This window comes from Rhea pennata, chromosome 1, assembly GCF_028389875.1.
Source record: "Rhea pennata isolate bPtePen1 chromosome 1, bPtePen1.pri, whole genome shotgun sequence".
Taxonomy (NCBI): domain Eukaryota; kingdom Metazoa; phylum Chordata; class Aves; order Rheiformes; family Rheidae; genus Rhea; species Rhea pennata.
Window position 1 is genome coordinate 56886656 of NC_084663.1, and position 68274 is coordinate 56954929.

Below are 68274 nucleotides of genomic sequence, written 5' to 3' on the forward strand. Positions count from 1 at the left end.
AGGCTGCAGAGTATGCTCTGCTCAGTTACACCAATGTGTAATTTTGACACCAACTCTTCAAATAAATTAGTTGCAATGTGTCTGTGTGCGTGTGCGTAAAAACTTGCTGTAAAACCAACCATGCCAATTCCTAGGCATAGCACAAGACATTTAAGGCAAAATTAGACATCAAGGTTTAGAATTACTGCTATGGTGCCTGTAAACAACCATACGAGCCTGTGGAGCCAGGCTTTCTGTGCCAAAATGCTTTGAAGCCAAAAGCAGCTGGCCTCTGCCTGGTGATGCAGTTCCCACCTATTGCCTAAATATCACAAATATGGCTTAGAGTCTCATCCTGCACATGCACTCCAGAGTTTGGAGAGCAACAGGGCAGTAAATTAAGGTGAAGTTTTGAAAAGGAAAGTGAATAAGGCACAGCCTTGAACAGCTCCTTTTGGAGGGCTGAGAGACTCTTCAAAGTGGCCACGAGCGGCAACCCCAGGAGAAACACAGTATCTGGGCCCCTGCTGCCAAGTACCCTACAGTAATCTGATGAACAGGCTGGAGAGATCCCTGACCTCCTTGCCATGCTGGGTGGCTCAACAGGACCACTTAGGATCAGAGATATGGCAGAGATATGGCCCAGAGTCCTGGGCAAGGACACAGGTTTCTTGCAAGTAGTAGCAATGCCTCGAAATGCAGCAAGGCTCTCCAGGAGCTGAGGTTCAGGGGTGCATCAGGATGGAAAGTTCCTGTCAATCAGAGGGCAAGAGGGAAAGTCCACCTGTGCTCGTGATAATGGGGACGTGGCAGTGCTAAGCAGTGATGAAAGGAGGAAAGATCTTCGGAGACACAAATGGAAAGAGAGGTAGAAGCATGCAAAGGGTTCATGCACAAGATGAACCAATGCAGCAGAGGAAGGAGCTGAGGGTGCATCGTCCCTTGTGCCAGCCAGGTGTCTTCACTGAGCTCCCCTTGCACTCTTGCTGGATGCTCGGCCACAGGAAGGGAAGAAGATCCTGGAGGGACACTGGACCTCTTCTTCCCCAGACCTGCAGCAGGAAGACAGGAGAGCCGGTGCTCCCAAGTCCCCCTGCCCTGCTCAGTCATTCTCTGAGGCCTGGCCTGCTGGCTGAGATGCTGCTGGAGGACTTCTTCCTCCTGGAGAGAGCGGCTGCCCTTTGTCGGCAGCTCCTGGGGCGCAGTCCGTGCCAGACTCTGTGTCCAATGTGGCGCTGGCTTCACTGGCAGGAGATCTAGGGGCCTGCAGGCTGTTGCGGCTCTGGCGGCAGGTCGGCTGAGGGGGAAGTGGTGGGGGGACAGAGGGGGCTCGATTGGGGCCCCCAGCCATCCGTCGTGGCAGGGCTTTGGGGCCAGTCATGTGCTCAGGGGCTGCTGGAGTGGGAGCTGAGCTGCGAGGCTGGGCCACAGGAGGTGGTGGCACTGTGGGCCGGGCTGGAGCCGGGCGCTTGCCTGGAAAGAAAGCCAAGGTGGGCTGGCTTCCCCTCTGCACAGGTCTCATCATATCCCCAGGGGCGAGGGGGTCATGGTGCCGGTCGTGAGTCACATGCAGGGCCTCAGACCTGGCAGACTGATGGGCACACTGCCCCTTGCCTGGCTCCTAAATCCCATCCTGGAGCACCGAGCTGGGAGGACAGGGCACACACCAGCTTTGGGGGCTTTTCCTTCCTTCTCTCCACAAGAGACCCTGAGCTTTGATGGCTGTGAAAGAAGGGAGTTTCTTCCACCAGAGCGCTGTTCATCCCACAGTCCTACCTTGGCTGGAGATGGAAAGCACAATATGAGGGCTGGAATCCAGCCTACACAGCCTTGCCAAGGCCCTTGCCCCCCTCCCCCCCTCCCGCCTTTGGCAACAGAGGCAGCCCGCAACGCCCTTTCTTCTGGGGGATGATGGGATGAAGGCAACCAGAGAACATGACATTAGGGTTGTCAGGCTCTGTGGATATCTCCTGAGCATTGCCAGCATTTTAGCGTGTGGTCTGGGGCCTCGTGCTTCATGGCCTAACCTTTGCGGGCAGTGTCATCGGCTGGCATTGGGGCCAGCAGCCCTGCAGCTTCAGAAGGTCTGGTCACTTTCGGGGAAGTTGGCTGAGAACTCATCTTGGGATCCTTCATGCTGTGGGGAAAAGGAGCAAGTCAGGTTTTGGTTATCCTGTTGATGGTGGGAATCAGTGCCTCCATGGGGCACAGTTGGTTCTTGGCATGAGGCACCTCATGCCTAGGCCATGGCAATGTGTGAAGATATGGGTGCATGGCATGGGGTGGGGTGGGAAGGGAGGAGAGCTGTTTGAGAAGAGCTGGGACAGCAAGAGCTGCCAGCTTCTGTCAGACTTACACTTCTTCAGCTGGGAGAGCAGGGGTGCTGGCTGGAGGGGACTTGGGAGATGACTCCTCTACTGAACTGGCCTCGCTAAGTACGGCATTCGCAGGTGGTGTGAACATGCCTGAGATGTTGAAATCTATCTCTAGGTAGAGAGAAAGGAGGGAAGCTTTGAAGAAACTGTACCAGAAGCAAAGCTATGCTGAATGCTGCACAGGGCTTATCCCAAAGCTGGGAATCAGAGCAGGCTGTGGGTAGGTATAGCCTAGCTGGGGAGCAATCTGCAGAGCCCACCTGCCTTCCTGCACAGACCCCGACTTACTTCCTCCTGCCTGGTACCTCAGCTTATGTCTGAGGTAGCAACAGTAGCCTGATCCTGGGGACCAGCCTCTCTTGGGAATGGAAAATGTCCTTTTCTCTTCCTCCTCCAGCATAGCCCCAGCACTCTGTCCTGAGGAGCAGAGACGCATGTGCAGAGAAGGGGCAGCATCCCCACCTGATGGGACTGCTGGCCTCCCAGCAGATTAGTGTTGCTTCTAGGGCTCTCTGCCATGAATCCTCTGGTATCTGAGGTCATGAGCAGGAAGGATGTGTGAAAGAGAGACAGTTTGCTTTTATACAGAGTTTGAAGTAGGGTTTGTGCCTAGCTAGGCACAAACTACAAGCTTGTGGCTCAGACACATGTGCGTTCAGCAGATCAGTGTGAGGGTACCTGTAGGAGACACAAGCTCAGCCAAGCTGGGAGCTTGGACCCAGCTCAAAATGGCAGGTCTCTCAGAGGCAGAATCTTGCTCCCTTGCTCCCTTCCCACTGAGCCCTTGACTCACATTCCTCTTGAGCTTCAAGCTCAATGGGATACTAACTCCCCACTGAGGTTAAATGCCCCATCTGTGAGGGTGCTCTGAATGCAATGGATAGGGGGGTTAGAAACCCGTCTCTTTCCCAGAGCAGGATCTGAACCTCTGGTTTGATCAGGTTGTATGAAAGCAGGGCAGAGATCTGGCTCATTTTGCCAGCCACGTTGCTGCAAACATGGACTGCAGATAAGCAGTGCTCCTGTGCCCTGCTTCTGCAGCAGCCATGGATGGACATGACAGAACTGACCAGCATGGGATGCTCTTTGTGTATCCCCATGCTCTTTGCAATTGCAGTGGGACCCAGTGTTTTTCCTCTATGTCCTTCACCCTTTGTTACTGCTCCCTGAAGAAGGAAGGGCAGAGAGAAACGTTGGCCCTACCTCCGGGGAAGAGGGTGTCCGCGTTTTGAATGAGAGCTTCCACAATGCCCACCACCTGGATGGAGGAGACTGAGGCCAAGTCCAGTTGTATGGGATCTCTGAGAGAAAGAGGTGGGAGAGGTGTCAGGAAAGGACTTAAAGGGAATTAACCCATTTTATGTTAATTCCTAGGGAGGCAGAGGCCCAAAGGGGAGACAGCCCAGGGGAAGTGTGCCCTGTTCTCTATCCTGGAAACCTGTCTTCCAACCCAGTTGGAGGTCATCCATGTCACAAGTGGTCTAGGGCTCAGCCTTTTACTCTGTGCACCTTGGTGGAAGAGTGGAGGCTAGCAGGCAGGCAGGCATGTAAGGGCCAAGTGTAAATGAAAGGCTGGGAGTGTACTGAGAGCTGTGTAGGAGATGCCAGGCCTGGGATGGCTCTGGAAGAGACTGCAGAGTAAGGGAGCACTGAGAGGCTAAACAGACATCAGGGAGAGACACTTGGAGGCCTGGATGCAGGACAGTGGGGGTGAATGTAGAGCTGCAGGGAGAGCACATCTACTGCTTTGCAGACTGGCTAAGAGGATGTGAGCTTGGGGAGGGGGTGTGATGGTCCAGAATGGAAGGGGTTGAGAGACAGGACCTAAAGATAGAAGAGAAGCAGGTGGCCTGCAGAATTAGCAAAAACCTTTTCTAAGACAGAGGAGCTGCTTCCCACCCCACTAAGTCAACGTAGCCTTACCCTGTATTCTGCTGTGCCCAGAGCAGGTTGGGGCCCAGCACGATGGCAATGTTGCTAGGTGTCATTTTATTCACCTCCTGCTGTTCAGCCAGCTTGGCTAAAAACTTGATCAAATACCTGTGTGGTAAAAAGAGGGTGGGAGGGCAGTAAGTTTGGCTTGAGGAAGGGAATGGTTGCCCCTGGTGATTGCGTGGAGAAATATAACCCCATCCCCGCAAAACACCTCAAATTATTGTAGTTCTCCTGGGGCAGGCGGCTGCAGGTGTCTTGAAGACTCTGTACTCGGTCATCAAGGTCTTTGAAGCTGCGAGAGAGAAGGAAGAGGAGAGGAGCACTTGGTCTGCTCCATGTGACAAAGATGGGCATGGTGCATGAGGGAGAAAGGCTGATGTTGGCCACCCTGTGTGAGCCACAGCCCTAGGACAGCAGATGCCCTGGAGGGAGAAGGCAAAATGCTGCTACATTTATTGGGCCACATAGGCTAGGCCTCCAGAGAGGACAAAATACTACCCCAAACACTCCAATGGATTTACTATGATATGAATATAGCTTGTGGATGAGCCTTGGAGAGAGCACAGCCCTTCTGTGAGTAGTAATCCTTTCACTAGGACTACCTGAGTTAGGCAGTGAGCCAGTTCCCTTACAGAGATGCTCCTATGCCTTTCCAGGATTTGTTTTTCTCTTGCCCTTTCCCCAGGCTTTTTTTGCTGTATTTCCTCCACCACTCCTTCCATCTCAAAAGTGATAGGCCAAATAGCTAGTGAGTTGACAGGCCAGGCAGACGTGAAGGGGCCAGTGGAGCTCGTGCTTTTGAGACACTCTTTTAACCAAGGCCAATGTGGACCTTTACAGGTTAACCTTCCCTCGTTCCCTTCCTTGTTTTTAGTGCTATTCTCATTTTTAAATCCAAGCTGAGATTCTGGACCCTCTGAATTGCTGCCGTGCAGCTGGACTATGAGCTGTGTTATCTTCTCTTGTGAAAAATAAGGCTGAGCAGTCCTGCTTTGAGTGCCAGAAAGGCAAAGGGGGGTAGCAATGGGCTTTTTTTCACCCTGTCAGACTTTTCTATTTCTCTGCTCTCACCTACCTGGCCACTTTGACCCATTCGTTGTAGAGCTCGAAGGTCATCAGAGGTTGGGGCAACTCCCGCAGGTAGGATTTCAGTGCACCTGGGAGGGAAGGTGGAGTAGGGATGTTGCTGGAGATGGCAGGGCAGTGAGGTCTGCCACCCCGTGGCCTGCCCCATGGTGCTGGCACTCACCGGCCACGGCATGGGGGTCTGCATAGAATTCCTCCAGGGCATTGGAGCCACTGGCCAAACTGCTCTTCAGCTTCCTCAGCACCGAGGCACCTGCTGCCAGCCTGAAGAGTCCCTGGGGACAGGGTGAAGAGCGAAAGGATGTAGGAGGCCAACGCTGGCTACATTTTGGGTGAGTTGGGGTGCATGGGACAGACCAAGGGGTCACAAATGATGCCTACCTCCTCCCTCATGCCTGAGGCCAGCAACATCATGACACAGGCCTCGATGGGGAGCGCAATCTCCCGGCCCAAGCTCCTGAGGTGTGTCTCTAGGGGCACGCCGTAATACCCTGTGACTGGGGTGTCTGCAGTGAAGGAGGGGTCTGAAAGAGAGGAGGAAATGCCAGGAGGGCAGGAGGCAGCCGTGGCCCCATAGGATCTGATCACTGTCAAAGCAGTGGTGTCTTGTTCTGAGTCAGACAAGGGCTGAGGTACAGCTGGCAGGAACCCCAACCCTCCTTCTCAACCTCTGATCTCTCTTCTCATGAGCCCAGTATAGGAGGCAGCAGCAAGTGCAGACAGGGGAAATTTGCCTTTCTCAGCTTGCTGGCCACACTCATGTCCCCTGGGGTTGGCCATAGCCCACCCCAGACTGCATTGAGAGCAAGGTGGTACCTGTCTGGCTGTGGGCTTCCTTCAGCTCTGCCAGAGCAGAGTCCAGAGATCCAAGGGACTGCCGGTGGTACTGGGCTTGAATTTCCATCAGCTGCCAGACAGAACACAACCAAACATCCCTCAGTTCAGCACTGGCTTCTGTCAGAGAGACTCTGTCCTTGGACACTACACCCGCATGGAGACAGGGGGAAGCAAAAATCCTGGAAGAATAAAAAGGGGAGCTGCAAGGGTCCCTCCCCCTGCACCCCTGGGTCTATGGGACTGTCAGTGGTGAGGGGTAGGGAGTAAACTGGAGAGTGGGGATAAGTGGGCTAGCCACCCTGTTTGCAGTTGGAGCTAGTGGCAGCATGCAGCCAAAGTACATGGAGGCAAAGCCCTACTTTGGGCATCTGCTGGTGTGTGAGGACTCTCCATTGCCCTGACTGGAGGACTTGGTGCAGACAAGGGCAAGGCTAGCTCTGATCTGTGCCCTGGATATACTCTAGGAGACATTCATGTGAAAAGGAGGGGTCTGAAAGCAGAGGGACAGGACTTACTCTGATGAAGTAGCTGGCGTAGCTGTCCTCTTTAGTGGAGAAGTGGTAGAGGTCAGCCATGTACTCATCCTGGGGGAGGAGAGACATGAAAGAGCAACTTTTCACCTCATCCTTGGCTCCCTGAGGAAGAAGGGCTGCACAAAGCCCACATGGGCTGAGCCCTGTGTTTGTGCCATGAGCTGCCCAGACAGCATGGTGTCCTGGAAAGGGGCTCCTGATGTCCTGAGAGGGCAGTTGGGGAGGCAGCTCTGGCTACAAGGCAATGTGAGAGGATGGACAATGTGGGATCCTGTTGGGTTCTTCCTTGCTGCTGTTCCTTGCATTCAGATAACAGCAGTGATGGGCCCTGTGATCACACGCTGTACAAGACGCTGTTTTGACTCTGTAGAGCCCACAGGCTCTTCTAGACAATGTCCAGGACTTTCGGAGAAACAGGGCAGAGATGCAGAGAGCTGATGAGACTTAGCTCCCTGTGACCCAGCACAGATAGTAGCTCAGCTGAGTCCCAGCATGGGGGGGGGAGGGGGTCCCATAAGCTCCCTGCTACAACCCTTGGAGCCTCCTCTCTTCAGCAGCTGTATTTGAAGTCCTTTATTCTTCTCCTTCATTGGGCTTGGGGCATCTCCCAACTTCTGCTCCTCAAGAGACCCATTTGCTTTCATAAGGTGAGCTGTGCCAGTTGTATCAGTCTGTCTGTGTTGCTGCCCAGCTTGGTATGGGGATTGCCTTGGGTGGGGCCACTGGAGCCAAACAGGTCTCCAGCCCAGGAGCAGCCCCACCACAGTGGCTGTTCTCACCTTGCACTGCTCCACCTTCCTCTTCACCTCCTCCTCCTCTTCCTTCAAGTTCTCCAGTTTGTTGGCAGCAGAAGATGCCCCAGGGCCAGTGCCAGTGCTTGTGCTGTTACTGGAACTCTTTGTAGCTTGGTTCAGCCTTAAGTATGGGAAAGGAGAGCCACATCCTCTGTCAGTTACAGATGGACATTGGATGGGACAACTGTGAAGGGAGGGTATGGAGACCATGGCAGGGATGGGAAGACACTGTAGTACCAGATCTGAGGTCGTTATCCTAGGCCAGCTAGTGCTTCTCACTTCCCTGACTGAGAGGAAAGATTGCTGCTGCATCAGGGAGAGTGATCCAGTTAAGGAAGGGATATTCAACATGGCTTCCTGACTCAGCTGGGGCCTGGATGTCCCTTCCCATGTCATGTTTCCAAAAGGCCCCAATCGCACCTCTTCTTTCATCCCTTCAGCCAAAGGGAGCCCATGAGGCACAGTGATCAATGCGGAAATGAGCTGTCAGAGGCTCGCTGCTGCCCTGCTCTCCTAGAAAAACACTCTGCTCCTGCTATTAGCTAAGCCTGTGCTGGGAAGCCTGGGATACCCAGGAACAGTTGGAGCATGGTGACTCCAGCTACACTAAATGGTGATGGGGCTACCTTCAGTACTAGCATTGCCATTCTCTCCAGTGCTATCAAGCCAGCTGTTCAGCCCAGGTCTGGATGCATCCACAGAGAAGGGCTGGCTGGGAGCTTATGTTACATGATGCTAGGAGCAAGCTACTGTCTCTTTAAGGTCATCCCAGGCCCTGGGAAATCTGCTCCCCTGGCCTCACCATGCTGGCAGGTTGCAGTCATCTTGTTTTCTCCTTCAGTCTGGGAGGATGGGCTGTGCCCAGTGTGCCCCATGCTCTGCCATGGCATGCCCCTTCACCATCTAGTGCCTCACCATACCCCGTACCTGCTCTTGATGGCATTCCAGTCGGAAATCAACTTCTGCAGTGTCTTCTTGCGCTTCAGGATAATGGGAAGCTCTTCCTGGGAGAGAGTGTCCAGAGAGGGTGTCACTCAGCCTGCCCTTCCACAGGCATGCAGGGAGACTTGGCATAAAGAGAGCCAAAGCGGGAAGAGGAGCATGGGAAGGGGAAGGCAGAACAAGGAGAGCAGAGGAGGGAGTGTGGCCAGGGATACCTCGCTGAGCTTGTTCAGCGGCTGCAGGACGTCACGCTCCAGGGCAATCTCAAACTCAGCCAGGATTTTGGCCAGCGTGCTCTGTATGCAACACCCCATCTCCAGGGCTCTCCTGCATGGGGAGATGAAATGACTGCAGGCCAGAGCCATGCCTCCACCCAGCACCCCTCTGTGCACCCATATCCATGAGAGGGAGATGGGGGGGGACCCAATCCCCAGCCCCTTTTGCATTTGGAGACCAAAGGCACTGGCTGTCCCCTCTCCTGCTCTTATACTAGCATTTGATGAGGATCCTTGCTGTGCTCTGAGGAGAGAATTCAACAGCTCAGCTTGGAGACAGAGGCTCTGCCAGGATTTGACATCTTTCAGGGTCACCCCTGTCCCTTTCCCCCACAGGCACTTACCCGAGGCTGGACTCTGTGTCCAGTTCCTTGAAACTCTCAGCCATTGTTGTGGACAGAGCCATCAAGGGCAGCTTCTTCTGCACAGAGACAATGATTTTGGAAAGGAAATGATGAGCTGATGTGTGGCAGCTCCCTGCTTCAAGGCACACCAGCACCAGCATTACTACCTGGTAGCAAGGGCTGGCCAGCTGCCAAACTCTGAGCTGAATCCCCAAGTCTTCCCCTGGCCCACCCAACCCCACTGGCCTCGGGGCCTGAGGAAGGACCATGCCTGTCCTATTGATGTGCCTTCAATAAAAGCCAGGATCCAATTAGCTGCACAAGGCACCAAGGCTCCATAACTGATGAGAAATCTTCCTACCTTCTCTAACATAGCCTGCTGTGGAGGACTGTGGAACTGATGGAAACCTCCTCAAAACCCAACCCTGCCATGATTTTAAATATACAGAACAGTTTCCTAAACAAGAATGAATAGCTAAGCTAGGGCTCATTAGGCTAGCAAGGAGATGGGCCCACAAAATCATGGGGTGCCGGGGGAGAGTGAAAAGGGACTGAGTGTTAGCAGTTGCTTTCCAGATGAGCTGATGAGCATCAGTTGGAAACAGGGTGGCAAATTCAACCCAAAGAAGAGGAGGCGGTTGTGCACACTGTGCCCAGTTGCACTATGGTGCTTCTCACTGCAGGGCTCTGTGGATGTCAAAGGTTCACAGGGGTTTGAAAAGTGACATGGACAACAGCTTTCTGTTATTAAGGGGTTACTAAAAATAAAAACAGTCTATGTCCCAGGAAGCACCTTGGCCTCAAATCACTGGTGGCTGAGAAAGTTTCCAGGGGCACTTGCTTTTCTCTGCTCTCATTGGTAATTGCTGGTCATCACTGCTGGAGGCAGGACCTGGATTAGGTCCTGCACCTTTGGGTTGTGCTGCACTAGCCACTTGTATGTAAAGCTAAGGCTTGCTATGGAGGCAGGGGCAGAGCATCCCGTTTGCTGGCAAGGTGCAGAGTAGAGGTAAGCATGGGGAGCAATACGGTGGGAAGGACTGTACTCACCACTCGCTTGTCCATCTCTGACCCACACTGCCCCTGCAGACAGGCCTGGAGCCTCTTGGACACACTGTGAGCTGCTCGCTTGGCTGGCTCAATCCTCTGCTCGATCTGGAGGTGGAAGGGTGGGATAGCAAAGCCCTGTTGCTAAGTCCCTGGAGTAGCCCTGCCCAGGGGCAGCTGGCCCCAGATGACTCTCAGCAAGAGCAGCGTCTCTTCTCCCCTCCCAGTGTGAGCAAAAGTCCCCTCTGCATCAGCCGTGTCACTCAAGGGGACAAAACCCTGCAGGCCTCGTTTGCCTCCTTGCTGTGCTGGTGCCAAGGCTCTCTTGGCCTATCTCCACCTTGGCAGCACCATGACACCTTTCTGGCAGCATCAGCCAAGCCACTGGCATAGGAGCAAACCTCGTGACCCTGCAGCACAGCATCAAGTCCCTGGGACCATCTCTCCACAAGCCAGTCCCAGCTTGGCACATAGTGTCTCTGGACCCAGGACACAAACTGACACAGCATTATGCCAGAGCCCAGCACATCCCATGTCCAGGGCAAACATGAGTGTGGTTTCCAGTAGAGGCTGGTGCCATCACAGGCTTGGGTCAGGCTGCAAGGCTTATGCCTGCATAGGCAGCTGGGGAAGCCCTTTTCTGTGGCACAAGCCTGTTGTTTCCCTAATGCGGTCATGATATGAGTTGGTCTGAGGGTGCTAAAGCGAACTCTGCGTTCCTGTGGCTGGGGACATGTTGTAACACTGCTCTCCAGCACAGCTAGGCTGCAAATAAAAGCTGCTGTGACAGGAGCAGCTCAGCACAGCAAAAAGCAAGGGCTAGGCAAAACTGTGACAGATGGTTTGGAGCTTGTCTGAACCTTGTGCTATGGTCCTGGAGTTGCCCTCTGGCATACAGGGAGATCCTGGCCCTGTGACTTGGACATGCTGGCTGGGCAAATCACAGGTGGGAACAGGACATGTTCCCACGCACAAACACAAGCAAGCACATGCCTGGCAACCAAGCCCACATCTCACCTGCAGCAAATCTTCTGTCAGGAGTTCAGTTGCTTCTTGGGATCTGCAGAGGAAGAAGGAGCCATTAGCAGGTGGGGTACCCTCAACCTGGCCTGCTTGGGAAGGCAGGTCCTTCTTTGTTTCACCTCTCTTTGTTCATGACTCCAGGGAGCAAAAGATATTGGCTATGGCCTGGACCATCATGTGCAGGTTTACAGGCAGAATGAGCCCAGGAGAAGAAGACATCAGGATAAGGGAAAAGCAGACACCCTTGCTGGCCAGCAGACTTCCCATGCCTTAAAAAGATGAACGTAAGAAGAACAGGATGCCCAGACAGAGCAGCAACAGCACCTGCATCTGGCAGGTCCCTTAGGCAAGAATATGATTTCAGAGAGAAATCCTGATTCAGAGCACCCAGCTCAAAATGTCTTGACATAGCCTATTTTTCTGAGAGAGGGTCCCTGGTGGGATACTGGTAGGAATTTTACTGATGAAACTTTCTGGTTCCGAACACCTCTTCCCTGAGGGCGAATCCAAGTCAGCCTCTTCCAGAGTCCTACACACATCTCTGCAAGGAGTTTTCTATGGCTGGAATGGCTGGAAGCTGCAGGATCACCAGTGCTGAAGCAACAGACACTGGATAACTCTGTGGTCAAGCTGGAAGCTCAGATGAACACCAGCCCACAGGAGTGACTAAATGAAACCAGCTTTCTGGTTGGTTTTGCAGGAAGTATGAGGTGCAAATCATGCAAAGGCATCCAGGAAGCTTCTGGTTTGCAGAAAATTTTGATGAAACACAAATTTAAAAAACAATAGCTGCCACCACCACCAAACCTCTATGACTCCCTGTAAAAGGGAAACTTGGCTTTTCAGGCCACACTCATTGTTAAGTCCCTAGGACTTGCATTTGCTTTCTCATTGCCACTTCCCCATCGCTGCAGGAGGGCTGTCCCGCTGCCTGGCCAGTTCACGTTTCTCTCTTTTCACAGCCTACAACAACAGATGTGGGACAAGTCCGTGGAGCCACGGGAAACGGGGGCAGCTGGCTTGAAGGCAGGCAAAGTCACGTGAGACAGCAGCCCGCAGAGGGGCCACTTTGCAGTGGGCGAATAGTTTGATGTTGGAATGCATGAACCAGTTGAGACCTTTTGCCCATCAGGCCTTAAGTGAAAGGGAGGCACAGTCAGTGTAGCTGAATGGTTCTGCAGCCTGGGAGTGTGGAGAAAAAACAGGCTTGAAAGGGAAAGGGAAACCTGCTCCTTTCTGGGAAATGCAAGAAGAGCAAGAGGCAAGTGTGCTATGGGAACTGCTTCCCTGTGGTGGATCTGCTGGGCTGGCTGAGGGACCCTGGTGGCCTGGCGGAAAAGTCTGAGTCCTGTTCAGCCTCTCAGTGGTAGGGAATCTGCATGTGTACAGATGGAGGTGCCTGCAGAAAGGAAGGAGTGAGGGGGCTGGGAAGAGAGGACCTGGCCCTGTCTTATGATTTCAGTTCTAAGTTTTGCAAAGGTTGAGCTTTGGAACGTTTGAGAGAAAAATAAGGAAGCGGTGGAGGCGGGACTAAGCTGGAGGAATTCACATGAAACTGTAAGCTTTCCATGGCTTCTCCAAGGATCAGGGGACACAGTCCTAAGGTGACAAAAGGCATCCCAGGATGTCTGCGCTGCTGGGTCAAGGGCTGCTAGCTAACACTGTGCTGGGCATCTGGCTCCCAGGAGGGGAGGTCCCACCTCCTGGTCACTGCACAGCCAGGGATTTGTGGTGAGGGGGGAGTCTCTCCAAGGGGGGGGTCCTTCCCCACCCAGTGGCCCCTACTGCTGCCTGCTGGCAACAACCATTCTGGCCCTGCTGTCAGAGTCGGGGGTGGAGCTGGGCATTCTGGCCTGAGCTGAGCTGAGTTTGGGAAGTGCCCCTTTCCACTTGGCCACAATGTTTGTGGGGCCCAGGAGAGGTAGCCATGCTCCCTCAGCTGGGCTTGGTGAGCGTGTCCCTGCCAAATAACACCAGTGCAATCTCCGTGCTGCTCCATGGACACCTGGGAGCCAAGTTAAGCATAGCCTATTGACTTACACTAAAGATGCTCTAAGACTAGGGTCTTTATCCCCTTTTCCTCTTCCCTGACTAGCCCAGGAGACCAGTCCAGCCTGGGCACAACCCTCTGGGAGCTGCATCCTGCTCCCTTCCAGCTCATCAGCCCAGGTCATGGAGAAATCCTTACCGGCTAGCGAGGTTGGGATGAGATAGTTGCTGCCGCATCCGATGAAACTGCCTCTTCATCATCTTGAGAGATGGGAGGAGACCACAAGAGCTGATCCGCTTGGCTGTACCCGGTCAGGACTCCCAGATGACACTCGACATCAGATATCCACAGCCCCTTGGCTCCCAGGTGCTGCTCTGCCTCTTGCTTTTCCCCGAGCACGTCTCCCTCCTTACTCCTGTCCTTCCTTCTTCTCTTGTTCCCCCTTTTTCTGTTTCCTGCCTTCTCCCCTCCCTCGTTTCTCCCCAGGGATGCCCTGCCTAGTTTCTCTTCCCCGCCACCAAATTCCCTCTCTTGCTCCCTTTCTTTTTCTGGGTTTCCTTCCTCCTCGAGCTGCTCCTCTGCACCTCGTTGCGGATCAGGTAAGAGCAGTTCAGGGCTCCTGCTCCGCTCTGTGTTCCTGTCACCACCCCACAAGTATAAATAACTTCAGCCCAGCCTTAAAGGGGAAATATTATTACAGCAAACACGTAACAAGGCAGGACAAGCACAAGCTGCTGCAGAGCCCGCGCAGAGGGCCCACGCTCTGTTTCTCACTCTCTTTCTCAGCCAGAATGGGTTCTTTTTTTTTTTTTTTTTTTTTTTCCCTTGCCTTCCCCACCATGAGCAGCAATGCAGGGCAACCTGTGGCTGAGCCAACTGGCTGAGTAGCATGTGTGGGGTGTCTGACATACCTGACAGCTTCTGCCCTAGTTTGTCACCCTAACTCTGCTAGTGCCCCTCGGGCACCTAGCCATCCTCATGGGATCATCTCTCGGCTCTTCCCTGCAAGACAGACTCTCCGTCATGCTAGTGACGGGAGAACAACCTCAGCGCTCTGCCTGCCCCCATGCAGCATGGCCAGACCCCCTTCCTCAGCATGCTAAACCATCCCTGTGGCTGCTTCTGTGTTCCCTGCTTCTTCCCTCCCTGCTATCGCTGAGACTCTGGATCCACTGCAAAGTTGCAGAAAAGGGCTGTTACTTTGCACCCTGTGGAGCCCCCCTTCCTCTCTGCTCCCGCCTCTTGTGGCAACGCTCATCTGAGCGTGGCGGATGGGCGAAGCGCAGAGCAGCGCCTCCCTTGCACTGTTGCATGGGGACCACAAGCTGCAGGTTCTCAGGCTTGGGAGCTGCCTGCTCTCTGCAGAGCTAAAGCCTCCCACAGCATCAGGGCTCAGCTTTCTTGTAAAGCTGTGAGGCAAGTTGTTTAAACCAGCCCTTCACTCCTGCTCTGAGATATAAACCTCCTCTTATCTCTGGCTACCTGCAGTCGGGACTTTCCTTGCTCTGTGCTAAGAAAGAAAGGAGGGTGTTAGCTGAGTTATGTGGCCAGTAAAGGAACTAGCATCCGAGCCCGTGCAGGAAGTGGTCAACTCATGAGTAGATGAGACAAATGGCAAAGGGAGATAGAAGGCTCCACCTGTGCCCTGCAGTCTCCAGCCGGGTAGCTCAGAGGGGTCCTGCAGTCTGCTCCTCCACTATCTTGGAGGGTGAGGGTCCGGTCAGGGTATAGCAGAAGCTCTGCTGGCATCTCCCTTGTTAAGAAATGGAGCCTCACTCTTCCTGCCCCAGCACCACATTGCTCTACTGGGTATCAGGTGTGCCTTTCCACGTTGCCCCAGGTTTAAAAACCCCCTTACTGCTTCTAGAGGGGCATCATGCTGCTGAAAGCAGACAAGAGCTTCAAGGACCTATTGCAAAGGTGCAAAAAGGCTCACCCAAACCTCCATACAACCCAAACAACTCCTTGGGCAGCACTGCACGATGTAGTGACCAAGCTGGGAGCTCTTTCCTCCCATGCAATGTCTTGGTAATTCACAATGGCCTCTGTGGACAGACCTGCTCCCAGCCTATAGCCTTTGCTCAGAAGAATGTCGCTGCCCCCCAGAACGGGCCCCCACTCCTCCACCCCACAGCTCTCGCAAGCCTGCTACAGAACTGCCCCATGGAGCTGTTTCTGAGAGGCAGGCCTGGCGAAGAGGAAGTACTCCTACAAGTAGCGGCAAAGCTGCTTGCCCGCTAACAGCCGAGCAGGCTGCAGTTCAGCGAGGGAACTCGCAGCCCTTCACGGCCAGCCCAACCCCCCCCCCATCCCCGCCCCTCCCCCAGGCTGCTGGGCACCAACCTCCTCCTCCGTGCGGGTAGAGGGAAGAGGGAAGCAGGCAGCACCCAGCTCTCAGCTTGGAAGTGTCTTGCTCTCAAACAGGAATTGAGAGCAGCCGAGGCACTTCCACAGTTCCACTCTCCCCACTCCTGTGAGCAGGGAAATCAGCTGCGAGGCCCAGGACAGCCAGGGAGACTGAATACATGACAGCAGGGGTAGGATTTGTGCCTAAGACACTTGTGCCGGGAACCTACCACTCTCAGGGTAGAAACAACTTCTCTAAAGTCTGAGAGGATAAGGGGAAAGCTCAATCCCTGTGTCAAAAGGCACAGGGAAAAGGTCAGGAAAGAACTCTCTTTATTTCCCATAAATACAGCAGATTATTCGCGCCGGGCGTTTTGTTTTAAATCTTATTTTTTTCATTTACAGAATTTGCACTGAAAATATATACAAGTCTGTTCAAGAACCAAACAAGATCTGCAAAGAAAAAAACCCATACAAAACCCTGAAAAAGAGACCAGAGAGGGAAGTAAGACACAGCAGAACCCCCTAATACAGACCTTGCTTCCCCCTCTTCTCTACCACCCAACACACCCAGCTCCAGGACCTCTCACCTTCACTGCCCCCAAGCCAAGAACAAGCAGCACCTACAGGCCCCTCCATCTCACACAGGCTCCTTCTACACCTAGCAAGTTGATACAAGGTGCAGTTTGCTTATACCTTTAAAATCAGGCCCAGTTAAAACGAGCTTAAGGAAGGGAAGCAGCTCTTGTGGTCACAAGTCCAATCAGAATGAGGATTGGTCTGGACATGCCACCCCCTGGTCTCCTCTGTACCTGCAGATCCCTGCTCTTGTGTCACAGTGATCAAGTGCCTGGGACAAGCCCTCTGCCCATTGCTGCAGGCAAAGGTGCACAAGGCACAGTCATGCCCCTACCCCAGTGTGGACCTGGGCTTCCAGTGCAGTTCCTTAGTGCTGCTGCCTGGAGATGGTCTGGTGTGCAGTCTCTCCCCAACTCTAGTACCACCCCTTCTGCCAGAAGAAATCAATAAGGAAAAAACAAAACAAAACAAAAAACCCAACCCCCTTATAAAACCCTCCTAACCAAACTGTCCAGCCTAGCTAGGGGGGAGTAGGATCATTTGCTGCTTTCCTCTCCCTTTCTCCCTCTGTCTGGCTGGAGTCAGAGGCTATGGGAAGACTTAAACCTCCAAAGAAGGCCTCTTTGAAACATGCCCCTTTCAGGGCTGGCACACAGGACAAACAGGTGTGATAGTCCAACAGCCATCCCAAATGGTTGCTGTAGTAGATAAAGCATATGGGAAAGATGTGTGCTTCCTCTCTGCTGGGTTCAGCGCCAGGAGCCAAGGAGCTACAGAGATGACGTAGATCAGGAGGCACAGAGTAAGCTCTTCCCAGCCCTGAACCTACCAAGTTTCCAACCCCAGGACCCCCCTCCCAGCCAACAGCTCTGACTGCAGTTGGAAGGAACGGGACATGGGGCCACTCCCAACCCCAACCCAAGCAAGGACAGCTACCTTCTCTCTGGTGCTCGAAAGACACTGACCCCAGCCCAGTCCCTGTTCAGCCTCATTTCACAGCAAGCTCCAAGATACCCCCAGCACACACAGAACCACTAGCACCCAGCTGCAAGGACTGGGGGGGGTCAGGGAGAAACCCAGCTGAGCTCGGCATTTGTTAACAAGAGGGAGCACCACAGAGTTTGAAGCAGCTAAAGGGTCAGGAAGGGTGGAGGGGACCAGACAAGGAAAAGGATCTTCATTTCCTAGGCCTTGCTCCAGGCTGAGTCTGCTAGAGCTCCCCATCCTTGTTCCCCACTGCACCTAAAGGAGGAAAGCAGGGTTAAAAGAGAAGCCAAACAAATTGGGGAGGGAGGAAGCCTTCAAAAGAGCAGGGAAGGCAACTGTTCACCCACAGTAAAGCTCTCAACTCTAATCCTAGTCATGGTGGATGAACATCTCCTGGCATCTCTGCTCTCATCCCTCAGGCATGCTCCCTCTGGCCCTTGCCCAGCCACCTGGGGAATAGAGCATGAGCAGTAACCCCCTCCCCCCACCCTCCCCATCTCCTCAGGGTGCTACAGCCTCAAAAGGTTGGCTTCCCAAGGACTCTGCAGAGTAGTGCCTTCAAGGGGTGGCTCTAGAGGTTTCCCCAGGACTCTGGTGGGGGGAACTGATCCACATCCCCCATTTCATTATAGGTTTGCTCTCCCATGGTGAAGGTCAGCTTGTATCGTAGCCTCACTTTCTCCTGGACATGGGGGAGAAAAGAAAAGCAGTCAAGAACAGAGGTGTAAAGGCATGAGGCACAGATGTCTAGAAAGCTGCAATCAGCATAAGGAATAGGGATAGAGTCCCCTCAGTGAAAGGGGAGTCAGGCTTTGCCCAAGCAAAAGACCAGCCTGCTCCTGCCCCAGAGATAGCACTGTTACCTTCTGTGGGTTAGCGAGCAGCAGGACTTGTGTGATGGCACTGGGATGGACAATGGGGTTGAATGCTGGCAGCTCTGTACCCGAGGGAGGCTGCAGCTTCACCTTCATCACCTAGGAAAACAACATCCCATGTTCTTGAGAGGGACGTGGCTGCCAAAGGCCCTACTCCCACCGTGTATTTAGGGAACTTCCACTCTCTAGTCAGAGAGGTGTTGTGCTGGTCCCTGCTTATCTGAGGGAAACACTTGCTCTCTTCCCTGCAGAGCTCTTTCCACCCACCCTGCCTTTCCTGCAAAGAAAGAATCATATGGCAGCTTAGTCCAGGAGCCTGAGCACCAGCAGCCCCCTTACCTTGGGGACAGCAGATTGAAAGACAATGTTACGGATTGGCTGTGGGGCTGTGCTAAGCATAGAAATCACCACCACAAGCACATCAGGCCTTTCAGGCAGGGCATCTTTAGCGAAGTGGAAGAGGACGCGGAAGCCATGTTGATCATACACAGTCACAGGGAGGATGTTGCCTGTGGGAAAGGCAGGAACAGACACCACTCAGTCATGAGTGAACTGGTTCTACAGCAAACTCTCCCCATAACCCAAACTCTACTCAACGGACTAGAAGATGCCACTCCTCTTCAACCTCTCAAAAATCCAAAAGGCAAGAAGCTTCCTCATATTCCTCCCTTGTATGCACAGTTTGTTCCACCTTCTTCATACCCTCTCCATTTGCTTCTTCCCTGATTAGTCTGGTTCCCTTCCAAACAGTCCATCCATCTCCAAACCTGTCCCACTCTTCCAGCCTACTCACTGGGTTTGATTGACTCCAGAGGCACAGTGATGTTGGCCAGTGAGATCTCCTGGGGCAGTGTAGTGGCAGGAGGCTGCGGTGGGACTGGAGTAGTTCCTGTTGGTGTGGTAGCAGCTTTTGGAAGCGTCACAGGGGAAGGCAGCTCTGAAGCCAGGGGCAGCGTGGGGTTGGGAGAAACACTCTGGAGCACACAAAGGGCACTGGGAGCATGGGCCGTGGTGCCAGAGCTGCTCTTGTTCTGCAAATCCCTCAGGGTGAGCCGTGGAGGTGGCTGCTGCTTCTCCCTGTAGGGTAAGAGAGAGCAAGAAATTGAACAGGGCACTGAAATACCTCTGTCCAGCACACCAGAAACAGAAGAAATGGCTAGAAATGCAAGATTGCTCTGTTCCTGCTTACCACCGCACTTGTTGTGATTCTGGAGGCAAAGACTGTTGCAGCAGAGTCTTGCCCAAGAGGTCTAGGTCATCCAGGCCACTGGTGAAAGAAGACGGTTTCGGGGAGGACGTGCCAGCATCTGTTTTGACTGGTGGCGTTGCCGTGACAGGGGCGATGCCAAACTCGCTGCTATCAGATGACTGCAGAGAGAGTGCACAGGAGAGCCCCCCACGCAGAGTCGTATCAGCACAGCCATCTGATCAGGGATGCTTCCTTACCTGTTCCGTATGCTGCTTCCACCACCCTCCCCACCTCCTTCCATGGCTCCCAGCATGTTACCTGGAAGCTGTTCCAGCCACTGCTGTCACCAGCCTGGGCAGGAGGTGGTGCTGGGTCATTCAGACCTGCTGGGGAAAAGCAAGTATGAAGCCATGCTATCAAGTTGGTTGGGGCACTAAATGGGGCCTGAGTAAGGCACATGTAACTGACATCTGCCCTGCTGCTTGCGTGTCCTGCCTGAGCAGAGAGAAGTACCCATATGTTCCCCACCTCTGGCCCCATCCCTCCATGGGAAGGAGCAGGAAGGATGATAGTGTTGTTTTTCCTCACACTCTAGTTGCCAGTGCGGCTGACACAAATGTGAATACTACTGAGCTGGCAATCCCCACTTGCATTTGCATGTGGAGGATGTCTAGTTCACGCTGCGGTACCCAAATCAGCTATCTTTGGAGATGGACGTACTGTCAGAAAAATTGGATTCTGGAGCCTGCTAGCTAGGATTGGCACCTTACAAGGCTTGCACATGAACCACTCTGCAAGTCCTGTGTGTACTGTCAACTCCAAGGAGTAAACACCAGGAGGTGATGGTGGCCCACCCTTGTGATCCCATCTGGTGATGGCCATTGCATCACTCTTGATTTACCTGCCAGGTCAGTTTTCTGAGAACAAAGCAGAGGGCAGATCACTGCAGGTTTTCCCTGATTAGTCAGGAAAACATCATGGGAACTAAAGCTCAGAATCAAATCAGGGTTTTTCCTTTCTTTTCTACCTCTCACTAAGTGAGGATCAGCTCTTGATCTTTCCCAATTCACCTCTCCCAGAGCTGTCCCCCATTCATTCTCCTCCACCAGATGAATCACCCACTCAGGTCTTTTGCTCTGGTCTTCTCACCTAAAGACATGAGTTCATCATCCAGCAAGGAGACAGAGCCAGCTTGGTCAGACACAGGGACTGCTGAGCCACCTGAGAGGGTGGGCAAGGCTGGGTAAGAAGGGCCTGTTGCTGGAAGTTCTAGACCTGACAGATCCAGAAGTGCCGAGGTACTGCCTGCAAAAGAAGGAAGAGGTGAGAGGCAAACTCTTGGGCCTCTTAGTGCACTGGTAGCCAGCTCCCATCCTTCCTCACATCTGGGAAAGGGAATTCGCCCTCTCCTCTCCGTTTCAACTCCCTCTCTTCATGCATCAGTCATCTCCACAACCCATTTCCTCATCTCAGCAGCATCACTTTGATCTCCTGCATGTTACGCCTTTCCACATGTCTCAGAAATCTTATCGTATACGATAGAAAACCAGCCACAGCGCCTCTGTGCTGAATCTTTCCATCCCCATCTGCCAGGTCTCCTCACCTCGAAGGGGACCAGCCACAGTCTCCCCGTTGATCTCTTCTCCCCGCACAAGCTGCTTGTAGAGATTGATCACCTGTGTCAGGTTGTCATTGGCTTGCAGGATCTCCGCTGAAATGGAAATAGATGGAAAATAACTTTAAAAAGAGGGAAGAAATGAATAGCATGACTTTAACACCCCACTCTTCCTTAAAAGCAAGGCCCAAAGAGCGATAGCAACTCACAGCAAATAGCATTTTTGCCACTGCTGCTGCAAGGAGTACAGGGGTGCACTGACATCTCCAGAGCACTCTCAAGTGGGCAAGTGTTATTCCTACAGAGGAGTGGAGGAAGTCTGTAACACTGCTGATTGGTGTCACATGCCCCTCGCTCAGCAGCAAGCACAGACTAACTAACCTCAAACAGAATGGCAGCTGCTGAGAAATGCCCTGCCATGGGCAGCCCAAGCAGAGATTCCCTGGTAGAAGACGAAGGGAAAAAGGCCAGGTCTGCCTACCTAGAGCTTCATCATTGTCTTCTGTGTCACTGGCAAGTCGGAAAAGCATAGGTCTCATGCGCTCGCAGCGCTGATACAGCTCCTGGGGAAGAGGAGACAGGGTCACTAAGGTGGTAAACAGGAAGTTCAGTTAGGGGCACAAAGAAGGCAGGAAGAACTTGTGAGGGTAGAGGTGAAAGACTGCACCCACCCATCACTGTTCAGCCCAAGGAGGATGCTGAGATGGCTTTTACTCACCTTCATCAGGTCCTCATTGCTCTCTGTTGTCTCCCCCTTGCTGTAGCTGGTCACCATCTCTGTAAGCAGCTTCACATTGTTGTTCACCTCCTCAATGGCATTCACCCTCTTGGAGATCTTCTCCATGCGCTTCTGGTCCTGGAGAGCAACCAAATAAGAGGGGTGTCTTTGTTCTTGTCCACAGCTTGGAGAAAAAGAAAGCTGGGCCAGCCTACACATCAATTCCCTGAACTAAGGCACAGCAACACTGCCCCCAAAGAGCTCCCACAACAGTAGAAAACTCCATCTCTGGTCCAGAACCTGCCAGATAGGGTGTATCTGCTGCAGATCTAGTGCTGCAGCAGGGCTTGTGCCACAGAAGTGCGTAGAGCCATTCCCACTAGTAGCCACAGGATAGCAGAATTTGCACAGAGACTCTTTGGCACCTACTGCAAAGTTCTGGGCAGAAGCTCCATGTGCCTGTGTTAGGACGGAGAATCACTGCCCTGACCCCCTTCCCCTGTCTCCAAGCATCAGCAGCCAGATCACGGCCTCCCCCCGACTTCTCCCCAGCCACACCTCCTGAACCATCTCCTTGATGAGCTTGTTGGCAGCCCGGAGGTCCTCAGGATGGGAGCTTTTCAGAAGACGGGCCAATATCTGCAAAAGAGAAGGCATCTTTTGGCCCAAGCTGAGGGGGGCCAGACAGAATCACTGCAGTAATACTAGAGCCAGTGAAGTCCCCAGCAAAACCAAATCTGGCTGAGGCAGGGAATGACAACAGCCACTTGAAAACCTAGCTGGATCACTTGCGGGCTATCAGAGACCAGGGAGAGGAAAAAGCACAACTGGTCTTCTTCCCCCTGTTGTAGTAATAGAGGCTTGAAAATCCCCTGCATTCAAAACCTGGCCCTGCCTGCTGGTTATGCGCTATGGAGACCCAGGAACATATCAATACTAGTACTGAGAAGGAAAAAAGCTCATTTAACAGAGGGAATTGCCACAGGACTATAATGGACTCCTATTCAGACCCCTTTACGCACCCCTTTTGCAGCTGTAATTCGTAGAGGGAGAGCTCCAATTCCCTCACACACCTTTGTCAATGAACAGTTCCAGAGGTCACCTACAAATCCTCACAGGTACATTCTTCATAACACCTCCTGGGGAAAAGGCCCGCAGAGGCAAAAAATTATCCCATACAACAAACTTTGATCACATCTCTACTTCAGAACTAGAGCCGGAGGAGCCCAAAACTTGCTTAAACATATCACCATTTATAAAGCAGCAGTGTTTATCTGAGTGGTGACCCAAGGGAAGGCAAAACAGGACAGGTACAGGAGGCTATAAGCAGCAGGGCAGTAAGTGGATTGCAGTGATGGTGGTGGGGAAGAGATAACAGTAACAGCCTGTGGGATTGGGATCAATTTAGACCACATTGCCAAATAACTCAGCACACTAGAAAGCACACCAGCAAGCCTCCCAGAACCTGCTGGGTTAATGTCAGCACTTCACCCTTTGCACTATCCTGCAGCTGAGAGCTCCAGAGGTCAAGTAAATCTACATGCCCTATCTCTGGCCATTTCCTTAGTCCTGACTCAGGTGCAGACCTTCAGTGTTCCTGTGATGCACTTCCTGAAGGATGGCACAAGGAACAGGGGCCTTGACTCTTTCTGGACCTCCAGGGGGACAGGACATCCTACAGGGAGGGGGAGAAGCTGACTTCTGGCCCTCTCCCTGAACAGAGCCCTTACCTTGGATTTCTCTTCGTCATCAAAGATGATGTTCTTGGGCCGAGGAGGAGGTGGTGGAAAAGGAGCATCGTCAGGCAGTTTTGGGTCACATTTCACAATTCCTATAATAGAGACCCATGGAGAGGTCAGGAAGCCTCACCCACTGGGGGGATGATGCTGTCACGTAGGACATTTCTTCCCCAATGGCCCATCAAACTCAGCTGGGACTGAGGGTGTTTGGGTCTGCCATCTGTGATCTTGGACCGTGTTTCCATAGCATTTCTTTTTCTTGTCAAGAACCTCCCCATCAATATCCTACCTCCTCTGAAAAATTCAAAGTCCACTGCCAGAGCACTCATAGTCCTTCAGTCCCTATTCCTTCCAGTGCCTCTCTCCAGTAGGGAGCAGGCAGATATCCCTTCCAACCCATGAAGCAATTCAGATCACAAGAAACAACCCCTGTGCAGCTAGGATCCCCAAGGCACCCATTTCTTTCCCTGTCCCTGTTGCTGAGACAGAGCCATGGATGTGCTGGGTCTGAGCACAAGGGAAAAAAAAAAAGAAGAAAAAAGAAAAAGGTTTGTTTCAGGCTCTGCCTGTACAAAAAAAGGAGCAGAAAAAAAAATCCTTACATCAGCCCTCCCTCACCAGTCCATTGCCTCTTACCTTGTTTCTTCAGCATTTGGTAGGCTTCTGAGATCTTCACCTCGTGAGGCAGCCCTAATGTCCAGCTGTACATCAGCTCCAAGATCTTTGACTTCACTTTTTCTGGTGTCCGGCTGCCAAGATACTAGAAGAAAAAGAGAGAAGAGGTGGCTTGGAGCTGATCTAAGCTGTTGCAAACCTGGCGTGTTCCTCCCCTCCCCCAGGAGAAATGAAACAGTTCCCAACGGCACATGGACGAGGAAAGAGGAAGCAAGCAGGAAAGCCCACGAGGCCCTTGCAACATACCCCTGCTGTGCTTGGTTTCCAGCACAGGAAATATAACAAGCGAGAAAAAAGCCAGGCCAGTAGCCCCTCAGCAACAGCCAGCGACAAGTGGGAATGCCTAGGTGGGTCTTTGTCACCTTGTGAAGCAAAGGGTACTGCCACCAAGAAATGCTTTGCAAAGCAGCCCTTCAGGATTGAGCAGTCAGCTGGGCTGGGAGGGGAAGAACTGTGGGCAACAGTCTGAGGCCCAGCACTTTTTCTGAATTGCACTCTCTGGCACAGAGTACCTGACACCCTTTGCATCACCCTAAGGTGTACAGGCATCTTCTAGGGCACCTAGCAGGAGGACTTCAGGATGTTACTGTTCCTGGCTGTTCATCACAAATCAGAAGCTGTGATTGACAGACTAAGGTTTTTCCAAGTATTATCTGGTTCATGCTCCCTTAACTCTGTATTTGCTGATGACATAAGCTAATTGGTCTGATTGAAGAGAGGAGCATGCAGAGTTTGTTCTGCTGCGAGAACAGCAACAGAGAAACAGGTAGACTTGCAGTACTTCGGATCGACTCTCCAGAGCACCATTGACCAGGCCTGGACTTGACCTCTTAAAGCATCTCAACCAGGCTGGAACATCCTGGAGAGATGTAGTCTTGGTGTCAGGGCTGAAAAAGCTTCCCAAGCACATGCAGCACAGATGAAACCCAAGGGAGACATAGATAAGGTAACTCTAGGCACACACTGAGCTCAGGAGCTCACTGCACTAGCTGCATCAAGTCTAGCTGGGCCTCAGCTTCCTGCATCAAGAATCAGCCTGCAGCAAAGGGTAAAAGCTCGCCTTCTCACTGGAAAACTCACCAGGGAATAAGGACTACATCTTTTCCTAGTATTGTCATGTTCTTCCCATATCCCAGTGCATACAGTCACTTCTTCTCAAAGCCCTCCTGCCACCAGGCCCTAGTCCCCTAGTCCCCCAGCACAATCCCCTGGGACCCACCTTGGGTGACACCACTTTGATGAGCTCATTGAGAAAGCGGAACTTGCCCACCTCGTCATGAAAGCGTTTGCCGCAGCTCTTCATGCAGGACTCCAGCACCTGGGAAGAGGGGCTGGGTGAGCCCGGCACAGGGTCAGCAGGCTCAGGAGTCCGCCCTTCCTGGCTACCCCCTGGCCAGGCATTGAGCTATGGCTATCCTCGCTGCAGCCAGGATGGACACCCACTTCCCCTCCTGGGGTGGGGAGTGGGGGGTACAATCACCCTCCCAGGGTACCAAGAAACATTTCCTCTTTGGGATCAATCTTTGCAGAGGTGGCTAGGCAGCCCATGGAAGGGGATACCCTTAGTGTGCAGAGCCATCGCTGAGGTAGTGAATGAGAGCTCACAAACACTCGGGTTTCACAGCAGAGATCCAGAACACAATCAAGGGAACAAAAAGCTTCCCACTGACTCCAACGGGTTCTGGACCACAGTGCTCAGTAGTCCATCCTTCCCACAATCAAGACCTTTCTGAGCAGCCACCCCCACTCCACTCCTGTGCAACCATCTTCAGCCCTCCCACCCAAGAGCCGAGATATATTAGGACTTTCTCAGAGCAAGACAGGCACCCAGGACTTCAAAGCTTCCCTTGCTCCTCAAGTCAAACTGAAGTAACTCCACACCCTGGCCCTCTATCTAGTTCTACAGCCTGCAGATGCCCTTACCGTGAGGGCCTGGATAGCTTCCCATTCCTGCGGAGACTGGATCTTGTGGGCAAGAAGTCGGGTAGCAAGTGGAGGACTGGAAGGAGTCGGGGGAAAAAGCTAGCTGGTTAGTGATGAGAAGGCTGGTACCTGTGCTTCCATCTGAGTGCCCAAGGGTGAAACTCATGATGCAAGTTTAAGGTACTGATAAGGCCCCAGGCCTTAACTTATGAGAAACAAAACTTATGAGAACCTTCTTTATTATACTAAGACAGCTTTGTCTGGGGTAGAAGCAGCTATATCACAACTGTCAAAGACAAAAAAAGCAAAAATCTACATGAAGCTCAAAGGAGTCTCTAAAGCAGAGAGGAACCCCATGCATGGGAATACAATCACAACGCTAAGTGAAGGACTTTGAACTCCTAGGATATCAGATCTGCTGTTCCCCATAGGACATCTCCAGAGCAGCTGTGTAGCTGTTCTCTGTACCATCCCAGGTAGAAGCATCCCATCTACTGAAAACTCTCCCTCCTGTTCCCTAGAGGACCAGGATTCCCCCCTTCCCTCCCCCCCCCCCAACTTTCAGGCTCTTCATGCCTATTCTGCCCTCAGGATAACCCCAATGAATTTTAACAGGCAGCAAATGACAACCCAAGCCCATGACCCAAAGCAGCCTGTAGAAAGGAAGAAGCACGCTTACCCCTCTAGCTCCTTATTAAGCTGCTCACAGAAAGCATTGATACCATCCCAGTCCAAGTCCTTGTTCAGAGGATTTGTGGCTTTGTCTGCAGAAGGGAGAAAAGGAAGGTGAGAAGGTCTCCCCAGTTTCCCTCCTTGGAGAGATTAGGGGTAACACTGCTCCGGTTCCCTCTCAGCCAGCCCCACTGAATGCATCAAGGGATCATGGTGTGTAGAAAAAAATCATATACCTTCTGCATCCATGTCTTCACACACAAGCCTTGTGCACAGACTCTTTCACCATCACCTCCCTGTCAGTCAGTGCACTTACACTGTTCTCCAGGGCAGCAATACACACATCCAACTGTTTCACACTGACATTACCCTCAGGTGCATGGACACATTCAGAGACATCACACGTGCACACAGACTTGTCCATCTGTCCTTTGTACACATGCCTGGTGTCTTGATTTGCATGAAGATGCATTCTCCCCATATAGGCACACACACTCTCGCACCTTGCACACTCCACTGTGTGCCCTCCCACTCCCTCTGCACATACCTGCAGCCTCCTCGCACACCCCAACGTGAACACAAATCCTCCCCCACATGCTCACAGCCTCTCAGACTTTGTGCACCCCAGCATGATTCCCCCAGGTCCTGGCACCCATCGCACACCCCAGGGTGCACCTCCCTACCACGTCTGCACCTTCCACCTTGCACACCTGTGCATGCACCCCATCAACGCCTTACATACCCCCGTGTATGCACCCCATATTCCTGCACCCCCTCACACCTTGCACCCCCTCAGGGTCTGCACCCCATGTCCCCGCACCCCCCAGTATGCACCCCCACACCTTGCACCCCCCAGTGCGTGCACCCCATACACCTGAACCTCCCAAAACACTGCACCCACCCCCAGTGTGCACCCCACATCCGCATACCCCCCCCACACCTTTCACCCCCAGCGTACACCCGATACACTTGCACCCCCCGCCCCTAGGGGGGTCTCGCCCATCCCCCTCCTTCTTCCGCCCCGCGGGGGCGGCCGGGAGGCCGGAGGCCCCGAGGAGAGGCCCTGCCCCCACGGCACTCACTGATCCGCGCCTCCAGCGTCTCGGGCTCCATGGCGGCCGGGCCCCGCCGCTCTCCTCAACGGGGCAGCGCCGCGCCGCCGCCCTCCCACCCGGCCCGGCGCCGCCGAGCCATCGAGAGCACCCAGAACCGTCTAGAGCGCCGCTCCGCCCACCTCACCATAGAGAACCGGAAGTCACCGGCACAGACCGCCCCTGAGAGTCCAGCGCGCCCCCTGCCGAGCTGCCCAGTGTGGCCACCATAGAGACCGGGCGTGGGGGAAAGAAAGGCACAAGACCAGAGAGGAAGCGGAAGGCCTCCAGCACTAGAGCATAGAGAGTGATGTAAGACAGGATAGGCTAGAGCGCCGGAAGCCAGCCGCCGTATGAAACACACTCCCAAAGGAGCCGCCCTGGCCGTTTCCGGAAGAGCCTTTGTGCTGGTAGTTGAAGCTACTTCCGGGACAGAGGCAAAACACTTCCGCCTCATGGGGAGGCCGCGTGTCCTTTCAAAGGACACGGGAGAGCTGCCGGGAGCGGAGCGTTGGCGCATGCGCAGTTCCTGGAACGCCCCCCGCCCCCCCGTGGCGGGCGGGGGCCGTTTACGGCTGCGCCGCGGGAGCTGTGGTGGGCGGTGGTGGGGGGTTTCCTCCGGGCCTAATGAGTTACACAGGGCCCCGGGGGCGGATATTTTAGAAGGGATTATAAATACCGGCAAATGAACTTTATCCTGTGTCCTGGCTGGAACCTTCTTTAAATAGAAATCCTTTCTCCCTTAGGTGGGGCTGGACTTTCTCCTCCTCTCTGTTTTAACAGCTGTGAGGTGACAGGGGGAAAAAATAAAAGGCTTGGAAAAAGCTAGGTCCTTAGGAATTTAAACCCCACTTGTCCTTTTTCTCCTTGCAGCTCCAGTCATCCAGGCTGGTGCTAATTATGATGCATAATAAGCATTGCTTGTCTAGTCCGTGCTCCAGTGGTCTTGGAAAGAACAGTGTGTCTTCTGCGTGCAATGATTTTTTTTTCCTTTTGTCTTGAGTTAATGCTGGTGAAAGGTGCCAGCTTGAGAGCCTTTGGGAATGCAGTTCTCCACCTGTTTGATAAATACCTAGTGCTCTGCCTCTGCAGTGGTGTTCAAAGCACCCGCTGAGGCTGGCTGTTCAGCGATAAGAATGAGAGTACATTGCAGCCTATTCAGCCTTAAAAAAGTCTAATTTGAGAGACAGACGTATGAGTCAGAGTGGCCCTGTGTAGGGTTACTCACTGAGGGCATGTGTATATAGAGTTAATCCAAGAGATGGAGGAGGGAACTGCTTTGGTGTCACACCTGATGGCTTTTCCTTATGGGTAGTCATTGTTTTTGGGGGACTTTTTGGCCATTAAAAAGTACTTTTTTGGACGCTCAAGTGTTCTTTTTTTTTTTTTAAACTGTTACTCCCTTACATCACAAAGCCTTTTTTAAAAATGCCTTTCGTAAAAAATTGCCACATCCTTCCCTCTGCTGTGTTCAGGCACGTTTTATGTGAGTTATTTTAATCCTGTGAGTCAGTTCTGCCTGTCGCTTCTAACTCTGATTTTCTGAGAAACCTTAAAATGTCTTTTGGAGACTGGGGCCTACATCTTGCATTCTAGGTCACGTAAGAACTGCGCAGAAGGCGAGTATCTCCCCTCTCTGACCCACAAAGAGATGGTGCCTTTGAAGCAGTGGTTTTCAGTCTGAGGTTTCACAGCCCCTTGTTGCAGAAGTTTTGATCTGTCCAAGTCTTGAGGTATTTACTTTTCTGTGTTTGCCAACACCCAGTTATTACTAAATGTAAGATGAATGGAAGGCTGCACCTCTCTTCAGCTGGTCACAAACAATGGTGAATGAACTCAGGCATAACATTTATGTTCACAACAGCCTTTCAAACCTTTCTTTTCTTTCTCTTAAACTTAAGAGTGTTACCACTTTGCATCTGCTTTCCATGTGATGCGGGCCCTAAGTGCAAAAAAAGGAAGAGATCTGAGTTTTCTGCTGGTTCTGTCAGCAAACTGAATTTTCCTTCTTGCGACAATGGATAGATGACACCTTTATCTTGTCCCTCATTTTATTTTTACTGGCAGCTGGAATCCCAAACCACATTTGAAGCCTAATGGAGTGAGATGCTCCGTATTGTAATTAACACTGATCCAGAATAAAAATACCAGAACTATAATTATATTGTAGCCAGTTGCAGAGAAAAGTGTTGAAGCTGAAACTGGGCAGTTTGCATGCCAGTACTATAAAAGCTTGTGATGGGAGAAGGGTTTGTGACTTTGGCAGGCTTGCTGCATGCTGTCCCACAGAGGGCAGCAGCAGGCAGAGGACTGGCTGCTTGGTTTTAAACATAGGTTTAGAAAATGCTCTTGCTGCCCGTGAAACTGCAGATGTGGTGAATCATGAAACAAAGTGACTAATAATTGAGAAGGCGAGGAGGTCTGCATGAGTGACTCGGTAGCTTGGAAGAGGGGTTTCCCAGGCAGGTGAGAATACCCACCTAGTCATCTTCAGCCTTCCAGAACCACTCCGTAATGCTCACCCTGTTCTGATGTTTGTTTTCTTAGCATTGTCTGTCTACAAATGATCCAAGCAGTATCTTTCACATGTGCTTATGTACAGTAGCAAGACTGTAGTTCCTGTATGCTTTCTGCTGGGCTGTTGGCTCTGGCCTGTGATGTTAGCTTCCCTCTCTCCCGGCAGGTTCCTCTTTGGCAAGACGTTCAATTGGAGACCTTTCACTTTCTTGAAACGCTGTATTGCGGTCCCTTGATCACTCTTCTTGTTTGCCTACTCCAGTTGACTGCAGCAGACAGTTCCTGGCTTTTTGGCTCACTTACCTCTGCTACTTTCTGTTAAACAGGGCTGGCGTCTCTTCTGATATTACCTCAGACCATGCATCTGTTACACAATCCTCTGGATTTGCAGCCCTACTATTCCCTGACCTTGGCTAATCTCCTTCCTTTCACAATACTTCTGAGTACCTTCCCCAGTGGAAGGTTGCAATTAGAGAGGCAAGTGTAGAGTTGCTTATTTCTGCAGAGGGAGAGCAGGTTTGAGCTCCTTTAATCTAACAAGAAATTTCTTCTTCTCTTTCATATGCAGCACTTGCTTGTGGTATGCAGTCATCCACTGGAATTGTGCCTTTCCCTTTCTTTCAGCATTTCCCTTTTTGCTGTAGGAAGACCTGTCCCTAGTAATCAAAGAGATGTCCTATAATGATAGGAACAGAATGAGGAAATAGAATATTGAATAAAGGATCAGAAATCTGCCTGCTGGATCTCTGCCATTGAGCATATTTTGGAGCAAGACTTTAGGAAATGCACACGCATACTTGCTGCCTCAGTTTCCCCAGTTGTTAGCATGAAGATAATTTCACTTGCTTCCTTTGGGAAATTGTTTTGACCTCTGTATTCAAAATTTCCTCTCTGTGTTGGTTCTGTTGTTATACCAGTAACAGCTGGATCTGCAAGACGTGGAAGCAAGAGAAGCACACACCAGCATTAGTTTGAGGTAAGCTGTACAGGTTGTTGCTTCCTTATATTCAAACCGTCCTTTCAGACTGGGTACTCAAGGGGTGTTATGGACCCTTGACTGAGTTGTCAAAAGGGCCCTCCTGTCCCTTCTTGGAAGTGATGATGCCAGCTGCCCCCCGCCCCCCGGGAAGGCTCAGCTGGATTTACGGTTGCAGATAGCGACTTCCCAGGAGAGTCTGGGACAGGCAGAGGATGCTCAGAGCATCAGAAAACTGCTGCTGCAGCTTTTGCTGCTGAGAAACGGTATCTGCAGCAAGCACAGAAAAAAGAAAACAAACAGGATAGAAACGCTAGTTACATTCTTGGCCTGAGGGTTGTTAGATTATGTATCTGTATAAGCCAAAAACAGAACAGAGAGAGGAAGATTGCCAGTTTTTGAGAGAATTGCTTAAATTTACTAGGCTAAAGCAAGCATCAAAGGCCCCAAGCCCGCAAGGGGGAGCTTCAGTGAAGTCATTTGTTGGTAAGATAGCTCCAGACTGGAACAGATATCAGTGAAGTGCACTCAGGATTTAAGTGTTGAGAGAGGCACTTGAAAAGGTGAACAGATTCACCTGTTCTCCCTCTAGCTCTGACTTACAGTGTTATGCCTAGCAGATGGAAGGGAAGTAATTAGAAAGCACAAGTACTGGAATACTGTTTTAAGAACCTGGATTTTGCTGGGATCGCTCTAAAGAGCAGCAGGAGGGAGAGAGAGAAAAATCCTGTTGCAAAGGCATTTTACATGGGTGGCCAAGCACAGATCAGCAACATGAAGCTAGGAATCCTGGAGCAAATCAAGGAGCCCAAACACAGCAAATCCCCAAGCCTAGATGATTAATACATCCCTGCATTGCAGTGACAATGTAGTGTGACTTAGTGAAGTGTTTGCTGGGGACATTTAGCTTATCAGCAATCTGGACTGCTCACAGATGCAGCTTTGTCCAGCCTCTCTTTAAAAAGCAGTACAGGGAGGAGGCATTCCTTCTGTGGGGTGCCCCACATACTCTTAGTTGTACAGCCAGCTCAGGTTTGACAGCTGCTGAGCTTGAAAAACCTACATTGCTAGTGATCCTGATTAGGCGGCAGCTTTGTCAGGATCCCTAGAAAAATTCAGTGTGAGCTTAAGTCTGGACTGGGAAACAGCAGGAGGAGGCAGTCTGATGGCTCTGCCTCCAGCCTGGCTGTTCTTCCCTTTCCACTTGTCATTGCAGCCAGCTTCAGCTCTGCTTTGGCAGCAGAGAAGCAAAAGGAGCAGCAGGGCGGAGTGAACTCAGTGCTGGGGTATGGCAGATGTGGGATTAGAAATAAAAAGAAACTGAGACCTAAGAGGAAGAGGGAGACGCAGAGTCTACACATTTCCCTAGGGTGAGCCTGGCCTTTGTAGGCTCATTTCTGGTCACTGTGGCTTCATCTGTGTTAGTAAGTGCAACAGGAGCAGGGCAAGGCCTGAGCATATCCTCTGAACGGCTCATACCAAGTAATTGTTAGCACATTGCCTGAAATGCTTTTGGGGTGTGCTGGCTGCACACCATGTGGCCCCTTAGCTCAGCAGGCATTTCTGAGGGAATGTGCACGTTCTGGCTCTCACTGCAATCGTGTCACATCTTTGCGGTTACCAATTTGAAGCCCCAACTTCTCCTCTGTGCAGATGAGGAGATGCCCCCACAGAGGCTCTTCCTCTTTCCATTTTTCTCTTCGCTCAGAGTACCTTGCATTGTGGTTAGGTCCTCACTGTAGTGGTACTCTGGATGGATTTTAGGAGGAGGGTGTGCAGTGGGAGTTGACGCAGCTGGAAGCAATGGTGTCACAGCCTGGCTTGAACAAGAGTCATGAGACCTCTTCCCTCTATGTGAACCATACTTAGCTGCTGCACTGCTCCTTCTAACAGCTGGTTACTGGTGTCTAGGACTTCTCAGCTCATCCTGAGCAGAGACCTTGGGAGCTGTGTCTCTGTCAGAGCTATTCAGGAAAGATTCACACCCCTTTCCTAATGAGATAGAGTGAGTAATAGAGATGTTCCTCAGAGACAGTGTTGTAAGAGGTGCTACGTGTCTGTTCAGGACCAGAGAGCAGGTCTCCACTAGCTTTTCTGTGCTGTTGTGCAGTAGACATTGATGCATGTCCCATCTTGACAGAAGAGATAAGCTATCTGCCTGCTGATGGGAACTTGCCTTGCAGTTACAGCCACTGTTCTTCACATTGTTCTTATCAGATCTCCTGGTTTGGCAAGTCTGTTTGTTGAACAGTGAATGGCAATGTGTTTGGGGCTGTTCAGCCTGGTATATGATACGATTTGTCTGGTGTGAGCAGTGTTCAAAGCATTTAGCTTGTAATACTCTTTTCCCCTCTTGGGACAAGCGTTCTCCATCCAGAAATCTGATTGCAATAAAAGCAATTTATCTACTTCGCTGCAGCAGGGCTCTTGTGGGGAGCAGTATGAAGGAACCTGGGGGCAGCCAGAGATATACAGCCATGTTCTTGCCTGGATGCATTGTCAGTGATAGAGAAAATAACAACAGCAGAGAGGCACAGGCTGCAGGGAAGGGAAAGAGAGCCAGAAAGAACAAACAGCATGGCACAACCACAGTGAACACAAAATAAACATCGACTATGATCAAATGAGGGCTTATATACCACACAGTGGATATGTGGCTACATGGGATGGGTCAAAAACAGGAATAGAGGATCAAAGAGCAGTCAAGAGAAGGGACAAGATACTCCCGTGGGACTGTTTGAGAAAACAGTATCAGTTCTCAAATGCAAGGGGTGTCCCATAGTGGCCAGTATAGTGCTGGAAAGGGAAACAGGATGTCCTGGCAGTGCAAAGCAGTTGCCATCCACCTTCTCATAGTACTGTTAGGAGGTTAAAAAGCTCTTGGCAATGTCATGACCAAGCAGGCTCTGCTAGTGCCTTTAAAAGCTGTTTCACCCAGGTAGAAACTCAAAGCAAGGCTGTGGCTGTGGTTCTTCACTGGGGGGTAGGGAAAATGTAATTTAGCGCTCCTCATGTCCTTGAGAGCGGAGCTGGAACTTCCTCTGCACTTTGCTAGCAGCAGAGTTGTTTCTGTGGGCTCCTGTAGCAGTTGCAAGTCAGGTTTCGCTCTTTTTCCTGCAGCTTGTTCTAAAGGTTCATTGGTTCATTTATTCCTGGTGTCCTTCTCTCGGAAAGGGGGGAGAGGGTGGGACAGGAACTGGGGGAGTCAGTTGTGTGGGCCTGATCTTTTCTTAGGTCTCTTCTGGATGCCTGCAGTTCCCTCTTTAGAAGCCCATTTCCTGCACTGAGCCAGTCATTTTGGGATTTTGATTCCCTTTTTTTAGCAGCTTTTCTTTTCCATTTCCATCTGGTTTGGTTTTTACTGTTTCATTTTGCAGTACCATCAAAGGGAATCTGTTCAAGCTAATTTCAGAGGAACAGATAGTTTTGACTTGACAACCCCCTTTGCCCTTCAGCTTTAGCCTGATAGTCGCTTCAGACCCTCAAAGGTGATGGGAGTTAAGTTGACTTGGTACTTCTCATGGTGGGGAGGACTGGAGTTTAGTGATGTGATGGTGGAAGAACAGTCTTTTTTATTTGCTCTCCTTCTTTCCAGCCCATGAGCTGTTAATTCTTGTGGCTTTTCAAAACTTGCTATTTCTCCTTTAGCATTTCTTTCTCTCTCTTTCTCTCTCATTTTTATTTTTTTTTCCAATGGATGAGCCACCCTTGGCATCACTCCTCATGTGTGTGACTCAGACAGATTCTGCTTCTCTGAAGGATTCCTGCAAGTCCTCAGAGTTGTCCAACCCGCCTTGGCTTGTGCTGGAGCCTGTGAGAAACACTCAAAGCAAGTCGTGCACTGCCAGCAGCTTTTTCCTCCCTGTGCGGGATGGACCATGTGCACAGCAACTCAGCTCTCCCTCTCACTGCACCCCCTTGCTGTTTTGTGGGGTTGATTCTATGATGGCTGCTCCGAGCTTGATTGAGGGAGGTCCCCATGGATGTTTTGTGTATGGTGCAATTCTGCATTTCTTTTTTGTTTATTTGAGTTCCTTCCAGTTGGCCTCATACTGCCTTTGTTGTGGGAAATGGTCAGAGGGAGTTGGACTTGGGGCATTTCGGAAGTCCCCTGGCTTAACATTTTTGGAAGGGGTCCATTCTTTCTGAATGCCTCTAGTTTTTGGATTTATTTCAACATACTCAAGGGCTGTTTTTTTTCAGAGGCACTGAATGCCCCATCCCTCCTACTGATATTAGATGGCATGGTGAGGAAGCAGCATCTCCAATATCCAGAGTACATTAGCCAAAGGTGCTCAACTTACCTTCAGCTTCTGGGACAGGTTTGCAAAGCTGGATTTTGCAAATCTGGCTATGGAAGTTTTGAGATGAGAATCCAAACAAGGATGGTTGTTTTTAGATATATAATTGGATATTTGCACCTCAGTTTCCCCATGTGCAAAACTAGGGAGCTGCCATCTTCCTTAACCAGTTGTAAGAGGAAGCTGTTGGAGATTCTTTCTCTTCTGGTGCAAGATGCAAATGGAACATAAGACCTCATGAAGCTGATCCTTTATGGAGAGCTCCGTGGGTGATGACTTTTCCTGTTTAGCTAATGATATCTCATCCAGCAAATCTGGGATAAGCAGGGAGGTCCCAGAAGTGCAAGAGAGGGAGGAAGCCATGAACCATCTGTATCTTCTCCTTTGCTTGTGGGGAAGCTTTCACCATAAGTGCATTTTCTATCTCCAAGCATGTTTTTGAAAGCCTTTCCCACAATCCACATTCCTGGCCTGCCCCCATGAAGGAAAGAATTAGAGAAATGAAGACTTGAAATGGAACTGGGTGGTATGTAATCAGTCCTCTGACCTCCCTTCCCCACTCAGTGCCAGTTCATTCTCCTGTCCCTCAGGCAAGCTGAGGACCCATATAACATGGGTCATCTGGCCACTTGGGCTGATAACATGGCCCTGATGTCTGATGAACCAGCTTTCATGCACATGAACCACCTTCCTCCCCTCCCCTTGCATAGCTTGTGCCACACAAGAGTTTTACCACAGACTTCAGAGCTGCCTGAGAGGAATGTCTCCTGCAAATCTCTAAGGCCATTTGGCCCTGGGGATAGAAACCTTCCATCGAAGTGCTGTGAACTCCCCAGGGACATGGGAAATGCCAGTCACTGTGACACTGGCGCCTTCCTGATGCAGTAGAGAAAGGGATGGGGTCTGAGACTACATTGCTTTCTTTTGCTCTTGATCTGCTCCACTGCTGTGGTGCAGGTTCCCTCCTTCCCTGATGCCCTTCACCTAGCCCTGAAGCTAGGTGTTTCTTAAAAGATTGTAGCTCTTCCAATAACTATGTCCTTCCTCCTCCTCATTCCTCACATCCCAAGGAAAAGAATTTATACCCCAAAGGTGAAAGGAAGTGATTCTGCCAGAGAGCCTATCAAATGCTGATGGCCTCTGATCCCTTGCCCCCAGATTCAGAGCATGGGTGCTACTTCCATATCACCTAGAGAGGCTTAGGACTGATGAAAAAGCAGGGAGCTGGCACATGGAGGATGGCAGGGGATTACACCTTATCTTTCAGTCTTTTGTTCCTTCCCATTTTAATTTACCCAAATGCAGAGACTTCAATGCCTTCTCTAAAACACCTCTTCCTCTCTGGTTAACCTCTTAGGCAGGAGGTTAGTGCTCATAGTCACTCGTTTCCTCGTGCTCATTGTTACCTTGGCTTCTCCTGCATCTCCTAGAGAGTCCTCCATTGTACACACCCTTCAGATCCACAGACCTGCTCATCCTGTCTCCTGCTTACCTCAGTGTTTGGCTGAGGCAAGTACATTTTGTTCTCTCAGTCCTCTGTTAGGGAGGACTGGCTGATTTTCAAAGTTTACGGATAGTTTGGGTGAAGGTTGCAGTATTATCTGATGAGAGGCAAACCAACACCTCTCTACTAAAGGAGAAACTGGTTCTATCAAACCTCTATGAGAATCTTTGTGAATAGCAGATAGAGGACTAAGCACAGGCATCAGGAGGTGATGCAAAACCCATTCTCCGTCATGTGATGGTGGAGTTTGCAGAAGGATGTGGGTGCTTGGTACGACCTATTGTTCAGAGGGGCTGATGTTCCCCACTTGTTTTTAGAAAAGCTATGCACACCCAGCATCTCTGAAAATCTGGGACTCAGCTTCTTGAAATGCATCCTGTAACCCTCCAAGGCAGGGAGGGCATTCCCAGTCAGGCTTCATAGCGGGGGAAACGGAGGCAAAAACACAGCTTGTTTTCAGAATTACAAGGAGGAGTTTATCAAGGCCCTAGATGAGGTCAGAGAACACGGTTTAAATCAGGTCACTGCTCGGTATTTATTGTGTAGAGTTTTTCTTTTTTCTTTACTCTTGCACTGAAATTCTTCCCCAGAGGCTATTCAAGGAAATAAATAGCCAGTGGAAAGGGACAATAGCTTGCTGTGGAGTACAAATTATATGAAGCAGTAGGAAATAATAGCAGAGTGAACAGCTGTTACTCCGAGAAAGAATGCATGGTCTCTGCTGCTCTTTCTGCCTTGAATAGATGCTAAGGCCTGGTCTACAGCACAGACTCTCTGATGCCTCAAGTGCAAAATTGGACAGAAGCTTTTCCCTCATAGCATCTTTATCTGGTGCTGATTCTTTGGTGTCTAATTAGTGTTGAGCTGAAGCTACAGCCTTTTGTGAGCGCAGTAATGAGATCTCTTGCCTTTTCTCTCAGGGTTGGTTTGACGTAAGACACAAATGTGTGGTGCACACATTCCTACATCCAGCATGATGGCCTTGCTTTTATTTCTTTGGAATCTGGGCTGACCTTCGTGTCTGATATATGACAATTCATGTAACTTGTGTGAGGGACTGTTTATAGCTTGTATCCTTTAGAGGGGGGTGTGTTGGCTGCCCTTTCCTCTTAAGTCCTGAGCCCTTCCTCAGAGCACTGTGGGGAGGATGAGATGGAGACAGTGCTGCCTGTTGAGTGTGCTGGTATGGATTTTAGGGTGCACCCCTCACCACAAAAAGCCCTGTGAAACCTCTTTGTGGGGTTGTTGTGCTACGTTGGCCAGGAAATTGGGAATCCTGTGATTGCTGCCCACCTATCTGACTTATCTCTTGCTGGAATAAGGAAACAAAATAATACTGCTGCCAGCAATGATGCCTTCAAGGATCTTGGCAGCCTGACTGGTAGGGTAGCATTCAGTCTGTCCTCAAAAGTACTGTGGGGCTCAGTTGGTAGCAGTGGTTGCTGTCTGGAGCCACTCCAACGGTTCTGAGCTCTCAAGGGTGCATTTGGTGGCTTGAGATCCCCAGGGATATGGGGAAGGCCAAGAAGGACTGTTGAACCTCAGCATCTACCTTATGAGACCTTGGCAAAAGACGTGACCATGTTTCTTGCAGTGAAAGCATCATTCTCTTCCCCTTCTGCCTCAAACTCTTCCCTCTCTACTTTGTAATTGGGTACTCTCTTCCTCCCTCCATTACAGCACCATATTTGCTCCATATACACTCTGAAACAATGGCAGCATTTTAGTGACCATCCTGCTCTGCTCCTCAGGTCAGGCGGAGACCCCTCCAAGCACTGTGAGACTCAGGGATCCCCAGGCAGAGGGGAAGATGTGTGAGCCCCACAGTCACTCTGCAGAAGACCTGCCCTGCCACCCTTCTATCCCTCATGGCTGAAGGCCCACAGAGTTGCACTGGTCTCTTCCCTCCTTGAACAGATGCTGCCCTACCCTGTATGATTCTTCTGTTTTCTCTGTGTGAAATCCAGGTCTGGTCCCTATTGGAAGCTGAGCTTGCCCTTGGGTCAGGTATGGCCCACACCCTTTCACTGGTAACTGCTTGTCAGGTCTGTGCTATCCCAAGGCAGCCCTCTGGGAACACAGCAGGGGTTCTTCTGGCTCTAGCAGTGTGAAAGCAGGTGTCCAAAACCAGTATAGGCCAGGTATCCTCCAGCCAGGATAAACATCTATAGGGGGTCCAGCTCAGGCACTCCCTGGCAAGTGTCCTCTTATCCATCTTTCTGGGAATGAAGGATTCCTGGATTCCCTGCACCAGTGACCACCACCTCAGGATGCCAGCAAGGATGCACATTTCCTGTGGAAGCTCTTCTTGAGGAGCCTCAAAGCTTTCATGTGCCAACATTTTCCTCCCTTCACAGACCCTTCACCTCCTTTACAGGTACCCTTTAGCCAACTTTCCTCTATCTTTGGGATACGCATTCCCACAACATCACATTTTCCTAGAGTTGTTTGCTTCGGACTGTGTTTGTGTGGAGGGGGATATCAACTTGCCCCCTACTCCCTCCTGCCATCCCATTTTCCCCTTGACAATAACTAGCTCCTCATGGGCACATCAGGAATTTGGGACATGACACACTGCAAGAGCCAGCCTTGGTGCAGGAGGAGTCAGGCAGGTATATGCCACTCAGACTGGCTTCAGCGAGTGCTAGGTGTAAATACAGCATGAATGTCCCTGTCTGGGCTAGTGAAACTTCTCAGCTCTGTTTATATGGAGTATCTCAGTTCTTCTGGCACCATTGAAGTCCCAGATCCTTCCTATATGGGGAGCCCACATCCTACATGAGCTAGGCCACCTACATAGAGTTGGTTTCTGACCATGCAGAGGCTCAGCTTCATAGATGAAGGAAGTAGCCATCACGGGCAGAATTTATGCCTGATTTCACACCATTGTTCACAGTGGCAAATAAAAAGGGGGGTTGACGCACCTGCTGAGCCTTTGTGGGAGGGAGTTTATCTTCGCAAAAATCTTATGGCTTTTTTCTGAACAGCTTATATCTCTCTCTCCTGCCTCTTGTCTCCCTCCCTGTATATTCTTACATCCATGATTCTTGTAACTCCACATGTAGCTCTCTGTAGGAATGGTTCTCCCCATTCCTCAGACACATACTGCTCTCTCTTCTGGACAGCCTCATACTCTGCCGGTTGATGAGATCAGCTGATAAATCCTGCTGACAGTTTGGAGTTTTTTTCTGTCCACTCCACATTGGTCTGTGTGGGAAACTGGGCGGCAGGCTGCTGTGCTCAGTATGATACTAGCTGAAGATCTAGGCCTTATTTCTGCCACAACATTCCAGTGTCACCTTGATGAGCCATGTGGGAAAGGATTTTTCTGACCAAGTTTAGGATCTGTCGTAGGGCATGATATGTTGAGGCCTGGAAGTGTATGTTTCTGCATGACTTAAAGTAAGTTGAGGTAACTAAACCTAGTGGTGGCTACATGGTCAATGTCTTTCAATGAAAGAATCCTATTCTTGTCCCTGCAAGTGGGAGCTGCTGGAAATAAAGAGCTAGTAGGGTGCTCAGGTATTTTGGAAGTGGAGCTCTTGGCTCTGCATTCACCCCTGGGAAGGCTGAGGTGGTGAGCAAAGTGGTGTGAACCTGTGTGGAGGTGGGGCATAGCAGTGCAATGGGAAGCAGGCCCAGTGCCGGAAACCACCATCTGCAGCACCTGCTCTTGCCACCCGCAAGCTTAGCCTGGGGTGGGGGGTTCACCAGTGGCTTAAGTGACCTTGAGAGCAAATAGATTTCCAAAGCCTACTGGGCTTTATGACCCTCTGCTAATAGGAAACACCTCCAGAGGAGGAGTGCTTATCAGCACTTATCTCTTTTCGCTTCAGAAGCCTTTGGGGAAGGGCAGACGCTATCTCCCATCTGGCTGCGCAACAGGAGGATAACTGTGCATCCAGCTGCTCTTTAGAGTGATGGGGCCTGGGAGGGGGAGTGAGGGACTGCTAGTCTTCTTAACATTGGCTTCTTCCTCCTACTTGTTTTCCCACTGATTTCTAGAGTCTGGGAATAGAGCACCAATTTCTTCAGTCAAATCTGGCACACTATCTCCTGTCTGGTAGCTTTTACTGCAGAAGATGACTGATGAGAAGTGATATTCCTTTGTGAAGACATCATTCCTGTTTGTTAAGGATAGGGTGGACTGGGCTATTGGACCTGCTATGCTTGGCTCCTGAAACTAACCGTTTTGAGTCTCATTGGAGCTTGGGTGAGAGATTGCAGAGAGCTCCCAGGTGTGGCTGGTGCAAGCCACACATCTGGGGCTGAATCTAAGACCACAAAAAGTGAAGGAGCTGGGACGCTTTATTGGCTGAGCTGTTACACAAAGAAAGGAAATGAACATGGCGGTCACATCTTCATAACCAGCTGTGATGATAGTTGTCCTATGTGGTGGCAGGAGTTAACATCATTAAGGGCTGTGTGTGCTGATCCCTGTACAGAAGTGCACTGAGGGGGCAGTGGAGCTGGGGATTGATTAAATCTCCCTGAGTTCCTAGTGAAAGGAGTTGTGTGGGGGGACGTTATTTCTCTGGATCAAAGTCTCCTGGTTTAATAGAAGAGAGTGGTGCCTTGCAGAGGCAGGAGTGCTGTTAATGTGTAAGCCACAAGGAAGTTCAGGGATGTAAGATCTTCTGTACAAAGAGTTTCTGAGCTAAACTGCCTGTGGCTTCCTGCCTGGTTACTCTGCTCTGCTGAGGAAGATGTCTGTAAGGGCTTCTGCTCCTCTCCCTTGTCACCTTGGGGTCCCCAGCTCATGGTGGTGGGTACTCAGCAATGCTGAGTGAGGGATGGGCAGACCACAGCCACCTCTGTTCTCACCAATTGCATTTCTTGGGCTGTGGGTGATGCTGCCCAAAGAGAAACCTTTGGGAAGCCTTGTGTTGGACCTTCCTGCTTTAACCCTCTTTGCCTGTCTGTTGTCCTGCTCTGTCTTTCATTATGCTATAGACAAGCCTGTTTTCATCTCTTCTCTCTCTCTCATGTCTTTTGTTGCTTGCTAGCTTCACTCAACCCTCTCTTCCCCTCATAGAGCAAGAAAACCATGCAGGACCTCCAGTGTGTGTGTGTGTGGGGGGGGGGAGTTAGGCCATGAGAGGAACATCTGCTAAGAGTAGTAGATGTTTTCTTGGTTAGTGTGCTCTCACTTGCAGAGTCTGAAGGAGCACTACAAACCTTTTTTTCTTTCTGCTGTAGGAAGTATTTGAAATCTTCAACCTGGATCTGAAGGCTGGGGACAGCCTGAAGATCAAGGGCAAGATATCTGAGAATGCTGATGGGTAAGTAAGAAGAAACCACTTCAACTCACCAAGACTGAAGGTAGACTGCAGCGTTGGGGGGTTCCTAGGTTGCCAGGGATGCCTGCCCAGTACAAAGAGCCTGAGCATAGTTCAGTGTTAGGGAAGCCCCTGTACCACCCCCTTTCTGATTACCCTGGTACATGAGCAGAGTGAGGAAACAGGAAGAGTTAAATATCTTCAATGCTGATTGAGAAATTGGAGGCAGAGCTGTATGTTAGATCTCAGATATTTCTAAGACCCTGGCTTGCCCACATAGCTGACCTTCCTCCTGCTCACCACAGCTTCGTCGTCAACCTTGGCTACAGCTCCTCAGATCTGGCATTGCACTTCAATCCCCGCTTCAATGAGTCTGTCATCGTCTGCAACTCTAAGTGCTCCAAAGCCTGGCAGCAGGAGCATCGTGACAACCACCTCTCTTTCTCCAAGGGCTCCACTATCAAGGTGAGGGGTCTGTACTGACATTGGTTTGTATGTGCATCTGGAAACCCTTGGTTAGCATGTTCCTGTATACCGCTTCCTCCCAGTCTGCCCTCCAGAGCCTCCTACGCCCTCTCAACAGCCACTTATCTTCATCCTCTGGGTTTTCAGTCCTGATCACCATTTCCATTCCTCCTTCAAGTCCCCATTGCTTCCTCTGGGAACTTTGCATGAACCTTTTCTGTCTTGGGCTTTGTTAATACTTCCTTCTCCCCATTCCTGTCCATCGTGGCTCAGAAAGTGAGCACACCTGGGGTGGGTATGAAGGTATAGGGAGTCTACAAGAAGCAGGATCTTGCTGGTCTCCACCTTAATTCTCTCCCTCTTTGCCTCCCAGGCAAACACAGATTTTAAGGCAACCCACAGTTGGGAGCAATGCAGTGCAAACAACCCTTTTGCCCTTTCTGGTCCAACTAAGTCTCCCTCAGCTCTTCCATCCTCAGCACTTTTGGATCCACACTGACAACCTGTATCCCCTTTCCTTCTGCCAGGAATGCTGTCAAAGTTGCTGCCTGATGCTGTCTGATGCCCCAGGATTTTGACAGGGCTGCTTTTATGAGCAGTCCTTTTCTTATTGCTGTGCAGTGGAATCTTGTTTCCTCAGTTGTGGCTAGCTCATGGGGAAGAGGTGGAGAGGCGATGGCAATGATGAATGATCTCTTTAATTTGCAGCAATCAGTAATGAGTTTTCATCTTGTCTGCAAATTTATCAGTGAAATTTCTTTTGCTAGGCTTTGTTCAGTATCAGTGCCCTGGTGAGCTGCTGCAGGGCTCCCAAGGCATTTAAGTCCGAAGTTTTATCTGCCTCATACAGGGCAGATCTAAGCCACTTGGTGTAAAGAGACACAGTGAAAGCTGCAGGTTTAACTGTTCTGATTTTAAAACCTGAGCAGCTGAAACAGCCCCAGGAGAGATCCTCTCCCCAGATCATCGTCTAGATACAAGCTCAGACCTTCAGTATCAGTTGCTCATTTCCTGCCCCACTATGTGAGGTGCTAGCTCAACTCAGTCCCCAGCACCTTGCTTAAGGCTGTTAGGACCAGGTCTGACCCTGATGTGTAACAGCCAGGTCTTTGGAGTGGATGCTTATCTCCTTTTCTCCTTTTTGTCCCCAATTCCTTCTCTTCCTCCTCTCTCTTCTCCTAGCTCGTCATTGAATTCCTGGCAGACAAATTCCAGGTGAAACTACCAGACGGGCATGAAGTGGAGTTCCCTAATCGACACTGCTATGACAAGATCACCTACATGAGTGTCAAGGGAGGATTCAGGGTCACCTCCTTCAAACTGGATTGATGGGCACTGCTTCCTAGCTCTAATAAAGATAGAAGCAGTGGAGATGTTTGCTCCAGCTGCTCTGGCTTCTTTGAGGTCTCTGTCTCTGTGGCTTAGTGTGAGATGCTGACAAAGCCCAAGGTTTTCTGCCAATAGGACAGGATCCCTTGTTGGATGGAAATAGCTCCCAGATAAAGCCAGGTGTATTTTCCAGGTCAGACCAGGATGTGGGGATGAATAGATGGCACACCGGGCAAAGCAGGCTGTAGGCGGGGTTCAGGACAAGGAAGGCAGTAGGTGATTGCTAGTGAATAGTTTTATAATCTCTTTACAATGCTCCATTTCTTCCTGCACTCAGGTTTTGGAAAGGAGGGAAACAAAACCATGACGTGAGCAGTGTGGCATTCAGTGCCACAAAAGCATATAATTAAATTGTAGGTTTGGGAACCTCGGGGCATGGGTTTGATGTTTTCCTTTTGGCCTCTTGCAGTAAACAGGAAGGAGGAAAGGGGTGCCTTGCCCTCCAGCAGGAAGCCGTACCAGTACCAGGCAAAGCAGTGGCCCTGGGAATGGAGCACAGGTGTGCCTGTGAGCTGGCATTCCTGCCAGTGATAAGGAGCTGTCTTCTCCATCTTTTCCTCTTATCTCACCTCACTTATCTGCTGGCACATTCCAACTGGGTTACCTATTACTCAGACATTTCTACACAGTATCATACTCAGTATGAAAGCAAGGCAGGGGAGGGCAGCAGGAAGGAGGCTATTTTGGTTTGTTACACTGTTCAGCGTCTCTCAGTCTGTGTCTGTCACACAGGATTACAGGCAATTACTCCTGATTAGCTGCTGCAGCTGCTCTAATTAAAAAGTGTCCCAGAAGCCACAGGGAGGGAGAGTGGGCCTGGAGCACACTAGGTCAATTCTGTTCCCAAAGTCCCCAGAGAGAGAGACTGAAATGTGTAGAAAATTAGGTAAAAGGGATGTTGCAACACCTCCAACAATGCTGGAAGGAAAGATAGGAAATGTCTTAACATAAAAAAAGCAGGCTAAACTTTTACCTCCTTGCTTTCATGAGATTGAGGTAATGGGGAGAAGATCACTGACTAGAGAGATGGCATTAAAGCTGCAAGTGAGACTGATGTATGATAGCGAACAGCAAACTTCAGAAGACTTTGAACTGCATGGGATGAGAATAGAAGAGAACAGTATTTCATGGAGAGTCCAACCTAAAAGGACTTTGCATTGCTCTTGCCATTCCTCTGTGCTTCCACACTGCCTCCTTCAGTGCAAGCAGCAGCTGTTTAGCTCAAACTGTGAGCGCAGTGTCCCACAGCCTAAGGAACTTGCTGCTGCCTGAGTGTTTGGGCAGAGGTTTTATGAAGGATTGGAAGGCCTGTAGCCAAGCCGGTTTTGGGAATGGTAATAATTTGCTGCAGGGTGCAAACGAATTTTTGTGGGGTTGGAGAGGAAACTTCGCACTCTCCTGTATGCTACATGGTGCTAGGTGAATAGGAGAGAGGGTGCATTAGTCATAGTGAGAAGCAACATACTGGACTAGGTGATCTAAGCATCCTTGTGGTGCTATCAAATCCCACTTCCTTGTGAGCCCTGAGTACAGAGACAAGGTGATTTTGGGGCTGGGACTGGAATGTGGGCAGATGTGGCAAGAAAAGATGTTAAGCTTGCTGGGTCATAGCAGCTGTGGGGAGGCTTGAGGAGGAAGCACCAGAGGAGGAATTAGTATCAAAACTGGTTTAATAAGAACAATAATAAGTGCATGAGATACAGAGTGGAAGCAAAAAAGGATTTTCCACAGATGTGGATCTTTGGTCTGGAACTTGTATTACCGTGCGGGAAGAAGAGGGTGGGGAACGTTGTACTGAGAGCCAGAGTCCACTCAACAGAGGACACAGGGGTGATGACTGCTGTAGATGCTCAGGCCTTGCTAGTTGCCAGTGGTTGGAGATGAGGACTCCTTGAAAGTGCTGACTGCCCCAGCTTGCAGCTGCCTGCTGGTGCAAGGCAGCTGCCCCTGGAAGCTGGGGAGATCAGCTGCCCATAACCTTGATGATCTGACTGAGGAATAACACTCTGACATGCTGCTCCCATGCACAACACACACGCACATGTTGGAGCCTCTTTATTATGCTCAGAAGTGCTCCCTGATAGAAGCAACTTGCAGAAGGACCAGGCAGTGGGTGAGCTGTGTGGGAGTGGAGCCCTTTGGCCATAGCCTGGCATCTCTCCCTGCCACACACATATTTCTGTCCCAGAGAACAACGGCAGTCCTGTGAGGCTCCCTTTGGTGACCTCAGCCCCTGAGCATTTCAGCTCCACACTGTGGCACAAAGGCGCTTCTATGAGCGTTGCTCTGCACGTGGGACAGCGTGGGGGGCAGCTTGTTCCAGGAAGGCCATGTTGCCCAGAGACACTCGGTTAAAGGCCTTAACCATCCACAAATACCTCTTGAGGGAGGCACTCTGGAAAGAGGGATGTTTGAGTAGGAAATGGGGAGAGGAGGAGAACAGGGAAAAGAGCCGAGATCTCAACTAGCCAAGTGGCTGCAGAGAGTAAGTCTTCTTGTTCTGAGATGGGGTGAAAGGAAGGTAAGAGTATATTTGGAAAATGGTACCTCTCAGGTGAGGTTATTGTGAGATGGGGTGTGGTCCAGTGGTGGGAGGGCCCTAATATCATGTTTCTTAATCTTGATGACTGGAGATGACTACTGAGATTTTTTGGGGGCCCAAACTACAGAATTAGATGACCTGACAATCTCACCCCTCTCTGTGTCAGAGAGGCAGGACGTCTTTTTCCCTCTTCCTGCTGCAAGAGGGCAGGGGTTGGAAAACGAGACTTCCTAAGTGATGTTCAGCAGCAGGAGGCAAATGGAAAGCTCCCTGCAATTATCTTTGTGAACAATCTTGCCTTCCTTAACATGGAAGGGGGAAGGGGGGAGGCACAGCTCTGTATGTTTGTCTGGCCCTTGAGCCTCCACCTGACCTCCCAAGGGTATGCAGTAATTAGATGTATATGCTATATGGGAGGGTCTTCCATTAGGCAGAACTGGGCAGACCAGCTTCCCTTATGTGCAAGCCATATTGGTGGGAATATCTCCATGAAGAAAACCTTGCCAGCACAAAGGGTGGCTTTGGTGCGAGGATGGAGCATGTCCTAGATGTGCGAGCTGGGCTAAGCTGAGGGATTGGAGAGGTCCTCCTATTTCTGTGTGTGTGGTACTGCAGTCACATGAGAGAGGAGAGTACTGGTACAGGTTGGGGGAGGGGGCCTCTGTGAAGCAGGAGAAGGCCTTGCTGCCCACCAGGCACCTCAGGAGTGGGTCAGTGTCATTTCTCTGGTGGGGGCGAGAGGCAGGAATGCGAGCCGGATTCCAGAGCTTGCTCCAGCTGGCTTGTGCTGCCAGCCTGGGAGCATTGCATGTGGCCTACTGCCTCTTTCGGAGCAGAGACAGCTCCCTGTGGTGCTTTGTCCCAGCATGACTGTCTCAGAGCCCACTCCTTACTGCCTCTCCAGGGCTGAGTTTTACATAGGGGGGAATGAACCCTGTGTCTTCAGTCTCTCTGTCTGCTCTCTGTTTATCACCTCTCCCTTTCCCGAGCAAAGTGTTTGCTTGCCTGAAGGATGTAGGATGGGGTAGAAAGGGATTTGGGGTTTCTTTGGCATATTGGAAAGTTCCTTTGGCATCTAACAACAACAAGGCCAGGAGGGGGAAGGGCTGCGAGCATCTTTCTCTCCCTGCCACAACACCCAGTGCTGTGATGCAGTGCAGAGTGGGTCTTCACCTGCCCACCAGGGCACCGACTCAGCCCTGAGGAGCCCTCTGGGAGATGGACTACCCTCTTCCATCCCTACCCACCCCCTTTGCTGCACCCCAGTGCCCTCAGCTTGGTGCGTCTCCAGAGGAGCATGACTCAGCCAGGAGTTTGCCCATTGACTCTGTTGTCAGCTCCCTTATGGAGCTGGCATCTGAGGGAAGGGGATGGGGAGAAGATTGAAGACCATGGCACCAGTGTCTTTGGACAGGGGCTGTGGTGGGAGGGAAGGTTGTTCACACCTTGACTTCATCGTCCTCTTCCTCCTCACCAGCGTACTCGAAGGAATTGCTGCGGCCGTCCTGGGTGCCAACATCCCCCTCCTGCAGGCTTGAGAGTTCATTCTCTTCCTCTTCCTCCTCCTCTTCCTCTTCTTGGTTCCATGGGCCCTCCAGGGACTGGCTCTCTGTTGTCACTTGTGACCGCCATGAGCTGCTGCTGGGGCTCTCCCAGAAAGCCTGCATCTGGGCCTGTTGGACACCCTCGTCCTTTTCCTCTGAGCTACGTGGGGTGCTTGTCCCACCATAATGGCGAGCCAGGACCTGGGCTGCCCGGTCAAACTCTCCTGCCTCTATAGTGCAGTCATTCCAGTGTCCCTGCCACAGAGTCCCTCTGGACACTGCCCCTGACCCCTCTGCCAGCCCTGAAGCCCAACCAGAGCCCCTAACTTTGGCAGAGTCCTCTCCTATGTGCTCAAGAGCATGTGCTTCTCCATTCGCATGTACAGTCAGTCCTAGCAATGAGCCAGCCTCAGACAGGTTAGTTTGCCCAGAGTGGTCCCAGAAGCTGGATGCTGCCTTCCCCTCTCCATGGGCTATGCCTGATCCCAGAGAGACTCTGTCCTCCGTCCCCTTGCCAGACAAGAGAACGTGTCCACCAGGCAGGTCTTGGCCATCATCCCCTGCCTCATTTCCATTAGTTTCAGAGAAGCTCATCACCTGGAGGAGCTCGCTCATGAGGGAGGGCCCCAGGTCCAAGCGGAAGGAAAGCAGGGAGTCTGAGCGTGTAAGCTCTGTTTCCGCAGGGTAGGTGTTCTCTTGGGCCTTTTCCAAGCGAGGGACACGAGGGATGGTACAAAATCCAGACTCCAGTCCTGCAAGGCACAAGGAACAGCTGGTGAGAGGAGGGGCACAGTTAGGCCATCATAATAAGAGGAGATCTGTCTTAGGTCTCCAGAGGACAATGGACACTGACACTAAATTGGCACATGGCACTGTCCTGTCAGTGGCTCTAGTCTGTAAAGGAAAGGCCAGGTTTCATCCCTTACTGTCCCATTGTCCTATGCTCACCAGGTCCAGCAAACAGAGGGTTCACACTACTGCACCTCAAGGATTGTTTCCCTGTGTGGATATCTCCAAAGCCCGGAGTTTTCAGTAGAGGTCTCACAGTAACCACCAGGTCTGGTAACATGCTGCTGGGGTACGAGCCATGCAGGTGGGACCAGGAGATGGCAGCATTGCCTCAGCTTGCCTTTCCCTTGGAGCCCAGCCACGTCCATGGGCTGCCACAGGCACCCTGAGACCCCCCTGAGACCCTCTGCCTCAGGAGCCTCCCTCCCTCCCTGGAGAAAAGCTGAGCCACAGCCTACTGTTTTGAGGCCAGAAAAGCCATCCTGCTGACCGATCCCATCATTCTTTCAAGCCTTCCTGAAGGGTGCCTCCTGGACCATAGCCAGCAGGGATGGATGTGGGCACATAGAGGAGGACTGGACTGAGACCCATGAGAGACATGTGGAGATGGAGGGGTTGGTAAGTTAGGGGAAGGACCTGGTAATAGGCCCCCATTGATCTCAGTACAATAGTATTTGCCCCACTGTCCCAGCAGCTGCTTGGCACCCCTAGGGAAGCTGCCCATGAGAAAAGCACAGGACTAGGGGAATATAAAGGGCACATCCTTATAACTGCTTCACATAGGCTGCTAGTTGGATGCGGGTTATGGGGAGGGATTGCTGCCTGCCTGCCTGTGTGGGTGCTGGAGGCATATGGAGGGGAAACATGGGTCTGTGCCCCACCCTGGTGGTATGCTGGCAGGAAGGAGACACTAAAAGAGCAGGAGCAAGGATAGCAGTTGAAAACAAGATTAGAGTTTCTTCTTGTAAGGTTTACCAGGGCTGGGGTCTCTTAAGTGTCCTGTCTCTGCTGAGACCCTAAAGGTGATGGCTGCCCCTCAACTGGGAAACTGAGGCACTGTGTGTTGCAGAGGGTATACGGAAGAAGTGTAGTGTCTCAGTGCTAGCCCCCTAGTTAGCATCTCACCCCTACCCTATGCTTTACTCACCGTAGGCCTGGTGTGTTTTGGAGAAGCTGTTGGAAGCACTTTTGAAGGAGAACTTGCTGGTCAAGCTGCCCCCACCATTGCTGCCCCCATCGTACATCCCCTCATTGAGCTGCGGCAGTGACACGGCATTCTTGATGATAGGTGAGACAGCTGGTGGGGCAGGCGATATCTCTGCTTGGCTCCCACTTCCCCGGCTCCTCAGTGGTGTCCGGCGGACGTGCCTCAGTGTCCGGGTGAAGAAGTTGTTGGCTTTGGCTGTGTCAGTCCCACCGTGGTTGCTGAGGAAGGAGGTGTCCCCAAAGACATCCCCGCCGCGTCCCACATGCATGGTGTGCCGAAAGTCTCCCAGTGGTGGGCTTATCATATCTGGGGTCAGCTCTGACTTCAGTCGTCGCTTGCCATGGGAGCCTGACACCCAGCTGATCACGGGGAGCTTTCCAAGGCTCATATTGAACCCTGTTGTGCCCACGTACCCACACCTTTAAAAGCCCAAGAAGCTAGCCTTCGGTGGGCCTCCAGCACCAGGGTGGCCTGTCACATCCGTGGCCTCCCCATCACTCTTGCTCCTGCCCCTGGTGCTCTCAGGGGCCTGGGGGCACAGCTCACGTTATTGTCCCTCGGCTTTAAGAGTAGCTGCTGGGAATCTTGCCTGTCTCCCTGTTTCTTTGCACTGTTACACTCATGAAATTACCCACAGAGTGTATGTCCCAGACCTGCTGGCTGCCAGAAGCTGCCCCAGTGAGTGGTGCAGGGGACTTCTGGCTGGTCATATAACTCCTCCTAGGGGAAAATGGGAGAGGGGAGTCTTGTGTTCTTGGTCCCACCTCCCTGATGAGGATAGTGGTGTGAAGGCGTCTCAGAGCGGTCTCTGGTCACCCCAGGTGCTGCTTTTGCTGCCGGAAGCTGCGTCTGGCTGGCAGTGAGCAAAGCTGCAAGCTTAGGGCTAATCCACTGTCTCCTGTCTTCTGTCGCCTGTGCCTCTTCCTGCTGGGAGTATTGGAGCTTGTTCACAGATGGAGCAGCAGGTCACAGGAGCTGAAGTGAGGGGAAAGCAGGGCAACTGCCTTAATCCCCTTGTAAGCAGCCTAAACAAGACAAAAGGAAAGGTGAAACCCCTGGAGAGGCTTTCCCTAATTATGCTGCCTGCAGCAGAGGTGTACTCCAGAGACTGGCTGGGCTGGGTGGTCCTGAAAGCAGGGATGTTAAAACCAGTGCATCTGTCTTCCTCTTCAGGTGGAAGAAGACGGCTTCCCCCAGATGTATGCCCTCCAAATTGTCCTCCCCTGATCCTCTCAGACCCCTTGGCTTTGCTCATTGCTCAGACCTAAGGTGAAGTCTTGTTCCCAGATGGCACCTCCTCCCAAACAGGCAGGGGCCTTGCCCTGCCCAGCTGTGTGTGCTTCCAGAGTGAAAAACCTCTCCCTCATTTTTGCTATTCAGCCGAACCCTTCAGGAGAGGGTGAGGCCTGGGGACCGAGGAGTTCTCAGGGAGGAGGGGTGGCGGGAAGTGAAATGCAATATTTGTATATTGGTTTGTTTGTCCTCCTTTGGCTCTTTCCCTCCCCAGATCCCAAAGTGCTTGACAAACTTTGCCAGAACTTGAATGCAGCAGCATGGAGTTGGAGCCTGAGGGCAGCCTGGGTATGGGGGCAGGCAGCGGAGAGCAGCAGACTGCTTTTCAGATGGGAAAACTGAGGCATGCCATAGGGATTGCTCAAGGTCAGAAGAGTAGGTGGGAGAGGTCCCTGCGCTCAGGCAGGTCTGGGACACAGCAGTACTGGGGGACAAGCACGCAAGAAGTGGCTAGGCATGCAACAGCAGGGCGATGACCTGACGGCTACATGGCCTCTCTGCTGAAATGAGTCAGCAGGGAGGACATTCACATCTGCAGAGCCTAGAGCAGTGTGCATGGCAAGAGGCAGAAAGGGGGCTTGGAGGAGCTGAAAGGGAGAGAATTGTCTCCTCAAGATTTGGGGCACCTCAGCACGTAAGTGACACAGCATTCTTGATGATAGGTGAGACAAGCCCCCTTGACCACATGGCTCCATTTGTCCCATCCTGCTACACTGCCTAGTTCTCCTTTGTGTTCATGGGTCACCTTGAAGCGGGCAGCTGGTGCCAGAGAGAGTAAAGCCTCTGGCAAGGGGGGAGCCCTGGGCGTTGCACTGCTTTCTTGGCTGGCTACATGTGTTTCGCCTTGCCCTGGCCTTGTTTGCTCACCCAGGGCCCCTCTTATCTGCCAAGGGTTAATGCCTGGGGGAGGGAAAACAAACCTCCCCTCGTGGCTGTAGGCACCATTGGTTGCTTCCTTTCGTGGTGGGGGAGCACAGAAACGGTAGCAGTTTTGCTTCCCTGCTGGCCTTCACCTCCCTGGGTTGCAGTGCCTTGTTCTGTCTCCTGCACCTGGAGACTGCATGTCCTTCCTTTAGGCTGGGATGGGCCACACATGTGGCAAATTTGTGATAAGGGGACAAATGGGGAGAAAGTTCTTCTCTCTGGCATAAGCCCATCCATAGCCACTAGCCAGGGCTCTACTGGGACTCAAGGAAAGCAATGGGTGTGGGGCCTGCTGTCCCCCTGCAGCACAACTGGGGTGTCAAGAGTTATATGGAGAGAAAAGTGACTTCATTTTGAGCCTGCCCCTGAATTCCCTGGGAAGTTATGTGACCCTGGAAGAGGGTCTTATGTGAGTTACAACCCTTTATTTCTTTGTTTCCCATTCCCTCCATACATGGGACCGATTGCACAATTAGAAATGGGGTCTGTGCCCTTCGGCAGTGATGTCTGCATGATATGGGGTACATCCTGTACTGCCAGGACTGATCTGAGGAGAGGAAAAAGCCATCCTGTGTCCCCTGCAGAACTGAGCTGCTCTGAGGGCCTCTGCCCAGAAATGGAGTGGGAAGGTGAGGGGAAGGGGGATGCTATAGAACAGGCTTTGCCCCCTCCATGCTCCCTACCTGGTGAACCTACTGAAGGAAGACACAGGAGGAAGAAAATGTTTCTTTCTATTTACCCTTCCCCTGGCCATGATAGGGACACAAGCCCCTGCTTCTGAGCGCTTCCCAGGCAGCAGGCTCTGCCTTTCCCTGTACTGGAAGAGGGAGGTAGGCAGCTTTGGTGCCAAAGCCTACCTGGACAGCAGGTTTCCAGCAAGTCTGCTTAGCTTTTTCTACCTCCAGTCCCCTCTTTTCCCCTTCTCCTCCTTCCTTGGCCTCTGGTGCATATCAAACTTGGCTGTGTCCAAAGCCAGCGCAGGCCCTTTGAGCCCTGCCCTCCCTCTCTGCCTTCCCTCCCTCTGCCCAAGCATATCCCTTCATGCCAGAGAAACTCGTGATTCTTGGGGCAAAGGGTCACCCGTGTGTTCTTCTCCTCCAGTGGGCAAGGGGATCCTATGTCTGGCCGTGTGACCATCTGCCAGACACACAGCACTTCCATCTGGAAGCCTGCTGTGTTTGCCAGCCTCAGGTGTGGCAAGCTCAGAGCCTGTTCTCACCTCTCTTTCCCTGACATCCCCTCTCCCCATCTCCCTTTTCATGACCTCTGGGAAGCCCTCTTCCCTCAAAGGCAAATGACTAAAAGGCTGTCGGCACCTCCTCCTCCTCCCACTCTGGCCTCCCCCATTTCCCCTACTGAGTTCAGCTCTTTTCCTCCGGTTTTCCAGTTGCTGGGAATGGCCAGAGCTGCTCTGCTTGCTGGGAAGAGCGGAAACCAGAAAGAGAGAAAAATAATCCAGATGTCTAGTTGGCTGGAGCTGCTGAAACCAGCCTCTCCCCCTTCTTTCTCTCCTCCTCCCCCCCCCCAGGAGGACATACTCCAAGGAGGGAGAGGAGATATTTGGGGTGGTCTCATTGCAGGCGCAAATTGCTGTGGGTGGGCAGGAAAGCTTTCCCAGCTTTCCCAAGCACTGAAAAACTTCTTCCTGAAGGAAGAGAAGTAGAAGCTCGGCAATTGGGGCCACTTTGTTCTGGGATAGGGAAAAACAGAAGGGACATGGTTTTGGGGAGTGAACCATGCAACCAGGGAAGGGGAAATGGGCTTGGCTGGCCAGGCTGGGCCTTTTCCACCTCCTCTGGAGCAATGCTGGGCAGTAGGCGGACAAGCCTGGTTCTGACTCCCACGCTGCCTGCTGCTATATATATATATATATATACTTATATCCCTCTGTATAACAAGGGTGTTTTCCCAGGCAGACACACTTGGACAGTTTGGAAGGCTGGTGTTCCAAACACAGGTAGTTTCCAGCCGTGCCCTCCTATCCCCTTGTCCAGAAATGCTCCCCTTCTTGCTCCAAAAAACACCCAAATTGAGGCTCTGAGAGCCTGCGGGGCTTCATGAGCTATTCAGAGCTGAGGGAGAAAGGTGGCAGCAGGACGGGGGGGGGTCTTGCTGCTTTCCCAGCTCTGGGTTTGCTTCCTTGGGGCTCCCTTCTTGTCCCATTTTTTTCTTCTCTCCTCCAGTCTCTCCTCTTTACTCTATCTTTCGATTCCTCTTCTCTTCATTTCCTGTTGCATTCCTGCGTTCTTCTCCCCTTCTTTTGCTACATCCTCCCCGTCTTCATCGTCTTGCTACCCCTCCCAGTTCTCCCACCCCTTCAGTCCCGCTCTTACCACCCTCTCCAAACTTTTTCTTCTGCTCTGAAACATCTCTTCCTCTCCCCAAGCCCTACATGCATAGGAATTAAAACTTTCAAAATTTACCTCGTAAGAATCGGGGCTTTCTTTTTTTTGTCCTCCAGCAGAAAAGTTCGGAGTCGCTCCCAGAGTGCCCCTTCAAGCTTGCTCCAAGGGCTACCAGTGCTGTGTCCCTGAGGAGGGGTGGAGGGGAGGCATACTCCCCCCCTTACTCACGGCTGCCCCCCCCCCCCCAATGCTGGCTCCCTAGGCTGCTCTTTTGGCTGCTGTACATAACACACTGGTGCCAGTGGAGAGAGGGAGTGAAGTTGGCGGGGAGGGGATGTGGGAAGGAGGGGGCGGGCTGCGGCGCTGCTGAACCAATCCTCGCTAACCCTAAGCAATCTTTGCCTCAGCAATGAGACCAGAGAAAATGAGATTTATTCCAACTATCCAGGACAGAAAACTTCAGGAACTTCTGTGCCTCCCCCCCCTTCCCTAGTACCATTTCCCTTCCTCTGGGATCAGACTCTGTGTCGCCTGTGAAGAAGCCCAGATTCAGTGAATTTGAGGGAAGGGGAAAGCCCAGCTCTCCAGCAGACCTGATTAAGGAAACCTGGCTGGGGGGTAAAAGAAAGGAATTTGTCTTCTGTGTGTGAAAACCATCATGTATCACCTGGGATCATCCCAGCCCATATTGGATGTGAAGTTCTCAATGCCCTGGACAGAGCACTAACGACCAAGAATGAGGAGAGGAGCCTTTGGTCTGGGGGTGTGCAGTCATGCTGAGACCGGTGAGGAGTGTTGGCTGGTCAAGAGCCTCACTGAAGGCAGTGTGGGCCAGGACAAGTGTGACAGGGCTACTATCAGCAGCGCTATATAGGGCCAGAGTGAGGAGGCACTGTGTAAACTCAAGGAGAGGGGCTCCTTTGCAACACCAAGGAGAGTGTCTGCCAATGCAGGAGACACCACATCCCTCTGGCATTATGCTTTGATGCTTTGCCCCTTGATGGTCACAGGGCCGAGGACCCCATCAGTCCTGCTGAGGGGCAATCTCCTGAGGGACACAATGGTGCCAGTCCTTTTGGTGACTCCTGTGGTCTCCGGGTGAGACTCAGTGGCTCTACCGGGAAGTGCTTCACCCAGATACAAATGTCTATTCACGGCCCCATGGAGGAGAAGGGAGGCGTCTCAGCTGAAAAAGGCAAGATGAGACTTGTTAAGCAGGGCTACGCAGGGCCTGGCTGAAAGGATAACAAGATGTCTGCAGAGGAGATGTCAAAATGGAGCATGCCCTCTTGCTAGGCTCAGGTGGCCCATACAGAGGTGGCCAGCCAAGATGCTGCTCTGAACCAGGCAGGAGGGGCACCATGTGTCTGCACATCCAGCTCACTAAAGGCTCTGCTCACTTGTGGAGAGGAGGAGACCTATCTCCCTTCTCCCAGGACCACTGCCCTGCCATCACTGGGGGAAGGGCTTCTTTAACCTTTCCTGAGACTCTTTCTTTTTTTCAGCCTTTCCTTTCCCAGTAAATAACCCCAGAGCAGGATTCTACTGTGCATTCTACTTGAGAAAAAATATGAGAAATTTTCTGTTGAAGACAGGCTCAGTGCTTTGCAGAGAATGCCTGCTTTGCAGGCAGATCAGCTTGGTACCTTGGCTATTCCTTAGAGGTTTGCTAAGCAGCAGTAGGTTTTTGGCATGTGTCAGTCTCAGCCTCAGGCCCTTCCTCTATAAAATGGCATAGTTAAGTTTTCTACTTTCTTCTGTAAAGGCCAGATGCCTTTGGGAATGTCGTTATCAGCACAGGAATTTTGGAGGTACATCTAGTGGGTGTATACCTCTGAGGGGGACAGGACCTCAAGCCTGAGGGGCTAGACTGTGCTAGCAGTGGGAAAAGGAGAATGAACCATAAACTATATCCTCCTTCCTTGCTGGAGCTATAGTAGGACTCTCCCCCCACATGCCCCACTCAGAGGAAAACAGCCAGGGTGGTAGAAGAGGCATGGAAAAACCTTTCTTCACATCTTCTCTTTCCTCAGGCCTGCCAGAGCATCTACAAGCCAAAGAGGCTCCATCTCTCTCTATTCAGCCCGGTCCCTGCAGACAGATGGGTACCTCTGCCCTCCACCCCCTTCCTGGTTCCCTGCAGCGACGGCTGCGGCAGGGAGTGGAGTCCGGACGGCAGCCTCCTCCGCTGGGGAATGCAGAACAAATCTCTTCCAGATGGGGTAGGGGCCACGCTCCGACCTGCGAGAGGCGGCCAGCTCTCCACCCCCTCGTTCTCCTTGCTTTCCCCTCCTGCACTCAAAGCATCTCTGCTCTGGGCTAGAATGTGCTCTGTTTCTAGAAAAGTGGCTGGGAATGCCCCTTCTGCACCCCTCCTTGCAGCCATACCACCAGGACTGGGATTTTTGTCCTTTATGGGCTGTTTCCAGAGTGTTTTTTCCTGGCTTTGGAGACCTCCAGAGTACATGCTGGCTCTGAAATTCAGTACTCATCCTGGTCTTTCGATGGTAGGGTACAAACAGAGGTGATTCAGTGCCACTGGCTACACCCTATCGTGAAATGCACCCTAAAATGGGTTGCACCCTCCCTAGACTCCTTCCTTTCAGATACAGTTTTCTGGGAAGTAGGTGCTCATAATCCTGTCTCCCAGACTCCCTCCATGCTGTTTATATGCCTTGGCTGCTGGATTTTCTACCCCCAGCAGGTGCCATCTCTTACAGTGGGTCTAAACAGTGCCATGGAATCACCATAACAGCTGTGAATGCTCTGGGCAGAAGCTAAATTCTGGATCTCTCCCAACCCCATCTCCATCAGGTGCTTGGATACCTCATTTACCCTTAGTAGCCCTTGCCTTTCATCTGTCTGTAACCTCAGGCCCCAGGCAGTTGTCCCAGTTTAGCCGTAATAGAGACTCTGGCTACCAGGCTTATCATAGGAGCAGCCAAGTAGCCCTGCAGCTTTCAATGGTGACATTGTTATTTGCTTTGATTTCTACTGCATCAAAGATCAGGCTGAGTAAATTATCCCCTTTTCCCAGCACTCCTCCCTCAGGCATGGGGCCAAGCCTTGCACGCCTTAATTGTTGCTGAATACAACAAGGAAGGGAGAGGGAGAGAGTGAGCTGTGAGGGAGCTGAGCCATCTACCTTGAATCTCTAGATGCAGGTAAAGGAGGGAGCAAAGGACCCATCAGGGCCTGAAGATGTGTCTTGCTCGTTCCTTACATTTTGCTTTGCATCTCTGTTCTGCTCCTCATGCTTGCAGTCTGGGAGGCTTGCAGGGTGATGCATGAAGGAGGTGGGTACATGACTCCTTTTGGGGAAGAAAATCCTGCTTCCTATCTTCTGTGTCTGGGGAGACTGAAGGAAGGTCATGGGAGCACCCCAGCTTGGGGACAGGGTACCTATCCATGGGTTTCTATTCTCTGCCAAGCAATGACTGTCAAAGAATGCTATCTCAAATGCCACCATGGAGCCCAACGTACCTTGACATTCTGTTTTCCTTCCCCTCTCCCTGTTTCCCTAAGTTATTGCTGCTAGTTCCACAGGGACCAGGCTCAGTCATCTTCTGTCCACTTCGGTACGGCTGCTTATTGGCACTTCCTCAGTCACTGGCCACCCCTGACACATCTACCAGCGGGAGAGGGCTTGGATATGCCAAGATCCAGCAAGGATGGGACCAATGGGACTACAGGAGTGGTTGCAGAGAAGCAGGGAAGGGAGTGCTTTCCCCCAAGAATGCTGCCTGGGGGCCTGCAGCTCCTTGGCAGCCAGGTCCTGCCCCACACGAAAGCACCCCTGGAAGGGAGCTCTCCCAGGGTTGGGTCTCTAGATGGCTCCTGGTGAAGGAGGGCTGGAGGGGAGGGGAGACAGAAATGAGAGGGAGAGTGGGGAAGTGGGAAGGGGTGTCTCGCTCAGCACACAAGAAGCAGATATCCTGTTGCTGCCCAGGGTCTCCGGCTCATATTTCCTCATTAACTGGGAGCGCCGCTCGTTTGCGGGTGACTTCCAGATGTTTCCATTCTCCTCACAGTGGCTGCAAGGGTGCATACCACACAGGCTGGGAATTACTGCAGGCGGCGGGGTGGAGGCAGTCTCCTGCCATGAGAGGAGGGATTGAAATCCCCCCTGCTCCTCCATGCAACACAGCTTGGCCCCATCCAGATCTCTCCTGCTCTACTGCTGTCACATCCCTCTTCCCCCCTCCCAGCTCTTGGCCCTTGGCTGCTGCCTCCAGTATGCAGTTCACTGCACTGAAGTTGAGCTTGAGGCAGAGCTGATTTTAAGGGTAGATAAGCAAGCTGGGATGGGGGCAGAAGGTAAGTTCCCAGAAGACTGTTAAGTCACAGACAAGCCCTCCGTGGTGTAGGTATGAGGAGTTCACTTTAGATTCTGCCTAGTGCTTCCCCAGGATGGTATTAGCTCTGGCTTTTGGGGGACTCAGATCACTTTTGCCCTGAAATCTGTCTACCAGGATGATTTCTCTGCTTACCTTATCCCACAGGGTAGATTATATGGGGCCACACTCAGCCCATTCTTGGGGCTGTGCTGCAGATCCCTCACTTCATGCTTATGGCCTGTGAGTGCTGTGAGAGCCTGGAAATATCTGGGGAGAGGGAAAATGAGACCTATGTTGTTCCCAGCAGCCTTGTCTTGCACTATCCTTGCTGTAGCTAGAGAAGGAAAGTGGATTATGTTGCAGTAAGAACCACTGGTCAGGCAGCAGGATCAGGTCAGACCTACTCACACAAGAGGGGGTGGGCTGAGTTTGTAAGAGCCTATTTCTCATTTCACCACCAATTTCTACAGCTCCCCTCCCCTGGAGCAATGGGAAGCCAAAGGGATGGGATTGACCACGTCCTGCTTGGGGTTAGCCAAGGAGGGGGTGCTTTTCCCCATGGAGCTGGCCTGGGAACTCAAAGCCTCAGGGCTTGCCAAAGCCCGGGAGGAGGTAGGGATGAATTCCCAGGCCTGCTAGTTGACTGCCTCACTCCCTCTGCCCATCTCCTCCTATCCCAAATGTTTTCATCTTTCTTACTCCTCCTCCCCGGCTTTCTCCTTGTATGCTAGTCCTGTTTACAGGCTCTAGGATGTGTGCTGCCTTACATGTGGCGGTATGTGTTGTGGGAGGGAGGATGGAGCCAGAGACGTAGGCTTTCAGGGCAGGGCTCTGGGAAGACCCAGATCCATGTTCTACCTCTTACATTTCCCCAGCCACAGAGGAGAGGGAAGAGGTGGTTTGGGACATGGCTAGAAAAGGAGGGGAGAAGTTGCATAAGCCGGAAGTGATCCAGGAACAGCTGCCTGTGGAAACTCCTCTATAATTCCAGGTGCTGGGAAAGTAGATATATATATATATATGTATGTATATATGTATATTATTTCTCAGAACAACACCTCCCCCAAACACCTCTTAATTCTCTGGTTCCTCTTTACAGACCTTAAGGAGATGTAGGAGGGACTGGGAGGGCTCAGATATCAGTTTTCCTTCTTGCAGGCGCCTGTGGAGACGTAGATCTGTGAATGTGTGTGTGTGTGGGGGGCATTTGTGGGCCCATTTGCTTTCCCCAAATAATTTTTCTCAGTAAAATAAGGAGGGGGAGCACATCTACAGGAGTTTAACGTCATCTGTGCTGGCTAGGGGGAGCTGAGATGGAGGTTACTGGGGCAAAAGAGAAAGGAGATAGTAGGAGGGATGCAGCAGGGAGCATGGGAGCACAGAGGAAGGGGATAAGGAACAGGAAGCCAGAGGGCTCAGGGAGGGCATAGGATGTGGGAGACGAAGAGTATCTGGAGTGAGGAAGAAGAGAGAAAGGGCAGACTGAGGCAGCAGCCTGGAGGTCAGAGAGGTTAGAACAAAGAGGGCAGTGGCAGGACTGGACGGACGACAGCATAAGAGTCTGCAGGTAAGACTGAGGAGAAGGGATGTCTGTATGGGTACAGGTGGAGGGAAGAAGGACCCTTTTGGAGAAAGAAGGAAATGTGTGACAAGGTTGGGGAAGGAGTTTTGAAGAAAAGAGGACCTGAGGGTCCTGAGGGAAGGGAATAGGTCCCAGAATTGGTGTGATGTGGGAGGCAGGACTCTCAAGGGATGGGGGACATGTCCATGGAGCAGAAGGTAAGTGGGGACAAGGAAGGGTATGATGTAAGGAAACAGAGAGGCTTTGTGGGGAGATAGGCAACAAAGGATGTGGATGAAGAGAGAAGTCATCCATGGGAGAAGAGAGGAACCTGTGTGATGCATCTGTACTGGTCAAGGGGAAGAGGTGAAAGACAAGGGAGTGATTTGAAACAGGGCCTGGACAAATCTTTTACCGTAATGATTTTGCCTGTCCATCCAGCCTGTGTATTTTTGGCCCGCGGAAGGAAGGGGGTGGAGTGCAGAGGCAGCTAAAAATAGGGGTGTCCCTGCCCATTCCCCCAAGGCGGGCATCCGTCTGTCTGTCTGCCTGCCTGCGGGGTTGCTGCGGGATCTGGAGGAGGGGAGCAGGTCCAGCCTCCTCCCCAGAGCGTCTGGCTCTGCTTTTGTTTGTCTCTCAGCCCTACAGGGACAGGAAGAGGCCGCGGGGTTGGGAAACAATGGCTCATTCTCTCGGAGTCAGCGCCTGGCGAGGAGCGATAGGGGACGCGGGCCGGAGGCCAGAAGGCGGGCACAGCCTCTGAGCACTTTGTGTGGCTGAAGGAGCTCGACTCCGAGGACAGGAAGGGAGAAATGCTAGGATAACCAGTAGAACATGTGGAGGCCTTCTCCAGACCATCCCTCTTTCACACTGCTCTCTAGGCTCCAAACTGGCTTCTGTATCAGTGTAGGGAGGGGAGTAGGAGCTGTCTCATGTGGACACATCTTATAGATGAAATGAAGGAGATAGAGCAGGCAACCCAAAAGGTGGTGAGAGCATGTCTGCAACCAGTCATGGGGAAACATCTCCCTTCTTGGCTTCTCCTTGAGCCATCTGGTACACTATGAAACCTTCAGAGATAGTGCCAGACAGGATTTGGCATCCTGCAGTGGAAATGCCCACAGACGGGGTCAGTGACGTATTTCCACCCTCAACACTGGAAGGTGCCACATGCATCTCTGTCCCCAGCTGTTTCCATGCTTTCCAAGGCAGTGCCAATGCTGCTAGCAGAAATGAGACCTTCCTGCAGTCTGGGAGATGGACAAGGGGCACAGATGGGTGTGCATGGGGGTGGGGTGATAAATCCTTTTCTCCTAACTCTTTCTTCTCCAGACCCACTTTCCTCCTCATAGCACTAGCTCTCCCAGGGACTGTTTCCTCCTGGGGTGTTAGATTTGACAGCCCAGTGCTGGAATTGCCTAAGGCAGTTTCTCTCCCTGACCGATACTTCTCCAGACCTGTTATAGTAGGGCTAAAACTGTTGTTAATACCTGAGATAGGGGAGAGGTTAGGAGACATTTTGCAGGGATTGTGCAGAAGGAGAGAAAAGAAGAACTTCGCCATCTCCAGATCCCTTTTCAAGGTCTCTGATGCTTGGAGCTGAATGCTTGCCAGGGCTCCTCTTGTTTACTCAGCCGGGGAGCTGACACATCCAAGGTCTCTGCTGACTCTACTTTCCCACATGCTGCTGGCGGGCGCATTCCAGGGCAGAGTGGAAATCAGCACGGAGGCATGCGAGAGGTTTCGATCTGGGATACCATCCTGCCCTCCCCCCTCCTGTCTCTCCTCTGGCATCTGGCATCTTGTGCCAGGCAGTAAAGCATGGGCATCACATCTGGCTGGTGTTCTGGGGTTTTACAAGCCAAGGCTGGCACAGATCCCAGTGGGAAACCGTGAATTTGGCCTCAGGGACGGGGATCTGCTTTTGAAGCTGAATGCCTGCAGCAAGACTCAGTCAATATCCTTACTTCCTTCAGGAGAGCTCAGTCCTACTGCCATTCTGGGATTGTCTCTGGGACAACCCTTGGGAGACACAGGTTCCTCTTGTGCCCCAGTGTGTAGAGGGCCAGGGAATGCCTCTCTTGGCTTCGTCCTCTCTAGAGGGATCTGGGGGAAGGAGGCAATACCACACTGTACTGCTAGGAGGGAGTCCTAGCTTTTTCATTTTAACATGGGCATCCATCCCTGCAACTGTGCTCAGCTTGCTGAGGGTTAACAGTGCTGGTCTTTGCAAAGGCAGCTCTGGAGCTGGAGCTGTCTTGAGGGAGGAGGAACTGCACCCTTCGCTTGCAGGCACCCTCTGTGGCTACTCGGTCCTGCACGCACACCCTCCTGGGCAGCAGCCCTGACCCGACAGGAATGCCTTTGGTTTTAGGAGGGAACACCACAGAGCTTTTAAAAATAAGCTCTGAGAACTAAAGAAGGGTTTGGAGAGCTGGCTGCAGGTCTGCGACCAGAGCAGTCCTCATCCTGTCGTTTTGGCCATGCTCTCCTCCAGCAGGCGCCTGGAAGTTCTCTGTCCCAGCGCTGCTCACACCTCACCCGGTGTAGCTTGGCATCTTTGTCTCCTCAGAGCAGTGGAGATCACGGGGGACCTGGAGTTGCTCAAAAAGGACTACTATGACATTTTTTTCCCCCATACTAGCCCACAGAGGCCCCTTTACGCCCAGCCACAGTGTCTGGATGAAGGGGCCTAGTCTCCCTCCTTGGCTGCCACAGGAAATGCGGAGCCTGAAGGTCAGGGGCCAGCCGGCAGCTCCTCCCTTGGGGGCCAAGCAGGCAAACACAGGGGTTTGTATCATGCTGGTGCACGCGGGAGAGGAGAGGGAGGCAGAGCCACAGAGCAGGGGGAGAGGGCCAGGCTTTTCCTGTTTATGTGACTAACAGACCCCCAAGAAAGGGAAAGCAGTTGGAAAGCTCATTGCTCTTGGGCAGGCTCCAGTTTGAGTCTGTCTGTATCTCTTAGGCTGAGGATCACATCTCTGGGGCAAAGCTCAAGTCCTTCCCAGGGAAAATGGACATCCAAATCCCAGGGGGGATGCAGCCAGACCACAGAGATTGGAATTACATTCCTGGGGCTTGCAAAGCTCTGATCTAGTGGGGAAGCTGGGCTTGGCATCCTGAGAAGTGAGGCAAAGCTTCTGCTGCACTACAGCCTTTGATTCCTCCCATGTTTTGTTGGTTGGCACTGACAGAGAGCTTGTCTCTGGCCTTCTGCTGGTCTCTCTGGGATGGTCTGAAGGGCAAAGGGCCACTGCCCGGGGGGGAGGGGGAGGGGAAGGGGGGAAGGAGGTAGCTAGGTGTATTGGCTTTGGGATCCAGGAATGAGGAGCTCTGAGAATGTCAGGAATGGAGGAGTGCTTAGGGAAAGTGTACAAGTAACACTGTTTTTATCCATGATACCTCTAGCACAGAGCCTGTGCAGCAAGCAGAAGAGCTGCAAGACCTCTTGTGTTATCTAGGGCCACATCGTACAGGATGTTTGGGGTGGTCATGGTGATATGTGGAGTGAGAAATAAGGTCCAAGACATTGTGCTCTCTTCCTCACTTCTGGCACATAGCTGCTCTGGCTTAGGGCATATCTGTATGGAGTTTGTCTGGTCTCAGCTTTCATTCCCCTTATAGGCCTTGGCCCTACAGTTCAGCTCTGATGATGTGGGCTGAGGGGTGGTCTGTGTAGACCCACCTCTGATACAGGTCCTGGAGAACACTCTTCATCAGGCAGTGTTAATGGGAGCAGAGGGGACTTATAGCTGGGCCAGGTTTCTTGCAGCAGTGATCTCCATTCAGGTGTAGGATGAGAATAGCTGGGCCTGGTGCAGGTCAGTGTCTTCAGAGTGGAAAGGCTTGGGAAGGGCGTCAGCAGCAAGGTGCAAAGAGCCTCAGCAGATCTGCATGGCAGAAACAGGCACAGCCTCTGGCACTTTCCCAGCTTCTTCCTCAAGGGGTAGGATGGTGGGCCAGTGCCATCCCATGGATCTGGAGTGGTGTTACAAGTGTTCATAGCAATCGGTCATTCCTTTCCCTCTCCAGACAAGCTTTTTCCCTCCTTTGTATCAGCTCAGCTCTTTACAGTGTTTGGGCCCTGTGCTGCAGCCGAAGGGGAAAAGTCCTTTCCTGGTCCTGGCCTACCGATGCTCCAATAAAGTCTTGGTGTGCCTGCCTCTCCTGCAGTTAGTTGCATTGCTCAGCTGCCTGGACAGTCAGGTATTCCTGGGGCTAGGAAACCACCACCAAGCTGGGGTTTGTTGCCTGAACCATGTGCTACAAAGCCAGGTGCACAAGTCAATGGGGATCTCCACTCTAACAGTTGCTACTGGAGCTATGTCAGGTAGCAGGGTAAAAAGCCAACACCCTCTCGCATGTACATCACCAACTCATGCCCTCAGAGGCCCAGTATGAACCTGTTCTAGCAGAAGACAGCTTTTTGGACCTTAACTTACATTGTCTATGCAAGGGCTGTTGCTCTAAAGGAAAAATTTGCTGGTGGTCTGAAAGAGCAGTATCTTCCTTTCCTGACCCAGAAACCCTGCCCCTTTCTCTGGTACGACACATGTTCAGTGTCATGAGTGTTATGAGACAGTATCACTCCCTTCTGCCACTCCTCCACCAACATCTGGCCAGTCTCAACCTGCCAGTGACTCATAGAGGCTCATGCTGCCCTGTTACCCAGTCAAAGACCCTAATTTTTCTTGCAAACCAGTACAGGAAAGGAGCCATAAGGAGCTTTGCCTCTTGGAGGCAAGACATTCTTCTGAATTGAAACTGCTCACAGTCAGTTTGTTCTTCCATGTGACAGGATTTGAACTGTTGCTGATGATTCTCTGTGTAGGTGCCTTTGCCTTAAGCTGCCCTGCAAACAGAAGGCAGAGTTTGCCTTCTGGTATGTCTTCAACCTCATCCTAAGATAGACCTTGCATGAGATGGTGGGAACATGTTTGATCCAGACAACTGGTGAACTTTGGCCAGAGGACCATTAATGATCCTCTAGCCAAGTGGAGTCTCCTTGGAGCAGATGACTTTCACCTCAGGAAACCTGACACCCCACAAGGTTGGAAACCAAGATATCTCATTCTGCTGGAGGGAAGAATAGGAGTGTCTTGTTTGCTCTAACTAGGTGGGTGTCCCCATAGCTGATAAAGGGGTTGTGAGGCTAGGATAGAAAGGACCTCTCCCTGACCATTGGAAAAGGTTTAGGAAGGGAGAGAAAGGAAAAGGAAAGTAGTAACACGTGACTGAGACAGAGAAGAAGAGATGCTACACATGTTGGCAGAGAAGCACGTGCAGGAGTGCAGAGGAAGAACTGGATGCTACAGAGCACACAGACGTATTGATTTCTGTTCTGCACAGTGCAGCTTACCCTGTCTGGCTTCTAATACAGACTGATGATCCTACTCATTTAGCCCCATTCACCCTCCTCTGGCTGCAGGTTGGCAACTCGCCTTTATTCAAGCAGCCTGCATTTGTGGCAGACCTCATTCACTGTGACAGATCTTAGCCTCAGGGAGCAGAACTGGGAGTGAGGGGAATACAGATAGCCCATTTCCATCTGTTGATTACAGGGCAGATCAAGGGCTGGTGCAAATCACCTGAGTGACACTGAAACTAGCAGCAGGAAACAAGCCTGGAATGGCTGGAGCAATTGTGGGGTCCCTGTAGGACTTCAGGCAAGTGATAAGGTTTGAAATTCAGAATGTCTGCAGGATGATAACTGGGGACTTTGTCAATTTTAAGCCCCTTTTTTCAGGATAGTGCTGAGGTCAAATTGTGATTAATGCTTTGAATGGTCGTTTACATGCAAATCTACCCTAAAGTTATTTCCTGAGAGGGAGAAAACATTACCTACTTCATACTTCTGTTTGGTGTCCCAGGATGTTGCAAAGGGGCTCTGTGCAGCATGCACTAACTGGTTGAGGTTGATGTGGTCATATTGACCTCTGGTGGCTGCAGCCTCGGAATGCAAGGAAAGCACTGAGAGAAATTTGGTGGGTTTGATGAGCTGTTGCCTGCTGCAATTAATATGCAGTTCAGTCCATGCCTTCCCTTCCCTGTTGGTTTGCCTCTGGGATAGTCATTTCTGCTCTGCCCAAAGCAGGTGTGATTTACCCTTCTTTGTGTGTACTTCTTCAATCCATTCCTTTCTCCTCCTCCTTCTTCTGAGTTAGATTCAAATCCCATTTGCATGCACATCAGTAAACAACAAAGGTGGTCCTTGACAGTCGAATTCATCCCTAGTTTCTAAATAGAGTTGCTCCTACCTGGGGAAATCAGATCGTGCTCCCTTGAAACTAGTGCAGCTGCTGTGTGGTCAGTGTTTGGACTTGTATAGCCCTTTTTACATAGTGGAGGACAGACTTTATTCAGTCTCTTTGTAAGGTTTGGTGCAAAAGCAGCCAAATAACCTGCATGCAAAATAAGCAGCAAGATGGGAGTCTCAGTTGAGGCTTTTTCTGGACAGAGAGGAAGAAAAAAAGTGGCAAATGTCTCGTAGGCTCAATGCTTTAAAGAAAAAGTAACTAAGAGCAAGGCTAAGGTGAGGGACAAGTGTGAGGAGACTTCCAGTTGCAGTCCCGTTTGTGTGGAACCTCCCTGCAGCGGGCAGTACGACAGCTTTGGAATGAAGAAACTTGCTTTAGTGGCTCAAATTCCGTAAGCCTGCTCTAATTCAGCTCTTACTTGCCACCCTGCATACCCTGAAGCCCTAAGGAGGACAGGGATGTGTTGCCAATCCCTTACCAAAAGGTTCCCACATGCTTTTGCCTCCTTTAGCTCCAGGCAATGGGTGTGTTCCTGTGAGGGGGAGGAATACTGAAGGAAGTATTCACTTGTTTCCCTATCTCTGCACACAGATACACGAATTTCCTTCCTGCAGTGAAGGCCACCCCCTCCTTTTTGGAGGGGGCTTGTTTCTTCTCCCCTTGTGTAGTCATCTACCCCAGCAGGAAGGGAACAAAAAGCTGTCAGCATGCTGCGGTAGTCTTACCCTAAAATCTTGTTTGTGAAAAGCATAGGGGAGAGTAGTAGATAGTCAAAGCCCTTGCAAATGTTAATATAACACTGAGTCTGATGAGTGTCAGTTGGAAAAATAAAAGATTTTTTTTAAAAAAAAAAACATGTTAACTAATCTGGTGTGAACCAGTGTATAACTGATTAGACCAAGTTAGACTCAATAATTCTGATTCATGACATTTTTCGAGTTTTCAACATTTGTTTTTGTTCCACACTGGAACAAAACCTGTTGAGAGTATTTATGACACATAATTGTGTTAGGACATCTATAGGGCGGGAAAGTTCAGGGGGGTTATTTCAAAGTCTCTTCCTGGGCCTGACTAGAGAGATGACCCTGGACCTTAACAAACCTCTACCCTAAAACTTCGTTGGAAGCTGTAAGTCTTTGCAAATCACTGGACTGTGAGGAAAATAGGAGATTTTGATTAAAAAAAAAAAAGAAAAAGAAAGGACAAAACAAGAAATACTTTATTGCAAATCTTCTGACCAGCTTAAGTTACAGACACTGTGTAGGTAGGACATTTCAGGCTAGGTTTATAAAGATACTGAGATACCTAAAACATTGGCAGGTTTTTAAAAAGCATCTAAGCTTACTATCTGTAACTGCAGGTTAAGCTTTATACTGACAGAATTTTAGTCACACAATCCAGAATTTAATTAATTTCTTCACCACCTCAAACCTTTCTAAAGCTGTTTTTCAGGAGCGGGGAAATGATGCGGTGCT

General features: G+C 51.4%; 4 protein-coding genes across 6 annotated transcripts; 1 reads left to right on the top strand and 3 right to left on the bottom strand.

Moving 5' to 3' along the window:
* Positions 1-627: 627 nt before the first annotated feature.
* On the bottom strand, positions 628-13550 carry SH3BP1 (SH3 domain binding protein 1). The gene is made up of 18 exons (XM_062569255.1): positions 13359-13550; positions 11165-11207; positions 10151-10255; positions 9101-9177; positions 8697-8808; positions 8467-8543; positions 7525-7660; positions 6728-6796; positions 6192-6282; positions 5757-5899; positions 5539-5650; positions 5365-5446; positions 4501-4581; positions 4278-4394; positions 3558-3655; positions 2336-2465; positions 2007-2116; positions 628-1452 (listed from the first exon to the last, which is right to left on the bottom strand). Exons 1-18 carry the CDS (start codon positions 13418-13420, stop codon positions 1082-1084), a joined length of 2016 nt encoding a protein of 671 aa, XP_062425239.1. The 5' UTR covers positions 13421-13550; the 3' UTR covers positions 628-1081.
* Positions 13551-15822: 2272 nt separating this feature from the next.
* On the bottom strand, positions 15823-27707 carry GGA1 (golgi associated, gamma adaptin ear containing, ARF binding protein 1). 3 transcript variants are annotated; one of them, XM_062588421.1, is made up of 17 exons: positions 27561-27707; positions 26486-26570; positions 25807-25882; positions 25103-25201; positions 23845-23968; positions 23200-23300; positions 22028-22108; positions 21470-21607; positions 21233-21314; positions 20740-20847; positions 20286-20441; positions 19455-19519; positions 19137-19315; positions 18741-19024; positions 18287-18456; positions 17936-18046; positions 15823-17754 (listed from the first exon to the last, which is right to left on the bottom strand). In XM_062588421.1, exons 1-17 carry the CDS (start codon positions 27589-27591, stop codon positions 17644-17646), a joined length of 2001 nt encoding a protein of 666 aa, XP_062444405.1. In that variant the 5' UTR covers positions 27592-27707; the 3' UTR covers positions 15823-17643. The 3 variants fall into 3 exon arrangements, with proteins under 3 accessions (XP_062444405.1, XP_062444397.1, XP_062444412.1); XM_062588413.1 differs by having other exon boundaries at positions 19455-19522; XM_062588428.1 differs by lacking the exons at positions 25103-25201; positions 25807-25882; positions 27561-27707 and having other exon boundaries at positions 19455-19522.
* A 13450-nt stretch (positions 27708-41157) lies between these two features.
* Positions 41158-54933, bottom strand: CDC42EP1 (CDC42 effector protein 1). Its single transcript, XM_062588379.1, has 3 exons — positions 54723-54933; positions 50023-51107; positions 41158-48838 (listed from the first exon to the last, which is right to left on the bottom strand). The coding sequence occupies exons 2-3, from the start codon at positions 50468-50470 to the stop codon at positions 47982-47984; spliced, it is 1305 nt and encodes a 434-aa protein (XP_062444363.1). The 5' UTR covers positions 50471-51107; positions 54723-54933; the 3' UTR covers positions 41158-47981.
* Positions 41574-43941, top strand: LGALS2 (galectin 2). Its single transcript, XM_062592754.1, has 4 exons — positions 41574-41579; positions 42067-42149; positions 42452-42611; positions 43794-43941. Exons 1-4 carry the CDS (start codon positions 41574-41576, stop codon positions 43938-43940), a joined length of 396 nt encoding a protein of 131 aa, XP_062448738.1. The 3' UTR covers position 43941.
* Positions 54934-68274: the final 13341 nt, after the last annotated feature.

Coding starts and splice junctions, on each gene's coding strand:
- SH3BP1 (XM_062569255.1), bottom strand. CDS start 13,420: ATGATGAAGAGGCAGTTTCATCGGATGCGGCAGCAACTATCTCATCCC. Junction 5,900..6,191: donor GGAAGCCCACAGCCAGACAG/GTACCACCTTGC, acceptor CCTCTCTTTCAG/ACCCCTCCTTCACTGCAGAC. Junction 5,651..5,756: donor CCTCAGGCATGAGGGAGGAG/GTAGGCATCATT, acceptor CCCTGTCCCCAG/GGACTCTTCAGGCTGGCAGC.
- GGA1 (XM_062588413.1), bottom strand. CDS start 27,591: ATGGAGCCCGAGACGCTGGAGGCGCGGATCA. Junction 26,571..27,560: donor GACGCTGGAGGCGCGGATCA/GTGAGTGCCGTG, acceptor TCCCTTCTGCAG/ACAAAGCCACAAATCCTCTG. Junction 19,316..19,454: donor GTGGCTGGAACAGCTTCCAG/GTAACATGCTGG, acceptor CTCTCTCTGCAG/TCATCTGATAGCAGCGAGTT.
- LGALS2 (XM_062592754.1), top strand. Junction 42,150..42,451: donor ATATCTGAGAATGCTGATGG/GTAAGTAAGAAG, acceptor TGCTCACCACAG/CTTCGTCGTCAACCTTGGCT. Junction 42,612..43,793: donor CCAAGGGCTCCACTATCAAG/GTGAGGGGTCTG, acceptor CTCTTCTCCTAG/CTCGTCATTGAATTCCTGGC.
- CDC42EP1 (XM_062588379.1), bottom strand. CDS start 50,470: ATGAGCCTTGGAAAGCTCCCCGTGATCAGCTGGGTGTCAGGCTCCCAT. Junction 48,839..50,022: donor CAAAACACACCAGGCCTACG/GTGAGTAAAGCA, acceptor TGTGCCTTGCAG/GACTGGAGTCTGGATTTTGT.